Below are 72,089 nucleotides of genomic sequence, written 5' to 3' on the forward strand. Positions count from 1 at the left end.
GGTTAAGGGATAGAGGGTGCGTAGAGAATGGGGAGAGGAGAGGGGGGACAGCGGCGGTGGGGGGGAGGAGTGGGAGTTGGGGAAGAGGGGTAGAGGGGGGATGGGGGAGGGAGAGTTGGGGGATAGAGGAGTGGGGGGAGGCGTGGAGAGAGGAGTCTGGGGGAGGGGGAGAGAGAGGTGTGGGGAGGGGGAGAGAGAGGATTGGGGAGGGGGAAGGGGGAGAGAGGAGTGGGGAGGGAGTGGGAGAGCGGGAGGGAGAAGAGGGGGAGAGAGAGGTGGGTGGAGGGGGAGAGAGAGGAGTGGGAGGAGGGGGTAGAGAGGAGGGGGGGAGGAGTGGGATATGAGGGGGGAAGGGGGTAGAGGGTGCAGAGAGAGGGGAGGCGGGGGGGAGAGCAGGGAATGATAGGCGGGATGGGGGGGGAGGGGGATGGAGGTGAGAGGAGCGGGGTGGGGAGTGGGGGTAGGGGTGGAGAGAGGAGTGGGGAGGGAGTGGGGGAGGATGGGGGAGGAGGGGGGGAGAGAGGAGTGGGGAGGGAGTAGGGGGAGGGAGCAAGAGGAGTGGGGGAGGGGGTGAGAGGAGTGGGGGGAGGGGGTGAGAGGAGTGGGGAGGGAGTGGGGAGGGAGAGGTGGGTGGAAGGGGTGTGGGAGAGAGATGGGGAGAGAGAGGAGTGGGGGGAGGGGGAGAGAGAGGAGTTGGATGTGGTGGGAGAGAGCAGTGAGGAGCAGGGGGAGGTGGGAGAGAGTAGCAGGGGGAGGGGGGAGAGAGGAGCCGGGGGAGGGGGGAGAGAGGTGTGGGGAGGGAGTGCGGGTTGGGGAGAGAGGCGTTGGAAGGGAGTAGAGGGAGAGGAGTGGGGAGGTAGTGGGGAAGGGGGAGAGAGGAGCGAGGAGTGGGGGAGGGGGAGAGAGAAGTGGGGGGAGAGAGGAGTGGGGAGCTGGTGGGGGGAGGGGGGGAGAGAAGAGGGGCTGAGGGGGGAGAGGGGAGGGGGAGAGTGTGGTGTAAAGGGGGGAGAGAGGAATGGGGGAGAAAATGGGGGGGGAGAGAGTTGGGGGAGGGGAATAGAGTGGGGGGAAGGGGGAGTGGGGAGTGGGGGATGGGGAGAGAGGCGTGGGGAGAGAGTGTGGGGTGGGGGGAGAGAGGAGTGGGGAAAGAGTTAGGGGATGGGGGTAGAGTGGAGTGGGGAAAGAGTTGGAGGATGGGGGTAGAGAGGAGTGGGGGGGAGGGAAGACTGGGGAGAGAGTTGGGGGTGGGGGGGAAAGAGTGTGGGGAGGGGAGAGAGAGGGGATAGGGAAGGGGAGAGGGAAGGGAAGGGGAGAGGGAAGGGAGGGTGGAGATGGGACGGAATGGGGATCGATGGGAGAGAGAAGGGGGAGGGGCATAGGTGTGATGGGGAGGGAGGAGATACGAATGGGAGAGGTGGGAAAGAGAAGGGTGTAGGGGGGAGAGGCGGGGGGAGGGGGGAGAAGGGAGGGGGAGAGTGTGGTGGAAAGGGGGGAGAGAGGAATGGGGGGGAGAGAGTCAGGGGAGGGGGAGAGAGTGGGTGGAGGGGGGAGAGAGGAGTGGGGAGAGAATGGGGGAGGGGGGAGAGAGGAGTGGGGAGAGAGTTGGGGGTATGGGGAGCAAATGTGGGGAGTGGGGAGAGAGTGTGGGGAGGCAGAGAGCGGGGACGGGGGAGAGGGAAGGGAGGGTGGAGATGGGACGGGAGGGGGATAGATGGGAGAGAGAAGGGGGAGGGGAATAGTTGGGATGGGGAGGGAGGAGATGCGAGGGGGAGATGTGGGAGAGAGAAGGGAGGAGGAGAGAGAGGAGGGGGTAGGGGAGGCTAGAAAGTTGGGGAGAGATGGGGGAGAGGGGAGGGGGGAGAGAGTGGGAAGAGGGGAGGCAGGAAAGTTGGGGAGAGAGGAGGGGGAAGGGCAGGAGAGGGGGTGATGAGAAGGGAGGAGAAGAGAGGTGGGGAGAGGGGGAGAGTGGAGCGAGGAGAGATAAGGGAGAGGGGAGGGGGAGAGAGGGAGGAGAAGGGGAGAGGGGGTAAGGGGTGTGAGGGAGGTGGGAAGGGGTGAGGGGAGAGGAGGGAAATGGGGGGATGAGGGGAGAGGGGGGAGGGATGAGGGGGAAAGGGGGAGAGGGTGCAGAGAGAGTGGGGGGAGGCGGAATGGGGGGAGAGGAGTGGAGAGGGAGTGGGGGAGCGGGAGAGAGGAGGGGAGAGGGGGTAAGGGGCGTGATGGGGGAAGGGGGGTGAGGGAGGTGGGAAGGGGGTGAGGGGAGGTTGAAGTGGGGGATGAGGGGAGAGGGGGTGGAATAGGGGAAGGGGGGATGAGGGGGAAGGGGGGATGAGGGGAGAGGAGGAATGAGGGGAGGGGGGAAATGGGGGATGAGGGGAGGGGGGGAGGGATGAGGGGGGAAGGGGGAGAGGGTGCAGTGAGAGTGGGGGGAGGCGGAATGGGGGAGAGGAGTGGAGAGGGAGTGGGGGAGCGGGAGAGAGGAGGGGAGAGGGGGTAAGGGGCGTGAGGGGGGAAGGGGGGTGAGAGAGGTGGGAAGGGGGTGAGGGGAGGATGAAGTGGGGGGTGAGGGGAGAGGTGAGGGGAGAGGGGGTGGAATAGGGGAAGGGGGGATGAGGGGAGAGGAGGGATGAGGGGAGGGGGGAAATGGGGGATGAGGGGAGAGGGGCGAGGGGGAGAGTGTACAGAGAGAGTGGGGGGAGGCGGAATGGGGGAGAGGAGTGGAGAGGGAGTGGGGGAGCGGGTGAGAGAGGAGTGAGGGGGAGGGAGGAGTGGGGGGAAGGGGGGAGAGAAGAGTGGGGGAGGGGGGAAAAGGGGAGGGGGAGAGAGGGGGAGAGGGAATGGGGAAGAGAGGAGGGGGAGAGAGGGGGCAAGGGGGGAGGGGGAGAGAGGGGGGAGGAAGGAAAAGCGGAGGGAGGGAAGGGGGAAGAGGGGATGGGGTGAGGGGGAGAGAGGAAGAGGGGAGGGGGGAGTGCGGAAGAGGGGAGATGCCGGGAAGAGGGGAGTGGGGAGAGGAGTGGGGAGTGCGCAAGAGAGGGGAGGTGAGAGGGGGGAAAGAGTGGAGGGAAGGAAAGGGGAAGAGTGGAGTGGACGGAGGGGAAATAGGGGAGGGGTGGGAGGGAAGGGGAAGAGGGGACGGGGAAGAGGGGAGGAGAGGGGGAACGGGAAGGGAAGAGAGGAGGGGAGGTAGGAAAGTTATGGGGAGAGGGGGGTGATGGGGGAGGGGGAAGAGGGGAGGGGGAGAACAGGGAGAAAGAGGGGAAGAAGGGAGGGGAGGAGGAGGGGCGAGAGAGGTGGGAAGGGAAGGGGAGAAAGGTTGGTTAAGTGGAGGAGAGAGGGGAGTGGGAGAAAGGTGGGTTGAGGGGAGGTGTTAGGGGGGGTGGGGAGAGAGTGAGGGCAAGAGAAGGGGAGGGGATAGAGGGGGCGAGTGGAGGGGGGAGGTGGGAGGGGAGAGAAAAGTGGCAAGAGGAGGAGAGAGGGGGAGGTGGGAATTTTGGTGAGAGGAGGGGGAAGGGGGAGAGAGATGGGGAAGGAGGAGAGGGGAGACGGGAGGGGAAAGATGGAGGAGGGAGTGGGGGAGTGGGGAGAGGAGAGTGGAGAGGGGAGAGGCAAGAGGATGATGGGACACCTATTGCTGCAGCACCATCCTAAGGTGAAAACATGTAATGCCAGCATATCTTAATTAAGAGAATAAGTTAATGCCAGCAGAATATTGAATGTACGGCATGTCCAGCATTAATTGAGTTTTTGCAGTGAGCACCAGCTTAAAAAATATCATGTTGGAATCCTGCCCGACTCACAAAACTGCCTTGCCCCAGATCGAAATAATGAACGTGACGAGTTTCAGCTGATTAATCGCTTTTGCAACATTTCTTCAAGTTGAGCTTTTTTCCTAGGCACCCGGCCACCATTCGGCACGTTTTTAAAGTTTTGAAATTTTAAAAATTAATTCACTACGAAATTGATTAGTGTACACCAATGAAACCAATCATTTGTTCAGAATAGTTATTTGAAATAATGTTCAGTGATTTTATATCAGGTTACTCACAGGTGGTAGTCTCGACACTCATTAAAAATGCTTATTTTTCCGTAATAAACTCATTTTTAGCTGTATTAACAAAACTGTGCCAGGTTACTGCTCTTATTATCAATGAATATGTTTTGATGTAAGGGAAAAATACAAAGAAGTATGTTCTAAAGCACTGCCTGCTTACACTTTTTTATGGAAGATTTTATGTTTGCAGTTACACAAACGAGTTATGTGGAAAATTGAACCATAACTTTCACTTGGGAAAAACAGTGTAATTTCCAATGCAATTTGCTGAAATGTGTGCAATTGGAAACTAACACAACATCACCACCAATACCTTTGACTCTTCCACTGCTGCTAAATTTTCAGCCTTTTTGTCCAACATCCAGCACTGGATGAGCAGAAATTTACTCCATTAAATATTGGGAAGGCCAGAGCTACTGTCTTCAGTCCCCCTGACAAACTCCAATCCCTAGCTACTGATTCCATCCTTCTCCATGACAACAGTCTGAGGCTGAACCAGACTGTTCACAGTTTGACCCTGAGATGAGCTTCCGACCGCATATCGCTGGGTCGAAATCTTGGAACTCTCTTCCTAACAGCACTGTGGGTGTACCTACACCACATGGACTGCGGCAGTTCAAGAAGGCAGCTCACCACCACCTTCTCGAGGGCAATTAGGGATGGGTAATAAATTCTGGCCTAGCCGGCAATACCCACATCTCATGAATGATTTTTTTAAAAATCCATTCCATCACTGAGGTGGCCTATTTCCACCTCTGTAAATCATCCAACCACAACCATGCCTTCACTCATCTGCTGTTGAAATCCTAATCCATTTCTTTATTATCTCAAAACTTGACTGCTCCAACACACTCACAGCCAGCCTCCCATATTCCAACTCCAGAAGCTTAAGATCATCCAAAACTCTGCTACTCATGTCCTTACTCATGCCAAGTCCTATTCACCTATCACCACTGTGCTGACCTGCATTGGCTTCTGGTTAAGCAAAGCTTTGATCTTAAAATTTTCATCCTTCCTTTCAAATCCCTCCATGTTCTAACTCCTCCCTAACCCTGTAATCTCCAGCCCAGAACCCTACCAGATATTTACACTCATCTAAATCTGGCCTCTTGAGCATCCCTGATTTAATCGATCCCCCACTGGGACTGCCCACCTTCAGCTGCCTAAGCCCTAAGCACTGAAATTCTCTCCCTAAATCTCTATGCATTTCTACCTCTCCCCCTCCAGATACTCCTTAAAACTTAACTCTTTAACCAAGCTTTTGGCCATCTACCCTAATAACACCTTATGTAACTTGGTGTCAATTTTGCTTTATAATACTCCTTGGGTATTTTGTTATGTAAAAGGTGCTATATAAATACTAGTTATTGTTTCAGCTTGTAGTGCTACACATTCATCGATTGCCTGGTTTCTGCTGTATATATCTAATTGTCATCTATCATAAAATATATCTATATGTATAGTACATTTAATACCTATATAATACATTCTATACCTATATGATTTCCTAAAGTCTTACATCTGTCAAGTTTTTTTAAATTGTAAATTCCTATCTCTTTTAATGGAAACTGTATAAGTTTACCCTGCTGACACTACACTCTCCTTCAGTGGAGATGCTGCAGTGGCACCACTGGTGGGATGGTGCAATTACATTGATAAGTTTTCATTTATACAGTTTCCATCATAAATGTGGGCATAGGGACTTAATGGAAATATACAAATATGAATAGAATGTATGACTGTAAAAACCAGACTGAATTGTGTCTGTCTACCTTGTTCCAATTATCCCCAGCCCTCTAACTCCACTTCATCTAATGGCTACAATCCAAAGTCCCCATGTGCAACCCAACACGAAATCAACTAGCATATATAAATGATCTGAACTTGCAGTCAATGTAAAAATAAAAAGCATGGTTAACTGTAAAGAGAGTTTTAAGCGACAGGCTAGGACATTGGACAGGTAGATGGCAGATGAAATGTAATTGAAAATATCAGTTGGTATCATTTTGGGAGGAACAAGGAAAGAAAACACACAAAATGGTTAGATTTCAAAAGTAGCAGAGCAACAGACGCAAATCATTAATGTGGGAGAATAAACTCATAAATTTGTTTATTTAAAAAAAAGTGATCCCAGCTTTATAAGTGAGGCTAGAATACAAAAACAAAGAGGTAATTGTAAACATAGACAAATCATTCTGTACGCTGCAGTTAGAATCTTTTGTCCAATTTAAGGATATCAAATCAGTCAGTCACATTTCTAAAGAGAAAGCCACAAGGGTAAAAGAGGGTAGAAAGAGGGTAGAAACGCTTTGGACAATTGGAAGTTATATTGTTTAACTCACTGATTTGAGAAGTGTGGCATATTCTTTATTTTGTGCTATTACACAAAAATAATGTGTACTTATTGAATTAAGTGAGTCTAATGATAACTGCTATTCTATATACTCACCTTGTTGCAAAATAAAGCAGCTTATCAATTGCTATGAGGCTTTATCTTTCAGTGTTTTTTCAGTCAATTACTGAGGGAAAAATTGAGGAGGCACATGAGAACATATCCAAGAGACCGATCATTCATGTCAAAAAGTACTACTGTTCCACCCGAACGATACATTACTGTGCAAGTAGATATAGGACAGTGTGAAAATAAAACTAAGACTTATGGAGTGACTGATGCCTTGGAACTCAAGGTGGTATCTATAGAAAATTGTATACACCACTCAAGGTACAACTCGATTAATAACATTTAAATAAACCACTCTGAACCTTTGCTGTAAGTTAAAAAGAATTAACAGACATATGAGCATGAGGTGTATAGTTTCACCATTTATATCATTTTCTTTAGGTACTTGAGGTTACCTGAGCCTTACTTTCGCAACATGGCACGAGCAGCTCCATTGAGAAGAAGTGCAACTGATTTAGTTAGCTGGCATCAAGATCAAGCACTCAGTACAACAATATACATTCTGAGAGAATTAGGTCCGGTTGGATTTCTTCTTAAAGAAGAGGGTGTAGCTAAATATTTTAAAGTAAGTATGCAAAAATTAAGAAGAGTTCTGTTTTTATTTGGAACTGCTTCTATTATTTAATTTTTACCAATGAAAGTTCTCAGCATTTCTTCAGCTTTGAAATTTAGAGAATCATATGTTGTTTTCATTACTTATACAAAAGCATAAAACTCAAGCAAAAATTTACACTTCCATGTTTACCACTGCCCATAACACAAAATCTTCCTCAGAGTTGTATATATTCTTTGCCTTTGTCAAGAACATTTCAGATGTAAAGGTCCTGAGACAGTAGTTAGACTGGCTAACTCATTCCATTTCTAGTCCCCAAATTGTTATTCATCCTTTTCATATAGATGAGATGGCCAGAGCATGAAATAAATTCAGGATGGCTTTGCATTCAGGGTTCACAAGAAGGGGGACCTCTTTATTGGTCCCAGTTGATAAGAGCATAGATTTTACACGTACATAAAGCAAAAAATAAGTATGGAATTATTGCATTCCCAGTAGCGTAGAAATCTTATGTTTAACCAAAGGTTTGAATTCCTGTAGTTCCATTGTTAAAGTGCATGGAGCTGATTTTTGTTCCCATTTTTTAGCAGATGCAGAACAGTAATGGGACAAAAATCGCAGCATGGATCTATCTGCCTTGTTCCTACCAGTGCCTTGTCTTGCAGCAATTTTTGAGCAGCCCAATCCAGTGTTATTAACGGGTCTGAGAGGCTACACTAAAAATGTGGCAAAAACAGTTGTGGACTGAACCTGACTGCACAAAAAATTTCTCACTCTATTTCAGTCCCTCTATGACTGCCAATGAGGGATTGTCTCACTTTCCCTCACTTTAAACAATAATTTTCAGCTCAGCTCTTCAGGAGCTGCCAGATTTGTCGTCCCTTCTATTATCAGCGAGCTGTTTGTCAGTGCTCTTTCAGCGTTGGTCTGAATAATTTCAATCAAATTAAATCAATGGAATGAAAATTGGACAGACAGCCCATCCATTCTACCAGGCATTGAAGAAGGATATTTTAGTGTGTTATGTCTATGAGGTGAATGTCACTTTTCATGGTGAAATTCACGAGAGATATTTTTTATATTAGCTTGGAGTACTTTAGAATATTTATCTTCTAGTTTTAATAAATAAAAATGAATTACTTATCTTGGATCTGCAAGAATAGCAGTAGGTTGATAATTTGGATAGAATGAAATAGAATTTTACAGAACAGAAACAAGCCACACGTTTATGTTCCACACGAGCCTCCTCTTACCTAATTGATCTCACTCTATCAACATGTCCTTTTATTCCTTTCTCCTTCATGTAATTATTGAACTTCCCCTTAAATGAATTTATCCTATTTGCCTTAACCGCTTCAAAGGATACTGAATTCCACATTCTCACCATACTGGGTTAAACATGGCTGGTATTCTCCACTAACAGGGTACTGCCATCAAGCCAAAAAGATGTTCTGCCTACCATACAAATGAATTATGTAGTATATGAATTTCAACACCAATATGATTCTAGATATGTAGGCTGTACATCACAGCGACTGATGGATTGCATTTTTTTTTTAATTCATTCGCGGGATGTGGGCTTCGCTGGCTGGGCCAGCATTTATTGCCCATCCCTAGTTGCCCTTGAGAAGGTGATGGTGAGCTGCCTTCTTGAACTGCTGCAGTCCATGTGGTGTAGGTACACCCATAGTGCTGTTAGGAAGGGAGTTCCAGGATTTTGACCCAGCGGCATTGAAGGAATGGCGATATATTTCCAAGTCAGGATGGTGAGTGCCTTGAAGAGGAACTTCCAGGTGGTGGTGTTCCCATCTATCTGCTGCCCTTGTCCTTGTGGTTGTGGGTTTTGAAGGTGCTGTCGAAGGAGTCTTGGTGAATTCCTGCAGTGCATCTTGTAGACAGTACACACTGCTGCTACTGTGCAATGGTGGTGGAGGGAGTGAATGTTTGTGGATGTGGCGCTAATCACAAAAAATCCTATCAAATAGCACATCCTGTTTACAACAGACAGAGAACTGACCATACTCAACCAGCCCATGCTTACAAAACTCAGGACATAGGGCAGAATTTTCTGCCTGTCGGGCGGTCAGGCCCGGCCCAATCTCTGGCGGGCGGGGAGCCGATCCCTGCCGGAGAAGCGGGCCCCGTCACCATTTTACATGGGTGGGCCAATTAAGGCCCGCCCAGCGTGACGTCTGGAGGGAAGCGCTATGCGCTTCCTGTGTGGGCGGTGGGGGGGGGGGGGATTTCCCAAAAGCGAGAGTGCGCTCTTTCGCACATGCGCACAAAAGAGTGCACATCTCCCTGAGGCTAAGTGCTGCCTCAGGGAGATCGCTGAAACTTTGAAAAATAGAAAAAAAATATTCCCTAACATGTCCCCCTCTTGAGATGGGACATGTTCATAATTTACATAATAACTTTATTGAACTTTTTAAAACCCTGCATGAAACCTCATCCCGCCGGTGGATGAGGTTTCATGTTTTTTCTATTTGCCACCGGGGCTCCTGGCCTGCCCACCAACCTTAAGGTTGGATGGGCAGGTCCTTTAATCATATAATTGATCCTGTCAATGGCCTCAATTGGCCATTGGCAAGTCGGCGGGCCCGCAGCTGATTTTTCTGCAGGCCCACCTTCCTGAAAATTTAAATGGGCCGGGATGACGTCGGGGGTTCCGCCCGACGTCATCCTGTGTCATTTTACGTGTCGGCGAGCTGGCCCCGCCCCCTGCTCGCCAACAGCAAAATTCTGCCCATAGTGTCAACATTAGATGTGATTCTGCAATTGGACACCACTTTTAACAGTCACAGATTGCAACTCTTTCGAGTACAATCACAGTTCTTGGTTTCCAGGAGTGGGACATGAACCCACAACCTTCTGATTCAAAGGCGAGGGTGCTATGAACTGAGCCACAGCTGACACCTCCCTATGGACACCACTTGCTGAACGATCCTGAGTGTGTTACAAATTACACTAACAACCAATTTAAGATTATCAGTTGGGCACAGTGTGTGGCTCACTTAAGCTACATGTATCCATATGTGTGGCCCTGGGTTCTGCACACACAAAGTACTTTTTTCACCTTTCTCAATTCAACAAAAGCATGGGGGACAACTGTTCCCTGGTGCATTCCCCCTGGCAATGCATCAACCAGTCAGACTCCACTTGCCAAGCAATCAGCACCATTTTCTCAAGCAGTATAAATTGTTGTTCCCTTTAAAATTCAGCATTCTTGCATCAGTCCCAAACAGTGTAAACCGAAAAACCGTGACAGTATCTCTTTTTTTTTTCACCAATTCTTAGGTGTCAAATTTGGAAATGTAGGGTGGAATTTTCCAGCCCCCCCTCCCCCCCACAGTGGGTTCACCTGCAGCAGAGCTGGCGAGCCATTGAAATCCCTGTTCATGTCGACAGGACCGGAACATCCCGCTGGGGTGAAAGGATAGGAGAATTCCACCCGTAGAGTATATGAAAAATGCTGATGACACTAAACAGGCAATTAAACAAATAAACAAGAATAAATAATGCATTTAATTAGAGAACACATTTTTCTTTTCTTTAAAATGAGTTATTAGATTATTACTTAAAGTCATGAAATAACAAGTCAGGATTCAGTAGCAATGTAATTACCACCTGTAGAAATAAAGAGGAAGAAATCTGTATTTGCAAAACTCTACATGCACAGGCATAGTGCTGGCTATGTGTAGAAATATGGAGCTACACTAATTTCAATTATTTTTATTCCCTGGAAGGTGAATATAGGAAATCTTCACAACTGCAGCTGTTCCAACTTTGTCAAAGAAAAGGACCTCTGTAAACACATTTGCTGGTGAATTAATTTTCCTGTATGGTTTTTGATTCATGGAACAAATTTCTGAATTTTAAGAATGCCACACTGTTTTAGTCTGGAGTCTTGTAGGTGGTAGATCAAGCTGCTCGCCATAATTTGGATCGTGTTGTCAGTTTACTGTTAAGAGTAGCTCTTAATAGTCTTCAATACAATGGGAGATTGATTGGCCCATGTGCATCTTCAGAAGAACACAGCTCTCATTGACTGGCCCATTGGGACTGGTGTTTTGAGGAAAATTGCAGTTAAGTTTAACCACTGAAAGGCGAAGAAAGGACAGAACACAATAATAGTCATGCAAATACATTTTGAAAAGCAAAAGAGCCCAACTATTTTAGGCATGTCAGCTCAAAGTTGAAAGTGAATAAGTTCTACTATCTTCTCACAATTAATGTAAAAAAAAATTCTGTCAATAATATTTGTTTTATTTTAACTGAGTATGAATTGGCTAAGATTTTGGCATTGCTTTGGGGTTTGTTTAATTGAATTGTAAGTACTTTTGCTTTTAATTCTAATGATTTTAGTGTTTTACTTTTGAAGTATTTAGAGAGCCACAAAATTGTTCATATTCTAGGAGAATTTAGCGTGCTGATTGTGCACAGTCGATTCTCATTGTAGCTCCAGAAAAGTAATGATATATTTGCATGAAATCATTTCAATGAAGAATTGCACAAATTCCACACATTTGCATTATAATTAAAGACAAAGGAAAGTGTGTGGAAGAGGGAAATGCTTTCTGTAGAAAATACTTTGCTTTCTCTTACCACCCATTTTGGACCTGTTTCTCATCAGGGATCTGCTCAGCAAATGTCATCAGCACAAGTGGCTGATCAGCATCTTTTCTCTTTCCTGGATGTTAATTGGAAAGTGTCTGAGCCAGGAAAATTCAGCACTAATTGAGCACTGATGTGTATTTGGCCAGTACTGAACTTTCCCAGCATAGGCACCTCCCAATCTGCATTTAGGAAAGGAAAGGATGTCAGCCAGTGCTCTTTCCCAAAGAGACACCATTAGTCATATAGCTGATGTTATCTGAGTCACTCTTTAATGAAAGGGAAAATTTGGAATGGGTCTCCATACCACAAGCAAGAAGCATATCAAATATCTTAACTAATTAGATCATAATGACAATTAGATGGAAGGGAAACACTTTATATTCTGAGTACTCCCTTTGCGCTTCTCTTTTCACAAACTTAAGCTGTAAAAATATAATTAGTAGGTTAATAAAAACATCATTGAGTATGTGAAAATACTGCTTATCTGTTGCAAGCTTATCCAGCGAGTAGTTCGGCCAAACAGATTAGCCAACAATGTCTTCACATAAAGGATCATGAATCTTTGTAATTGCCTACCCCAAAGAGTTGTGAATGCTCTATCGTTGGCTATACTTAAGGCTGAGAAGACAGATTTTTGATCTGTCAGGGAATCAAGGGATATGAGACAGGGGCAGAGAAGTGCAGTTGAGGCAGAAGATCAGCTATGATCACATTAAATGGTGGAGCAGGCCCAAGGAGCCGCATGGTCTTCTCCTTCTCCTATTTCTTATGTCCAAGTGTAGTCTCCATTTTTTGCTGAGTTGGCTGATCACAGCTGAGATGTTAGAAGGGGGTTATGTATGTTCTTGGTACCCTGGGTTAAAGAAAGGTAAATCAGTCTTGGTTTCTCTTCCTTATTGCTAATCATGAATCACTGTTGGTACACATGCATGGAGTGCAAGTGTTGCCCACTGCCGTTAAATACCCTGCCAACACTCCCTATTAAGGCTTGCACATGAATAATGGCCAAGTGAACAATGTACTTGGACGCCATGAGCACTTTGAATCATTCCCCAGCAAGGAGTTAACCCATTCAAAATATAAGATAAAATGAGAAAACAGAGCTTTAAAATACTGCCCCTGGTTATTTTGAAATTGACATTTTGCTACTTTTGGGTATATTTTAACTTATTTTCTTTTCAACCAGGATTTTGTTAAAGAAGTTCAGGCTACCACGTGGTCATGAATGTAAGTTTTATAATTCAGTTCTTCAGTTATAGAATTGAAGATTTTGGTATATTGCTTGGGTTTAAGTTTAATCGTACTTAATGGAATAGTCTAAGCTTCTCTTTCAAACTGAAATAAATAGAGCTCACCAGGACTTCTAAGAATCTAATATGTTTCATTTTAATTACATTCTTACATTTTAAGATAACCTATATATAGATTTCATCTATAATAGTTGCTCTCATCCAAATATTTTCCATTCACTGATAACCTAGCACCCTGTAATCACTTTCCTTGCTTTTCAGCAAAGGGCACATTATTACAACTTGCTGATTCATCTGATGGCCATTTTGAAGGCAATAACTCAGGAAAAGTGTGCCGTCTGCAGACACAGTGTACTTGTGATATCCTGTAGAAATTAACTTTTATCAACAAAAAAAGTTGAACATACAAGGGAGTAATAAGATTCCTTTGCTTTACTGCAAGGTCCCACATATTTAAATTTATAGGGCAGCTTGGATTATTATATAGTTTTTCACTTTTATATGATCAAAAATTATTTTAAAAGCTTTGGAGTTCCGCACTATAATTTTATCTTCAGAGCTTTCATTGTAATCAAATGATGGAAAAATACTAACTTGTGGCTAATGCTGGCAGAATGCTTTTGTTTAACATTGTACCTTAATTGTTTTCATACTTATTGCATCGTGTATTATCCAATGTCATGTAGAGTGCATCATGGTCATCTAATATAAATCTGGTTGATAAATGATTCTTAAATCTTTCAACAGTGAAACCGTTCATGTATCAATATATATGTCTGCTTTTGACTGAACATTGGAAGGTCCCTTTTATACCCCAGGCTATAAAAAGCTGGATATAATCAACCTACAGATTCAGTGACAGGTACCTAGACGGCATTGGAAGTGTGCGCCTACCTGCTCCTTTGGGAATGAGGTCTTGTTCCAGCAGTGACTGCCATGAGAACCTGCGCCTCTTAAGGCACTGGTGCTCAGACATGTTGAGAGAGCTGACTCTCTGCCTGTAGACTCTGTGTTGGGGGTCTCGCTTCCTGCCAGCTGGATCTCAGTGTCCATCCCATCTATCCTTTGGAGGGGCATGTGGTTGAGAGAAGGCAACTGGTGCTGCTGCTGGTGTTGCTCCTGCTGCTGCTAGAGCTTTTGGTAGTGGTGTGGCCTCTGCTCTTAATCCTCAGCAGAAGTGTAAGGTGGAGCTTCATCAGCTACTCACATGCAGTGTTGAAGGCAGGTAGCAGGGAAGTGCAGCTGAAGGTGAATGAAACAGGTAAAGTGCCTTCCAAGAAGTTGGCAATCATCTGTCAAGTAGTGAGAGCACTCTCTGAGAAGAAGTGCTTTGAACACCAGCATGTCAATGGCTAGGACTGGAGCTGTTAAGTATAACTCATCAAAGTTTTCCCAGCTTGTCATTTTCACTGAAGAAGCTTCTCCCACTGTACACTTGCCTCAGTGACTTGGCTAGGCAGAACTGCATGGAAGCTGTGCACTGGAAAGAAGGAATTCTTGGTAAAATTGGCATTTTTAATCACCTCAGCTGCTTTCCCACCACACTCACTTTCTTCCCCACTGGACTCTCAACCTTCATAGGAAAAGACGCAACAGGGCAAGATCACATCAGGGTCCTGACCCGATTCCAATCTCCAGCACTTCCACCCAGCACACTCCAGAAGCTGCCTCCATCTGACTGTAAAAATTCTGCCCTGTGTGTCTGCACTTAATAGCTATACAGTTAATTCTACAGTGTTTTTTCCTTTATGACCTCCTGAATTGAGTCTCACAATGTTACAATTTGCTTTGCTTTACTTTATTGAAAATGTCAGTTCTTTTTGGACTTCCCTTTGGTGTAACTAAAAAAACTAATACAAATGAAAATGAGTTTAAAATATGCTTCAATAGCTCCTCCACTGGTTCATTTGGTAGTAGCAATATGCAGCTGAGCGAAACAGATCATAAAGTTCAGGTTGTGCTGAGTCTGCTTATCAAAACTAGAGCAGCTAAGTACAGTGATTTTGAATTGGGAAGGGAAAATCAACTGGGGTTCCTGTTGCTAATCCCTATTCATAACTTTGACTTGATATTGGTGCTATAATTGCATGAACAAGGTATGGAAAGGTAAAGCAGCATTATATGACTTGTTATATAACAAGTCATATAATGTTGCTTTAAATATAATTGTAGATTTATGATAGTTCCATAAGTGTTAGAGTGAATGTGTAATTTCTGGGTCTCCACTCCTTTCAGACTCTTTCCAACTTGGCCTTGTGGACCGAGAAATTGAAATATTGCTGGACAGTCTTCATACAGAGCAGACAGTGCAGCCACCCACCAGCAAGATAAAGCAAGATGATGAAGAAATAGCTGGAGCTGTATGCCAGAAGGAAATTGATCCAGAAGATGTCTGCCCTATTTGTCAGGAAGAACTATTGAAAAAGAAACAACCTGTAACATATTGCAGGTCAGACTATTAGAAATACCAGATTACCTTTTTGAACAGACAAACGGAATGAGAAAGAAAATAAACTGTTCAAAAAAAGCTTGCAAAAGATTGTTTAATCAACAAGGGGAAAATTAAGTATTTTGACAGTTTCTTAAACTCAGACATTTGTGATAACCCAGAGGACAGATATGTCGAGTGCTGCATATTTGCATATTATGCACAGAACTGTCAGCATGGGGAAAGTGTATAAGAATATTATTTATGGTCAACGAGAGTTAAAGTATCACTTCTATGCTTTCCTCCTTCACCAATCATGGCACAGCAGAGTTTAAAATAAGCATAACTAATCATAGTAAATGGTATATTTATTCAATGTGACTTTATAAATTCTCAATTTGGTTTATTCAAAAATGGCTGTTTAATATTTTGTGGGGAGAATCTTTGGCTCGGCAAGCGGGGACAGGGCCCGCTTGCCGAAGCATAAAATGACACGGGGTGACGTCGGGCGTGCGTCCTGACGTCACCATGTGTCATTTAGATTTTCAGTTCGGCGAGCACAAAGCCGACTCAGCTGCGCGCCCGCCAAACTGTCAAAGGCCTATTGAGGCCATTTAACTAACAAAATAATTAACGGAGCTGCCCGTCTAACCTTAAGGTTGGCAGGCAGGCGAAGAGCCCAGGTGACCTTCGCATTTTTCATGGAACCTCATCCAAGGGCAGGATGAGGTTTCATGAATGATTTTAAATTTTCTCAAAAATTTTTATTGAAATTAATGCACATGTCCCAACTCATGTGACAGTTTCACATGAAGGGACATGTCATAAAAAATTTTTCAACACTTTATTGAACTGGTAAAACTTAAAACTAATCTCCCCGAGGCACCTCTATGCGCAAAAGAGCGCCCTCCCAATTCAGGGAACCCCCCCACCACCTGCATAGGGAGCACGTCATACTGGGTGGGCCTTAATTGGCCTGCCCATGTAAAATGGCGGCGCGGATCCAATTGAGGGCACTGATTGGGTCTGCGCCTGTCCCCGGACAACCCCCCCCGGGGGGAAAATTCTACCCCATGAATATATAAACCCTTTCCTTTCTGCATATTCCAGTGGTGGCCCTTATAGTTATGTTGGGTGAGTGGAATTACAATTTATTATTTTATGACACTGCTCCATAATCTTGCTTCATTGACCTCTAAAATAAATAGGAGACTCGAAGAAGTTAATTCACAGATGGCTTTTAGCAGAACAATTAATCCATACCAAACAAGGAAAGTCATAGGTTTGATTGCTGGTCTGTGATGAGCTGAAAGGTAATGCAGTAGAAACACTACAGTTGAGTTCACCATACTTGATCTAATCTTCTGGCTGAAGAAACTGGTAATTAAGTTAGTCAGGGTTCTCTCCCTCGCTTGGTATCCATTTTCCCATGCTGGACATTATAGACGTTTGGAGAGGCTGAGACTGGTCTCAGCTGTGATGCATCACACAATCATGTAGCTTGCTGCTCAATGTTCATTGTAGGGGCTGATACATGAAGAAAGGCAATTTGGCTGAGACACTAAAAGTAATATTTACATAACTATTTTGCTCCTATAACACCATTAACTTTAACATCATGTTTTGAATGTATAGCTTTCATTTCTAAATCATAGTTCGATCACAGTATTCTCCATTGGTTAATACTGACTGATACTTAACTGCACCTTGGTTAAGTGGCTCAGCGAACAGTCTTCATATTTAATTAACATTGGAGATACAGATAGGTGGTTTGTCCACTGCTACCTAACAGAGGTTATTGATTCTATTAGTGAAACATTAGAAGATAATTGAGCTCTAATTGTAGCTTCTAATGAAAAATGAAATTAGTTGAAACTGAAGTTAACAAGAGCATTGCAATGCTTTCAATGTACCTATATTAGAAAAGCTTGGTATTTGATTACTTTGTCACTGAAAATAAATGTCAGTGCTGAATGTTTCAAATTCACAGGACTGACGAATATTCTTATTCCCGAGTATGTGCAACATGATAGTTATGCACACTATTAGTCATCATGAGACACTGACAATGCATTAAAGAAAGGGATTAATCTCATGCAATTTATGTACAAGATGCACTTAATTGTTTATTTGAAAGCAAGTGAATAGCTATCTAAATTCTACTTCCTCTACCACTTGAGAAAGCAGGGATCTGCAAGGGGCACAGTGGGCTTGTCGCTCTTGACAAACTTTAATAGTAGCAAGGGGTTAACAGGAATGTCAGCTGTTTGCTGCTGTTATACATTTAATGTTGGTATGCAACCATAAAGCTCTTTTAAAGGTTTTCAATTCAAAATTTAAAAAAATTAGCTGCACACAATATGCAATGTGAAACATGAGTGGTAGATTGCCATCTCTTTCAGATGGTGTCACTATCAATGCTGTATACGATGCAGTCACTGCCAGTATGTTGCTCTGCATGTTTAATATAAATGCATTGTAAATGCTGTCTTAAGAACATAAGAAACAGGAACAAGGGTAGACCATTCAGTTACCTCTGCCTTAAAAATATTCAATGACCCCGCCTCCACCACCTTCTGAAGCAGAGAATTCCAAAGTCGCACAACTCTCTGAAAGAAAAAAAATCCCCTCATCTGTGCTAAGAGGCCAACCCCTAATTTTTAAACAGTGCCCCCTAGGTCTGGACTCACCCACAAGAGGAAACATCCTTTCAACGCCCACCTTGTCAAGGTCGTTTAGGATCTCGTATACTTCAATCAAATCAACCCTCAATCTTCTAAACTTTAGTGGAAACAGGCCCAGTCTGTCCAGCCTTTCCTCATAAGACGACCCACTCATTCCAAGTATCAATCTAGTAAACCTCCTCTGAACCCCTCCAATGCATTTAGATCCTTCCTTAAATAAGGAGAGCAAAACTGCACACGATATTCGAGGTGCGGTCTCACCAATGCCCTGCATAACTGAGGCATAACATCCTTACTTTTATGTTCAATTCCTCTCGTAATAAAGGATAACATTCCATTAGCCTTCTTAATTGCTTGCTGTACCTGCATACTAACCTTTTGTGACTCATGCACTAGAACACCTAGATCCCTCTGTACCTCAGAATTATGCAGCCTTTCTCGATTTAAGTAATACTCTGCTTTTTTATTCTTCCTGCCAAAGTGAACAACTTCACATTTTCCCACATTAAACTCCATTTGCCAGATCTTTGCTCACTCACTCAACCTATCTGTATCTACCTGCAACCTCCTCATGTCCTCTTCACAACATACTTTCCGACCTATCTTTGTGTCATCTGCTAATTTAGCTACCATGTTTTTGCTCCCCTCATCTAAGTCATTGATGTAAATTTTAAAAAGTTGAGGCCCTAACACAGACCCCTGTGGTTCTCCACTCATCACATCCTGCCAATCTGAAAAAGACCCATTTATACATGCTCTCTGCTTTCTGCCAGCTGACCTATCTTCTATCCAAGCTAATATGTTACCCACTACACCATGTGCTTTTATTTCTGTGATAACCTTGATGTGGCACCTTATCAAATGCCTTATGGAAATCCAAGTACAGTATGTCTACAGGCTCCCCTTTATCCACTACGCATGTTACTCCTTCACTGATACTGGCCAACAGGAAACTGGTACTGATGCCAGAATAAATCGGCATTAGGATATTTATTTAACATAACCTGACATTTTTAATTTGCAGTATTGGAAATTCTCAGTTAAATTTTGTTGATTTCAAACCTTTGTAACAATTTTGTACTTAAAATTTTGAGTTGACTTACCTGACCCACAAACTTCCTGGCCCTGCATGAACCTGGAGAATTGTTGAAACTGTAAATCGGCACACTATTTTTAATTGTAGGTGATTTAAATCAATCTTTAAATTAAATATGAAAACATGTCCTTATCCCAGCAGCACCTGTGAGAACAATAACATGTTTCTAAGTATGGCTGTTGTTGTAATATGGTGTCATCTATGGTGATTCATTGATGAGATCCTGCAGAGTTGTATGTTTAAACACGAACCTTTTATTGTTAGTCTTTAACTATTTAAAGATCCAAGGTATGGTCAGGCATGGAGCTGTTACCTCCATGCAGGCTGGTTCCAGTGTTCTCTCTAAATTGTTCTCTCAGTCTATTACGTACCTCTATACAGCGTACCATGGGTGGTGCTATTCTCCAGTCCCGCATTAACCCTTGCTCTACCAAACACCTTTACATTACAGTGGCATGCAGGCACATATAACATCATACAACTTCCTTCTCTTAAGAAAATTTTTCACCCTTTCAATGGAGTGTAAGAATACAATCTTTACTTGCAATCCCTGCTCCCCCGCCTCAAGTCTCTCATGTTATAAATTCAGATGGCCTTGAGGCTTGACAGTTCTTCCACATCTCAGTCTGTCACTTTGGGAGGAATTGTAATAGTACTCTGTGTTTCTGGTACTTGGCTATCTCCATTTGATTCATTTTTTTGAGTTGAGTTTCTCTTTATTAACACCCCTTCTTCTTTTGGATGCTGTGGGTTTGTCCTGTTCCTTTCAAAGGAAATGTGCACTCTGTTCATTCCCAGAGTGGACTCAAATTTTTCTTTTCAGTGGTGTCCTCCAGGTTCTTGCTAAATCTATACATTGCGCAAATGGAACCTTCATTTCCATTGTTTCACTATCTCTGCCAAACATTTGTTTGCTGTTTTATTTTCAAACCATTTTGCAAGCTTTTGAATCTTTTCATTCAGCTCAATGATTCTCAGTACATCTGAGACATCCTATGCTCTTTCTTTTTCTACTTCCTTGCACTTCAGTGTCGGATTTACATTTTCCGATCTTTTTTCTGTCTTTTCTTTTTCTTTCTGCAACAGAACTTTGTCCTTGTCCTTCATCTTGGTTTCACTTTGGCCAGGTCTGTCTCCAGCAAAGTCTTAACCTGTTTCAGTTCTGTACTTGTGCAATTCATGGCTTCATTATCCGCTTGCAGTTTGGAAAGTTCGACAGCTTTTCCTTTCAATGCCTCCTCTATTATATTCAACTGCTTTGTCAGCTCTTAAGTCTGTTTCTTGTAGCTTTCAGATTCCTGCTGGAGTATTGAACATTGCTGAGTCTTCTCTGCCAGCTGGTTTGTCAGTTTGTTCAGAGCGACATTAAATTCATTTTGCTTCTCTTTGGAATTTTCCAGAGGAATAAGCTTTGACCTGAGGAATCCTTGTAGTATGTAAAGGTCTTTCAACAGTTTTTCCTTTTCTTTGTGAAACTCGCTTGCTTCCTCTTGAGTTTTCCTGTCAGTCAGCATAGTCTCCTCGAATCTCTTCTGCTGTGCTTCCATTCAACTGTTGAAAACAGTCTTCGTTTCATCATGTTGCAGAATGCTTATGCATTCCTTTTGCATCTGATCTTGAAGGACAATCAGTTGTTCTTTCAGCTGTTTATTTTCTTGTTGACCTCTTGCCAACTCACTCTGGGCTTCAGTGCATCGTTTCATTGCTGCTGATGGTTCCAACCTAGCTTTTGCTGAAGTAATATTCAACATCCTCTGTAGCTCCCCGTGTCTTTCCATGGCTACATATTGATTCTTCAAGGAATCCTTCAGGATCACAACTTCTTTGCTTGCCTTTTCTGCCTGCTGTTTTGGCTGGCTGCTTTCCCAATTCCTGTTTTGATTTGCCAACTGTAGAATTGAGGGGCATTATTTCCTCCTGATACCTTTGTGTTGTCTCTGAAATTTGTTTGTTCAGATCTCGACAGCTTGGTTCATTGAAGGCTTCAGTTTATCGTGCGTTTTCAAAGGTGTATATATACTCAGCTTGAATCTTTTGCTTTAAATCTTCCAGTTCAGCTCTGATGCGAACATTTTCCTATAGAACAGCTTCATATACTTGTTGCACATTTTGCTTCTTTTGAGTTATCTCATGCTCTGGGGTCTCCTGCTGCCCACCCTCTGGGGTCTTTTGTTGTCCTCTCTCTGGGATTATTTGGTGCCCTCCCCCGGGGGTCTTTTTTTATTCATTGACGGAATGTGGGCATTGCTGGCTAGGCCAGCATTTATTACCCATCCCTAATTGCCCTTAAAAAGGTGGTGGTGAGCTGCCTTCTTGAACTGTTGCAGTCCATGTGGTGTAGGTACACCCACAGTGCTGTTAGGGAGGGAGTTCCAGGATTTTGACCCAGCGACAATGAAGGAACGGCAATATATTTCCAAGCCAGGATTGTGAGTGGCTTGGAGGGGAACTTCCAGGTGGTGGCATTCCCATGTATCTGCTGCCCTTGTCCTTCTAGATGGTAGTGGCTGTGGGTTTGGAAGGTGCTGCCTAAGGAGACTTGGTGAGTTCCTGCAGTGCATCTTGTAGATCATACACACTGCTGCTGCTGTTCGTCAGTGGTGGAGGGAGTGAATGTTTGTGGAAGGGTTGCCAATCAAGTGGGCTGCTTTGCCCTGGGTGGTGTCAAGCTTCTTGAGTGTTGTTGGACTGCACTCATCCAGGCAAGTGAAGAGTATTCCATCACACACCTGATTTGTGCCTTATAGATGGTGGACATGCTTTGGGGATTCAGGAGGTGAGTTACTTGCCGCAGGATATCCTAGCCTCTGACTTGCTCTTGTAGCCACAGTATTTATGTGGCTAGTCCAGTCCAATTCTGGTCAATGGTAACCTCCAGGATGTTGATAGTGGGGGATTCAGCGATGGTAATGCCATTGAATGTCAAGGAACGATGGTTAGATTCGCTCTTATTGGATATTGTGATTGCCCGGCACTTGTGTGACACTAATGTTACTTGCCATTTGTCTGCGCAAGCCTGGATATTGTCCAGGTCATGGACTGCTTCAGTATCTGAGGAGTCGCAAATGGTGCTGAACATTGTACAATCATCAATGAACATCCCCACTTCTGACCTTCTGATGGAAGGAAAGGTCATTGATGAAGCAGCTGATGATGGTTGGGCCTAGGACACTGCCCTGATGAGCTTCTGAAGTGATGGCCTGGAACTGAGATGATTGAGCTCCAACAGCCACAACCACCTTCCTTTGTGCTAAGTATGATATCAACCAGTGGAGAGTTTCCCCCTGATTCCAATTAACTCCAGTTTTGCTAGGGCTCTTTCATGCCACGCTTGGTCGGATGCTGCCTTGATGTCAAGGGCAGTCACTCTCACCTCACTTCTGGAGTTCAGCTCTTTTGTCCATGTTTGAACCAAGGCTGTAATGAGGTCAGAAGCTGAGTGACCCTGGCAGAACCCAAACTGAGCATTAGTGAGCAGGTTATTGCTAAGCAAGTGCTGCTTTGTAGCACTGTTGATGACCCCTTCCATCACTTTACTGATGATGGAGAGTAGGCTGATAGGGCAGTAGTTGACCAGGTTGGATTTATCCTGCTTTTTGTGTACAGGATATACCTGGGCAATTTTCCACATTGCCGGTAGATGCCTGTGTTGTAGCTGTACTGGAATAGCGTGGCTCAGGGCTTGGCAAGTTCTGGAGCACAGGTTTTCAGTACTATTGCCAGAATATTGTCAGGGCCCATAGCCTTTGCAGTATCCAGTGCCCTCAGCCATTTCTTGACATCATGTGGAGTGAATCGAATTGGCTGAAGACTGGCATCTGTGATGCTGTGGACCTCCAGAGGAGGCTGAGATGGATTATCCACTCGGCACTTCTAACTGAAGATTTTTGCAAATGCTTCAGCCTTATATTTTACACTGCAGTGCTGGGCTCCTCCATCATTGAAGATGGGGATATTTGTGCCACCTCCTCCCCCAGTGAGATGTTTAATTGTCCGCCACCATTCATGACTGGATTTGGCAGGGTTGCAGAGTTTAGATCTGATCCATTGGTTGTGAAATTGCTTGGCTCTGTCTATCACTTGCTATTCATGCTGTTTGGCGCGCAAGTAGTCCTGTGTTGTAGAATCACCAAGTTGACATCTCATTTTTAAGTATGCTTGGTGCTGCTCCTGCATGCCCTCCTGCACTCTTCATTGAACCAGGGTTGATCCCCTGGCTTGATGATAATGGTCGAGTGGGGGATATGCTGGGTCATGAGGTTATAGATTATGGTTGAGTACAATTCTGCTGCTGCTGATGGCCCACTATGTTTCATGGTCTCTGCTTGCCCTCCCTCTGGGGTATTTTGTTGTCTTCTCTCTGAGGTCTTTTGTTTTTCCTTCTCTGGGGGTCTTTGTTGCCCTTGCACTGGGATCTTATGTTGCCCTTGACACTTTATTGGGAGTTGCCCCCTCTCTGGGGTCTCTTGTTGCCCTTGGCGGAGTTGCCCTGTCCCTAGAGTTTCTTCCAATTATCTGTCTATGGCTATTCTATTTTCTTTTAGTTTTAGCTTTAAATTGTGTTGCCTCTTTAAGAGCTGAAAGTGCAGTCACTGCTTTTTTCAATTAAATTGTCTGCAGCTGTCAGTTCTGGCTCTGTGGATTTCCCGCGCTTTTTAGGTTTTGGTGGACTTCCTAATGATCATCCACTTAGTTGTTTGGCAAGCTTTCTAAGCTTGTCTTCTTGAAAAAAAAGCACTCGACAGGTGTTCTTTTTTTCACCCTTAGTGCTGTCTTGGGAGTCTTGGCAGGCACACGCTCCTATCAGGGCCCTTTATTTTAAAATTTAAAGGTACAGTGCTTTGTTGTTAAAATCTGCAGGTCTCTCTTTTTTTAAACTCTGCAGGTTTTGCTTAAACTTTTGACTCCACCAGACGATTTTTACAGGTTTGTTTTTTTTAACCATTTTTTTATCTGCAGCTATGTTCCACCTTCTCTAATCTATTGACTACCACCTATTCTACAATGTAAGTACAGCTTCTTTTATAATTTTTGCTCACCTTCTCGTGAACTCCAGTATTCTTCACACTGCGTCACTCAGGGTCTTGCAATTTTTTGTATTTTTGCTCACCTGTTTTTGTAACCTGTCCTGGGCCAGGATTTCCCGGTCGATGAGCAGGGGGTGGGGCCCGCTCGCTGACTTGTAAAATGACGCAGGATGACGTCAGGCAGAACTCCCGATATCACCCCACCTTATTTCAATTTTGAGGTCGGCGGGAGCTCAGCAGAATCAGCTGTGCGCCCACCGACCTGTCCATGGCCAATTGAGGCCATTGACAAAGTGGTTAAAGTAATTAATGGACCTGACCATCCAACCTTAAGATTGGCGAGCAGGCCGGGAGCCCTGGCGGGTTTAAGAAAAAGTATGAAACCTCATCCACAGGCGGGATGAGGTTTCATGTAGGTTTAAAAATTTTTAATAAAATTGTCAATGAAAGTGATGGATATGCCCCAACTCATGTGTCACATGAGGGGACATGTCAGGAAAATTTATTTCTTTTTTAAAAATTTTTTCAGACAGGAGCCGATCTTCCTGAGGCAGCACTTAGTGTGCGCTCTTTCGTGTGCATGCATAAAATGGTGGCACACCCCCAAACGGGGGCACCAATCGGAAACATGACTTCACATGCCCGCTCCTGAACTCCACCACCCCCCCCCGCCCCCCCACAAGACGGGGGGAAAATTCTGCCCCAGGTTTTTTTTCTCCTTTACTCTGCATCACTCAGGGGTCTTGCAATTTGTTGTAGTGTTTCTCACCCATCTTGTGATTTAAGCAATTTTTTTGCTCTGCATCACTTAAGGGTCTTGCACTTGAACTTCCAGTCACTCTGGTGGATTTCTCAACTTCTAAATCTGTAGCGAAGCTTCTTCAATGTTCCTTCAAGTTTTCTTCTTGGGTGTGTGTCTCTCTAGTTAGGCTTCAGTTGCTTTCAGTTTCTCAAATCTTGGGATACTGTTCTGGGTTCATGCATCCTTCATATCACCGCAGATCACCATATCGGATTATTGTACTATCTCTTGTAGAAGCAATCAACGCTACCAACCATGTTGTACTATGCTGATAGCGCTGATATCCCACCGCTGCCAACCATGTTGTAATATAGTGTGTGATGGCTAATTGATGAGATCCTGCAGAGTTGTATATTTAAAAATGAACCTTTAAATGTTAGTCTTTAACTATTTACAGATCCAGGGTATAGTCATGCATGGAGCTGTTACCTCCATGCAGGCTGGTTCCAGAATGTTCTCCAAAGATTGTTCTCGCAGTCTACTACCATGTAACTCTATACATCATACTGCAGGCTGTGCTATTCTCCATTTCCACGTCAACCCTTGCTCTGCCATTACAGTGGCATGCAAGCGCATACAACATCATATAACATTTGTGTTTTCTTTTTCTGACTATCCTTGCTAGCCCTCTTGATGGGACTGGCTACCTTTTTCTTCGAGAGCCTCCATGATGATGCCACTCTACAGAGCGATGTCCTTAACATAATCCTTAATATCTTAAATGTGCTATGTTACAAGATGACTCAGACTGGTCCAAGCAACTGAAGTGGTGCTCCACGATGCAACTTGTATGCTATATCATGACTCTTGTGAAAGAATTGACTACATCATATCTGTTCTTAGCTGTTAAGAGAGGTCAGGAACTAACACTGAAGAATGTGGCTTAAATTACCCAGGAGTTACTCTGCCACTTTCCTCTTTGGGTTAAATATTAATGATATGATGGATTGCTTAAAATTAAAACATTGTCATATCTTCCTGGAAACTGAGCAGTGATTTGCATAATATTGATAGTCACATATAAGCTACACATTAATAAAGTTGAGTAATTTGCAATTTATGTTGGTATTGTTTAAGGGACGAAGTTGAATTTCTTTGCTTCATATAGTCTTTCTTTTCTCCCATAACCTATAGGTTTTTAAAGCCTAACCACAACTTGCTGATTTACATCATCTTCTCCCTTTTCAGTCCAGTTCAATTTGATCCTGGTTGACTTCACTAGGTATTCCATTTTTAAAAATCTGAGGGAGGAGTTAGATGGAACCATTACTTGAGTCTAGACCAAGCATTTAAATAATGGACTGCCATCTAGCAAAGAAGCTGTACACTTCTATTGTTTTACATGAAATTTTCAGCACAAGAGCTCATATCCCACCCAGCAAGGTAAATAGTGAAGAGCAGAATACTCTAGCAGTAATCCATGATGCCCATAAGATGGCATTATTGTAGTTACAAAGCTCATTGGTGCACTCTAGTGCCAGTGACTGAGTACTACAAAAATAATACTTCTGAATATCATGCAACTTCAAAGTTACAAGCATCCCTTCTATCTTGTAAGTTTGCCTAGTTGATGTTTTATGATTATTTTGATGTGAAACATTACACAGATGAATAAGACAAATATATGCAATTCACAAGTTTGATTTTTTAATTTCCAATTTTGGTTCCCTTAGGTTTTTGAAAAATTTTTCCTCAAGGTGCCTATTGAATTTGTTTGCTGTATGTTTTTCATGGAATTGAGTTGCAAAAGAACAGGAAAAGCTAGAATACCACACATTTTTGTTTTCCCATGTTTTGTAGAATAGAGTGATGTTACATCATTAGGTAGTGGCTGTTTGTTGATGATGATTAAATTGCTGTATTCATCCTTTCACATTAATGTGCCATATTGCAAGCTTCTGTAGCACGTGTAACACCATAGGCATTAAAATTCCATATTTTAATTGCTGGAAGTGGTGGTTCTAGAAACAACAATATTGAAATCATCTTATCAATTAAGTCCAAAATTTAAACAGATTAGCCAAATGTATATTCTAGTGATTGTATTTAACCATACTGTAGATTTTTGTGGATATCCATGTTCTTATTCATCATCTTAGCACTTAATCTTAACTTTGATTATGTTTGCAACTGTCCATGATGACAATTTGCTTTCTTAATACAGATATAGCTGTGGTAACAGTGTCCATATCAGATGCATGAAGATTTGGGCAGAACACCAGGCAAAGACTGAGATTGAAACCATCATCAAGTGCCCTCTCTGCAGAGAGGAGTTTGCACCACTGAGTCTCCTGCAAGAAGAATACAGAAACTCCACCAAACTTTTGGCAGCAGAAAGAGAAAGACTTGACAGACACCTTGGCATTCCATGCAATAACTGTCAGGTTTGTCCAATTCAGGGAAAATGCTACAGGTAAACAGATTTCTGTTTCATGTTAACAAATATAAAATATAAAGTGCTTTGCTTTTTGTTTAAAGTGCCTTGCACCACTTGTTGCTTCTTTTATAACAATTTTAATAAGAACATAAGAAATAGGAGCAGGAGTAGACCACTCAACCCACTGAGCCTGCTTCACCATTCAATATGATCCTGACTGATCTTGGGCTTCAACTCCATTTTCCTGCCAGCTCCCCATATCCCTTTATCCCCTGAGAGACCAAGAATCTGTCTATACCCAGCCTTAAATGTATTCAACAATGGAGCATCTATAACCCTCTGGGGTAGAGAATTCCAAAGACTCGCAACCCTTTGAGTGAAGAAATTTCTCCGTGTCTCTGTCCTAAATGATCAGCCCCTTATCCCGAGACTGTGCCCCCGTGTTTTAGATACCCCGACCAACATCCGCCCTAGTAAGCCACCTCAGAATTTCTTCTAAACTCCAGACAATATAAGCCCAGTTTATAACATGCACAGCGCAGGTTCATTAAGACGCTGCCTAATATGAGTAAATACAAATATAAAGAAAGTCTTGAAAAATTGGAGTTGTTTTCATTAGAGCAAGGTAGATTATAGGGTGACTTGATAAATTAAAGTTCTGAAAGAATACGAAAGAAAGACAAATACAGAGAAACAGACTTTCCAGTAATTGACAGGTCTTGAATGAGGAAACATAGAAATAAGATTAAAGGTGATAGATTTAAGACAGAGATCAGCAGAAAACCTGTATTGCAGAAAAGTTTGTAAAGTTGTGGAATGCACTACCACAGTTACTGATTGAAATACAGACCACCAGCATTTAAGAATGGGTTGGATGTGTGGTTGGAAATAAGGGGAAATAAAAGAATACAAGAAGTGAGTAGGCACATGGGATAAAGACCACTGATCTTGTAAAGGATAAACATTACAGTGAAATGGTTGGACCAAATAGCATGATTCCATGTTGTAATTTCTATGCAATTATCTTTGAATTTCTACCATATTCTTAAATACATAGCAAAATGCCATCTCTCTGGCATCCAAATGCTATTGGAAATTTTAGCTTTGATGTAGAACTGACAGACAGTAAACTCTTTCCCAATTTAAAACGTTATGCTTCCAGTGGACTGTTTAGGTATGTTTAAATTTGACAATTTTAAATTTACCCATCTGGTGGAAACTCGGCACACACAATGTTACACTGAAGACTCACTGCCAACATTCCACTCCTTTTCCACTGTCTTCTATTTTAAAGTACATTTCTGAGCAGGCAGCAAGGATGTCAACATGATGCTGATGGAATCCTTTTAAATATGCAGTAAGGGTCTGTGGTAATCTGAGGTGCAAAACACCTTTTTAAAGAATGTGAGCAGATTGACCACGTGACTGTATTACCCTATTGCTGTGTCACGCAGGCTACAATGTTAATCGGTAGTTTAGAATAGGGTCTGGTTGGAGAAGCATACGTGTTAGTGCTCTGTTATTTGTTAATAAACAGCATGTGCTTCATTTTACATTGGTCTCTGTGTCTGCAGTATCTTGTTTATCAACTCACTCACCAGTAGGTAGGTGTGCAACCATGTTTGCTGAGCAAAGCAACCCGACAAGAGGAACATAACTGGCGATGAGGCAAAACGCGATCAGTCAACGACACCAAAGGAAGCCGCAGAAATTCAACAGAAGTCAATCAGCTGTAAGTACAGCCTTCATCACAATCGTCGAAGTTATCTCCCTCCAGTATGCCACAGTTTGGCCACATCAAACTGTTTGATCAGACCATCAGACTGGTCACATTATATTGAACGCCTCGCATTCTTCTTTTTGGCCAGCAACATGTCGGGGGAGAAGAGGTGAGTGGTCCTCTAATCGACGTGTGGCAGTAAAACATACGGCCTAATTTGTAGTCTAATGGGACTCAACGCCCCAGATTCCAAGAGCTTTGATGAGTTGGTAAATCTTATGAAAAGCCACTTTCAGCCGAAACCCTCGGTAACAAAGCAGCGTTTTAAATTTAATTCGAGGTGTCGCACCCCTGGAGAGACAGTCGCTTGCTATGTAGCCGTCTTAAAACAACTGACAGAGCACTGTGAGTTCGGGACATCGATTAAGAGACCGATTAGTATGTGGGAATGAAGATGCCATTCAGAAAAGGTTGTTGTCAGAAACAAATTTAGACTTCAGCAAGGCGCTGGAGTTGGCGCTCGCAATGGAGAGCACAGTCAGGGATTCAGAAGCAATCCAGGGAGCACAAAATGGCACCATCCTTTGCTTCAGGAGGGAAGCACCGGTTAGAAACGGCGTGGAAGCATTGGGCTCCGCAGAAAGGTGGAAAACAGCCACCATTAACAGACCAGCAAAAAGCAATGGTTTAACAGAGAAAACCTACAATAATAACAACAGAAATGGAACCAGACAGCCTGCAAGCAAATCACAATTTAAAAAAATCGAGTGTTTCTACTGCCATCGTAATGAGCACATTATGCACATTATGCAGTGTTGTAAAGACAGATTAAGACAAAATTTTAAACAAAAAGGTAGAAATCATGAAATCCACATCATAGAGGAACCAGAAGAAACAGAGTCAGATGTTTATTCACTACACAACTTAAAACTGGGTAAAAAAGAGCCAATCTACGTGACAGTGGAAGTCAATGGGAAACCTATCTGAATGGAGATGGTTACAGAGGCATCCACGGCAGTTATAGGGGAACATACATTCAAATATCTGAATAGAGGAGACTACTCTTTAAATCTGGAAAACCCTGATGCTAAATTAAAGACGTATATTGGTGAAGACACACGAGTAAGAGGTATATGCAAGATTCCAACACAATGTGGAAATCAGTCTGTTAATCTATCCCTAGTAGATTTAGCAAGCAGAGGACCGAGCCTCCTCGGAAGGAACTGGTCAAGAGAGATTAACCTTGAGAGACTACTGAGATCTCAATCAGAAGTAGGAAATGTTACTGTTTGGAAAAAGGAGTATGTAAAGACTCAACAAAAGGAACTCGTAGAGATGACACTTCAGGACAGAGTTCGAGTTGAAGCCAGTAACCTCCAAAAAGAAAAAGAAAACCTGCTAAAGGACTTCTGCATATTGCAAGATTCCCTCAGATCCCAATTTGCACTGCTAAAAAGGTATGAGAAAGAACAAAGAATTCAACATATCTCTGGCCAAGATGAAGAATAAATTAGCCAAGAAAACACAGCAATGCTTAACTCTCCAGGAAACAACTAACAAATATAAAAAAGAAATGGAAGAACTGAAGAATCAGCGATGTGGATGCCAAGAAGCTTTAAAAATAGAGACCCCTGAGTTTTCAAAGGAGCTGACAGATGAGGAAATGCTGAAAGACTCAACCACTGAGTTCATTCAAATTGAGCTTATACCTGAGCCTAGTCTGGCCAATAGGGAAATTGAAAAGAAGGCCGAGATTAAAGTCAGCCCTGCCAAGAAGAAAACCCATCAAAAGAAGACACGTAGGAAGAAAAAACAGAATTACTAACAAGACCCCGAAATTTTTTTTTACACAACAGGAAGCTGATCATTCATGTTGAAGTTAGACTTGCCCAACATCCTGATTTTGAGAACCTTCTTGACAGTTGACCTTCATATTGTTGAACTTGGAGGGGAGGGGCAGCAGGAGTGCCAGTGATTGGGCCTGAAAGAGGTTGAAAGCATTCCCGTTGGAGTCTACACCACATGTGGAAGGAACTCCACTTGGTTTGGAAGTGCCTGTAGGATCTGTTGAGCCTGAGAGAGTCGAAGAGACAAATTTACAGGTTCCTACTGGAGAGCGTAGTGGACAGGTGACTCCTGAGTGGGAGGCCACAGAAGAGCTACGACATTCTGGGAAATCGCTCCACTGATTAGAGTCATACCTAGCACAAAGGAAGATGGTTGTGCTTTTTGAAGGTCAATCATCTCAGCCCCGGGCTATTACTGCAGAAGTTCTTCAGGGTAGTGCCCTAGGTCCAACCATCTTCAGCTGCTTCATCAATGACCTTCCTTCCACCATAAGGTCAGAAGTGGGGATGTTCATTGATGATTGTACAATGTTCAGCACCATTCACAGCTCCTCAAATACTGAAGCTGTCAATGTTCATATGCAACAAGACCTGGGCAATATTCAGTCATGGGCTGACAAGTGGCCAGTAACATTTGTGCCACACAAGTGCCAGGCAATGACCATCTCCAACAAGAGAATCTAACCATCTCCCTTTGACATTCGATGGCATTACCATCACTGAATCCCCAACTATCAAAATCCTGGAGGTTACCATTGACCAGAAACTGAACTGGACCAGCCATATAAATACAGTGGCTACAAGAGGATGTCAGAGGCTAGGAATTCTGCAGTAAGTAACTCACCTCCTGACTCCCCAAAGCTTATCCACCATCTACAAGGCACAAGTCAGGAGTGTGATGGAATACTCTCCACTTGCCTGGATGAGTGCAGCTCCAACAACACTGAAGAAGCTTGTCACCATCCAGGACAAAGCAGCCCGCTTGACTGGCACCCCAATCACCACCTTTAACATTCCCTCCCTCAACCACCAATGCACAGTGGCAGCAATGTGTACCATCTACAAGATTCATTGCAGCAGCTCGCCAAAGCTCCTTCGACAGCACCTTTCAAACCTGCAACCTCTACCACCTAGAAGGACAAGGGCAGCAGCTTCAAGCTCCCCTCCAAGCCACACACCATCCTGACTTGGAAATATATGGCCAATCCTACACTGTCACTGGGTCAAAATCCTGGAACTTCCTCCCTAACAGCACTGTGGGTATACCTACACCTCATGGACTGCAGCAGTTCAAGAAGACAGCTCACCACCACCTTCTCAAGGGCAATTAGGGATGAGCAATAAATGCTGGCTGAGCCAGTGACGCACATATCCCACAAACAAATTTTAAAAATGACAGGGACCCATTGCTGTGACAATGCTGGCTGGGCATTATTTATATTTCCTTTAGCCACTCAAGCAGTGCAGCTGAGAGGGCATGCACTGGGGAATTCGCTGTCAGACCTGGGTGCATCGCGCAGCAAGACACTGGTAAGCAATCACCAGGCAGGCACTGGGGCTGAGAAAGTTCTGGAAATGAACAAGTATCCAGGTTAGTGGGGCATCAGACTGACTAAGAATCCCAAGGGGTGGGACAAGAGGCACCCAGAGACACTGGGAATGAATTCACATGTTTGATGTGGGAGAGGGTAGAAAAGAACTCCCAAGTCAGCCTTGTCTAGGGATCTGGAATCACAATCAATCATTCACTGGGTTTAGCAACTTGGCCTGTGACTGGATCCAGACTAGAGCTGTGTTCCCAATTACCAGTGGTGTCCCGATGGCAGATATGCCAAGCAGCAAGTCCACAATATTGACAGGCTGATAAACATCAGAAGGGGAAACAAAAAACCCTGAAACACACAGCTGCTATATATTGAATAGGCAGGAAGTGGAAGATCGTACCTAAAACAGTGACAGTGTTCCCAACATGAGTCATCAAGCCTAATCCTACTCCAGGAAGGGCATGGAGGAGTCATGGTGAGGTATTCAACAGGCATGTCACTGAACCTGTAGGGATACCTTCCAGCTGAAGGGAAAATATTCCCAGAATGAAAAAAACAGTATAAGCTGGGAAATAAGAATACTGGTCCAAACTGGTCTTGTATACCTTAAAATGAAACATCAGTAAAAATTGGGAAATAAGAGTACTGGTCTGAACTGGTTTTTTTTCTTCTTCTGGGTACATCACCAGTCACATCGGTGTTCATTATATCAGACAGCCCTGGTAAACTTTCATGTAAACCCCTTTAACAGAGCAAAGATAAACTTTGCATTTAGAAATGTAAATGTGCAAGATTGTATTAGAATTTAGATAGGGAGAGTTTATGATTATTAATCTATTTGAAAAGGGATCCTTCAATCAAAGAAGTTTTGAGCACCATTGTTTCAGACTTTACTTTGTACAGGTTTCTGAACATGGAGTATTGTCTTGTGTATAAATGTATTCCAGGTTTTTTTCTTCTTTAATACTTCCCTATGCATTCATCAAATAAAAATCGCATGTAAATAAATGAGCTTCATAAGGACTTTCTGATAAGCAACGGGGTGAAAGGTTATGGAAGTAGGTGGGAATATGGAGTTAAGGTTACAAACAGATCAACCATAATCTTATTAAATGGCTGAGCAGGCTCGAGGGGTCGAGTGGCCTACTCCTGCTCCTAACTCGTATGTTCATTTGACCTCCTTCTTGATACCATGCCCATTTGGAGAGCTGCAGTAGTACATTTCCTTGGTCTCTGTCAGCACATGTAACAGGAATAGGTGAGATAAACTATCAACCAGATTTGTCACAGAACCTGACTGAGAAAGACTACAGGGCTATTGGGACTAGATGCAAGGATGAGCAACCTGAAATTTGTAGCTTTTAGTTTAATTTTAAAAGAACAAAATTATTTGAACTTCTAGAGAAACAAAGAATAGTAATTTTTTCATATATTTAAAGAGGCAATGATACTGTTAAAGAAAAGCTCTTGAAAATATTTTATAGGGTGCACAGCACAATTCCCAATATGTATCCCTAAGAATAATTAGGCAGGAGCCCACCAAAGAGGCCTGAAATAAAACACTGAACTGACTATGCTATCTCCTGCTTGCAAATGGGCATTGATAGATAAGTGAATAGACAAAACTGGCAGATGGAATTCAATGTGGGAAAGTGTAAGGTCATCCATTTTGATGCTTTTTACACAATTAAATAACTTGCAGATGAGAAGCAGTAAAGCTACTTCTCATCTGCAAGTTATTTATTTGTGTAAAAATGCTAGCTTACCTTGTGCATAAGGGTTGCATTCATTAAATTATTAGGACAGATTATGGGATGATATAATTGAAGTGTTTAAGATGATTAAAGGATTTGATGGGATAGATAAAGAGAGAACAATTTCCTCTGCTTCAGAACAAAGGAGCATAACATTAAAGTTAGAGCTATGGCATTTAGGGATGATGTCAGAGAGCACATCTTTACACAATAGGTAGTAGAAATCTAGAACTCCATTGAGGTAAGATGAGTTGAAAATATCAAAACCAGCATTGATAGATTTTTGTTAGGCAAGGGTATTAAGGGTTACAGAACCAAGGTGGGTAGATGGAGTTAAGGTACAGATCTGTCATGCTTTATTTGAATGGTGGAAAAGGCTGGAGCGTGGGAGGTGGAGGTGGGCAATTGCCGAATGACCTACCCCTGTTCCTATGTGTTCTATTCTGGTGGCTAAATGGATAAATATACAATTTTTTTTTCTTGGTAATGTGTCCTACAGATTAGGGGTGTCTGAAGTTCAATCACAGGCTTGAGCGACCTGAACTCTGCTGGCTTATAGTGCGATGCTACGGTTAACGTCCATTATCAACTCTAAGATGGAAAGCATTACCGAGGATCCCTGTTCACTGTATTCTTTTGGGTAGTGTACACATGAATGTTAAGTGGAGGCCAGGACTGACAGTGTTGTTTAAACAGCCAATTATCCTGCCAACACTCACTCTGTAAGCTCACATATGAAGAATATGTGGGTGAGGTAAGGGCAGTGGTGACCATGTACCCCAACAAGCATTACTACCGTAAGAAAATGATAGGAGGAAAGGGGATGGGGTAGGGAACAACCATGAAGCTTTTTACAGATGGCAAAAAAAATCTAGTCGATTGGAGCCAAAAATACAGAGTCTGAGGACTTCTCATGTCAATTGAACTGATTTACAGAGTTAGTGTTGGTTTTGTCCATTGCAAGGCTAATAATATGTAATAAGTTGATGTAAGCATTGTTTCTGTTTTCCTTCCATATTCTTCAAAAGATGTTTAAGCTGTCCTGATTTTCACCTTTGTCAGGAGTGTTTTCCATGCCTGAACCATCCTCAGCATGAGTTCACTTTTCGAGAGGTAATTTTAGTTATTTGTATTACAATATTTTAAATGCCGTACATATGTATAGAGTAAAAATAAAGCAATTATGGAAATGCAGTAGTAACAAATACTTAACCAATGATAATTACTGGTTGTTATATGAGGAAACCACCTGAGCCACACAAATAGGCAGTAAGGTAAACGGAAATAATAACATTGGGAAATCTCCAAAGTTTCCTAGTTGGGATGCCTCTCAATAATATTTAGATATGAAAAGGATGATATTCCACTTGTTGTCCAAGGAATCACTCACAGGAAAAACAAAATTATGGATCAGGTGACTTGGAAGTGAAACTTAATACACTTCTATAGAATGTAGTTATTTTTAGAATGTGAAGATCATTCTCAATGAATAGTTTGTAAAACAATCATTTTGAATTATTAGATAAGAACATAAGAAATGAGAGCAGGAGTAGGCCATAGGGTCCCTCGAGCCTGCTCCACCATTCAATAAGATCATGGCTAATCTGACTGTGGCCTTCATTCCTCTTTCCTTCCTGTACCCCCATAACCCTCGACTCCCATGTCAATAAAAATTCTGTGGAGCTCAGCCATGAACATATTCAATTACCCAGCCTCCACTGCTCACTGGGGAAGAGAATTCTAAATACTAGCGACTCTCTGAGAGAAGAATTCCTTCTCATTTCCATCTCAAATTGGAGACCCTTTATTTTTAAACTGTGCCCTCTATAGTTCTAGATTCCCCACAAGGGGAAACACCCTGTCAGCATCTCCCTGTCAAGCCCATCAGAATCTTTTATTTTTCAATAAGATAGCATTCTCATTCTTCTAAACTCCAATGAGGATCGGCCGAACCTGCTCAACCTTTCCTCATGAGACAAACTCCTCATCCCAAGATCAACCAAGTGAAACGTTTCTGAACTTCTTCCAATGCAAGAATGTCCTCCTTAAGAAGGGTGACCAAAGCTCTGCACAGTTTTCTAGCTGTGGTCTCACAGGTGCCCTGTGCAATTGTAACAAGACTTCCCTACATGTATACTCCATCCCCCTTGCAATAAAGGCCACATTTTTGCTGTACCTGCATGCTAACTCTTTGTGATTCAAGTACAAGACACCAAGTCTCTCTGTATTGCATCATTCTGCAGTCTCTTTCCATTTAAATAATAATCTGCTTTTCTTTCTTCCTGCCAAAGTAGACAACCTCACATTTTCCCACATTATACTCAATCTGCAAATTTTTTGCCTACTCACTTAACGTGTCTATAACTCTTTGCAGATTTTCTGTATTCTCCTCACAACTTGCTTTCCTACCTATCTTCGTACCATCAGCAAATTTGGTTACAATACTATCGGTCCCTTCATCCAAGTCATTGATAAAGATAGTAAATAGTCGAGGCCCCAGCACTGATCCCTGTGGCACTCCACTAGTTACAGTTTGCCATCCTGAAAATGATACATTTATCCCGACTCTCTTGTTCCCTGTTAGTTAACCATTCCTCTATCCTTGCTGATATATCCCCCAAAAGCATAAGCTCTTGTCATGTGTAGTAACCTTTCATGTGGTATCTTATTGAATGCTTTTTTGGAAATTCAAATACTACTAGTTCCCCTTTCTCAAATCTGCTTATTACATCCTAAAAGGACTCTAATAAATTAATCAAACAGGATTTCCCTTGCATAAAAACATGTTGATTCTGCCTTATTGCATTATGATTCTCTAAATGCCCTACTTACTACTTCTTTACTAATGAATTTTAGCATCTTCACAATGACAGAAGTTTAGCTAATTGGTCTATAGTTTCCTGCTTCCTCTGTCTCCTTTCTTGAATGGAGGTGTTACATTTGCAGCTTTCCAATCTGCAGGAACCATTCAAGAATCTGGTAAATTTTGACAGATTATAACCAATGCATCCACTATCTCTGCAGTCATCTCATTTAAGATCCTAGAATGCAGGCCCTCAGGTCAGCCTTAAGTCCCATTAGTATTCCCATTACATTTCCTCTGGTAATAGTGATTACTTTAAGTTCCTCTCTCACTTTTGCTTCTTGATTTTCTACTATTCTTGGGATACTTTTTGTGTCTTCTACTGTGAAGACGGATACAAAATACTTGTTCAAAGCCTCTGCCGTTTCCTTGTTTCCCATTATTCATACCCCAGTCTCACCCTCTAAGGTATCAATGCTTCCTTTGGCTACTCTTTTCCTTTTCATATACTTGTAGAAACTTTGACTGTCTGCTTTTGTATTTCTTGCTATGAGTTTTCTCTCATACTCCAATTTCTCCATTTTTATTACCTTTTTAGTCATCCTGGTTTCTAAAACTTTCCAAATCCTCTGGCCTACCACTATTCTTTACAGCATTGTATGCTTTTTTTTCAGTTTGATATCATCCATGACTTCCTTAGTTAGCCCCAGATGGTGTATTCTCTGGTAGAGTCTTCCTCAATGGAATATATTTTTGTTGAGAGTTATGAAATATCTCCTTAAATGTCTGCTAATGCTTCTCTACCATCTTACCTTTTAATCTATTTTCCCAATTCACTTTAGCCAACCCAGTCTTCATAACCTTGTAATTGCCTTTATTTAAGTTTAGGACACTCAATATGGACCCACATTTTTCACTCTCAAACTGAATGTGAAATTCTGACATGTTATGATAACTCTTGCCCAGAGGATTCTTTACCATGAGGTCTTTAATTAATCTTGTCTCATTACAAATTGCCAGATCCAAAATAGCCTGATCCCTAGTAGGTTGCAAAATGTATTGTTGTAAAAACTATCCCCAATACAGTCTATGAACTCATCCTCCAAGGCTACCTTTGCCAATTTGATTTGTCAAATCAATGTAAAGATTAAAGTCACCCGTGATTATTGCAGTACCTTTCTTGTAAGCCCCCATTATTTCTTAATGTATACTCTGTTCTACAGCATAGCTTCTATTAGGGATCCCATAAATTACTCCTACCAGTAACTCCTTTCCTTTGCAATTTCTCTTGCCCACCCAAATACCAATAGGTGCCTGTGATCAAAACATCCATTCTTGTTTTTCTAAACACCAGAAATGGGTGATTTTGTTTTTATTTTAGAAGAGGAATCAACGTTGGAAACCACTACAACAGGTATCCGGCCTGCCTTTGCCATTAGCAGTTATCAATGATCTAATGAATAGAGAGATAGTTTCAAAAGACTATGATATACTTCTGCAATTGGACAGGTAAGTGGTTTTCAGGCTGTCATGACATTGCAAGTTTTATCCATTAGAGGTAAAATAAGTTGATGTGCTCTACATCTATTTTATGGACCAAAACACAATCGGGGGACTGTTTCACCTTTATTGTAAATGAAAGCCCATGTGAAGTACCTGTTTGTGCAAAACAGCAGCAGGACAGAAAAGGGGTAGAGATGATAAGATAAACCAAGCAGTAGTGATCGGTGATCCAAAGCTTGACTCTATAGTATTGTACAGAAAGTGATTCAAGACAATTATAGACTAGTTCCCCCAAATTCTATAAGAATTCTTATCGAGAAAGGTCATCAGTAATGCAGCACTGAAGAACCATTCACAGGATCAATTGGGAAATATCCCATTTTCCACCTCTGATTCAGGAGCAAAATGATTGTCTTCTTTTGAATTTGGAATGTTCATTTCATGATAGCAATTCCATTACCTATCTAATACTTCAGTGAATGTAAACATATGTTCTTAAAATGGATAGCTCCTGTGCATTTGTTCAGTGATTTCATTCATCTTATTTATGTGAGTAACATGTTATTCATCTGTTCTAAGAAATAGATCCGACACTGTGCCAGGTCATATAGTGCTGACTTTACCCTTGCTAATAGTGAAAGAGCGAAGCAAACTTCTTGTGCCCGGTCAGCAGTGCAGAGTCTGTCTAAAAGCATTCCAATTAAGGCAACAAGTTCGATGGCTGCCTTGTCACCACAAGGTAAGAACATTTCCTCATGTTATTAGATAAATTCCATCTTTATGCACCAATCACAATACAATTTGGCATTGGTGTGTTGTATTATTTTCCATGATCCATGCTAGATTTCAGTATAAGGGAACAAATCAGGAGACCAAAAGTCTTTTGCCCTTTTCTGTCAGCACAAGGAAGGCAGAGCAGGCACTGGTTATCACTATTCTTGACCCTACCAGAGTATCTAAAATCAGTATGCTTACTTCTCTCTGGCTTGCGCACACACCATATGGGTGCATCTTGGGCAAACACTATAGCAGAGGGGGGATGTAGCGAGGGTGACAATAGCAATCCTCATACAACCACCACCAACCTGCCCCCCCAACTCCCCCCCCCCCCCCAAAAAATCAGGCATCTTTGATGATCAGCACCTTTGGTAGGAGAGCCAATCAAATCTTTTAACTACTACATTTCAGGGGCATTCAAAACCATTATCCTATTATTATGAAAAGCAAGGGTCCCAATACCAATCCCTGAGGAACTCCACTACAAACCTTCCTCTACAAACCTTCCTCCAGCTCGAAAAATATCCATCGACCAATACACTCTGCTTCCTATTTTTCAGCCAATTTTGTATCTACGTTGCTACTGTCCCTTTTATTCCATGAGCAATAATGTTTCTCTCAAGTCTGTTGTGTAGCACTGTATCAAATGCCTTTTGAAAGTCCATGAGCACCACATCAACAGCATTACCCTCATTAACTTTTTCTGTTACCTCTTCAAAAAACTCCAGCAAGTTAGTTAAACATGATTTCCCCTTTAGAAATCCATGTTGGCTCATCTTTATCAACCCATATTTTTTCCATGTTACTACTAATTCTATCCCGAATGATTGCTTCTAGAATCGTGCCCACCACTGAAGTTAAACTGACTGTTCTGTAATTGCTAGCCTTATCTTTACAGCCTTTTTTGAACAAGGGTGTAATGTTTGCAATTCTCCAGTCCTCTGGCATCACCTCTGAGTCTAGGGAAGACTGAAAGATTATGGCCAGTGCCCCTGAAATTTCTACTCTCACTTCCTTCAATATCCTTGGATGCATCTCATCTGGTCCCGGTGCCTTGTCAATTTTAAGTATGACAGTCTATTCAACACTCCCTCCTTATCCATTTTGAACGCTATCATATTGTGATGTTCCAAGTATCCTGTAATCACATGCTTAATAATTTGCTCAACACTAAAACCACCTGGTGAATTACCTGTGAGGTTTAGTAAAAATGTTGTATTGAATTTAACAGCAGCTGATAACTCTTTTTCAGGTAAGTTAAAAGGCAACCCATTAAAGGTGCAAAGCCTGAAATTCCTCGAGCCAGAGAGGGTGAAGAGGTCATTGGGAATTTGGGTATGAAATCAGTTCTAATGTGTTTCCTACCTGTTTAACTTCTGGCCTAAATTCCATCTTCAGGGAACACAACAGGTTACCAATCATCCTCCCTCAATTCTAGTGGAGTAAGTCTGGGCATGGAATTTAGGGATACCCTGGGAATTATTCAATTTTTGCCCCTATTAGAGTCAATGGAAATCTGATTTACTGGAAGTGGGTGAGAGTTCCATTGGGTTTAGTAAAGCTCCAGCATTGTACTAAGAAGAGGTATTAGCCTCAGCTAATAAAATAAAGTATCTCACATGCCTCCTTAACCACCCTATATGCCTGTTCTGCTAACTTCAGGGATCTGTGGACATGCACTACAAGGTCCCTCTGTTTCTTTACACTTCTCCTACTATTTATTGTGTATTCCTTTACCTTGTTTGTCCTCCCCAAATGCATTACCTCAGAATTCTCTGGTTTGAATTCCATGTGCAGAACTTAATATAGGCGGCAGGGGTCTCACTAGAGCCCCATGTCACTTTCTTTTGGGAAGGCCCGCCAAAGTAGCTGTTTCTATTCCACTTTTGCTAAATCACACCTCAGCTTAATTAGTAAAGTTGTACTGTTAATAGAAACACTTAGACAGAGTAAAATATTCCACAACCAAAGAATCAGATAAAAGCTCTGACATCCTGCCACATCTAGTTGAGAGTGGCGGTGGACAATTAAGCAACTAACTGGAAGAGGAAGGCTCCAAAGCATCCCCATTCTCAATGATGAGGGAGCCCGGCACGTCAGTGCAAAAGACAAGGCAAGCTTTTGAAACCATATTCAGCCAGAAGTGCCAAGTAGGTGATTTATCTCAACTGCCTCATAAGGTCCCGACCATCATGGATGCAGTCTCAGACTATTCGATTCACTCTAAGTGATATCAAGAACTGGCTGAAGACACTAGATACAGCAAAGGTTATGGGCTCTAACAACATCCCAGCTGTAGTAACCAGCTGCAGATCTAGCCATCTCCATTTGCCAAGCTGCTCCAGTACAGCCACAACACAGGCATCTACCTGACAGAGTGGAAAATTGCCCTGGTATGACCTGTCCACAAAAAAAGGGCAAATTTCACCCAGCAAATTATTGCTTCCTTAGCCAACTCTCAGTCATCAACAAAATGATAGAAGGTGTAATCAACAGTGCTATCAAGCAACAGTTACTCAGCAAAACCTGTTTACCAATACTCAGTTTGGGTTTTGCGAGGGCCACTCAGCTCCAGACCTCATTACAGCCTAGTCCAATCATGGACAAAAAGCTGATTTCCACAAATGAGGTGTGAGTGACTGCCCTTGACATAAAGACAGCATTTAAACAAGCATGGCATCAAGGAGCCCTGGCAAAACTGAAGTCAGTGGGAATCAGGGAGAACTTTCCACTGGTTGGAGTCATACCTGGCACAAAGGAAAATGGTTATAATTGTTTGAAGCCAGTTGTCTCATGCCAGGAAATTGCTTCAGGAGTTCCTCTGGGTAGTGACCTAGACCCAATCATCTTCAGCTGCTTCATCAATGATCTTCCCTCCATCATAAGGTCAGAAGTGGGGTTATTTACTGGTAATTGCACAGTGTTCACTACCAATGGTAACTCCTCAGAATCTGAAGCTGTCTGTGTACAAATGCAAGAAGACCTAGATAAATTCAAGTTTGGGCTGATAAGTGACAAGTGATATTTGTGCTAGACCAAGGGCCAGCAAAACTGTACGAAATCAACAAGAGAGATTCTAACCATCTTCTCTTGATATTTAACAGCATTACCATTGCTGAATCCCCCATCACTAAAATCCTGGGAATTATCATTGACCAGAAACTTAACTGGACCAGCCACATAAATATTGTGGCTACAAAAACATGTCAGAGGCTAGGAATTCTGTGGTGAGTAACTTACCTTCTGACCCTCCAAAAACCTGCCCACCATCTACAAGACACAAACCGGGAGTGCAATGGAATACTCTCCTCTTTCCTGGATGAGTGCAGCTCCAACAATACTCAAGAAGCTCAACACCATCTGAGACAAAGCAATCTGCTTAATCAGCACCAATCCACCACCCCTCAAACATTCACTCCCTCCACCAGCAATGCACTGGCCGCAATGTATACTATATATAAAATGCATTGCAGCAATTTTCCAAGGTTCCATCGACAGCACCTTCCAAATCAGCAACTTCTACCGCTAGAAGGGCAGCAGATGTATGGAACAGCACTACCTGAAAGTAAATTCTAAGTAACACACACCATCAGAACTCGGAATTATATCACCATTCCTCCATTGTCACTGGGTCAAAATCCGAGCACTCCCTCCCTAACAGCACTGCAGATGTACCTACACTGCAGTGGCTCAAGAAGTCAGCTCACCACCGCCATCTCAAGGGCAATGTTCTCCTATGTTCCTAATTAAAAATTGGCAATAAATGCGGGCCTACATCCCAAGAGCAAATATAAAAAAAATAAAAGTTACAGCCAATCCAAATGAAAATTAGTTCTTGCCCTAAATCTTGTAGAATAATTCTCATTGGATTACTTACAGTATACAGTGTGTGCATGAGTCATGGATTAATACAAAATCACTGGGTTCACACACTTGTGATAAATTTCTTACTAATATTTAATACAGTGAATTATTTCATTATGTTCCTATGTTTACACCCTACCCTAGTGAATGAAAACTAAGGTTGGAGTTTCCTCCTTGTACCACCTGATTTTCAGTTCCTCACCCGTTTTTGAATCCACCCAATTTTCCATGGTCACTTCCAGTGGTGTCTGGGAGCACTATCTTAGGAAGTAATCATCTGTTAATGTTAAATATCATTACCATCTCACATGCACTGGATATTAAACATATTCGTATAAAAGGTCTCCAGCATTGCTAGGTGAAAAATCTGAAGTGTAAGTAAAGATAAAAAATGCAGGTAGTCTAAAAAGATTGGGATTTCTGTATCACTCTGAATTCTGTTCGATGCGTTTTCTGAGCTGGACATACCGTGGGCTGCACTTCTAGTACTGCAAAGGAAGTCTAGCCAGGTCTTGCTCCTTCCACATTTGCCACTACCTGAAGTGAGTGGTAGAACAGTGTCCATGTGCTGTTATCTGAGACATAGCAACATCATGTGATTACATTCCTAGCAGGCCACTAGTACTGAGCACTAATTCTGCATAGGTACTGATTAGTTGAAAAGCAGGCAACAGTATTAATTAGGCCAGTGAAGCGCTGAAATATGATTATCTCTTATATGTTAAAGCTGAAAATGACAGTCCACTCCATTCTGGTACCCAAGGCCTCTATGGAGTCCTTAGAGATTCTGTTTTGCAGAATCTCCACTGCAGGTCAGACTGCAGCAGCCACAGCCTCCAGGTAAACTTGTGTTGCAAACCCATCCATCATCCAACCATAGTTATGATGCGGCAGATGATGTGTGCCAGGCGGATCGAATCCACGAGGGAAACCTGATCATGCTATCACAACGGTTTTGTAATTTGTGTTTATTTCGAGATGCATGCCCTGAATTCAGTAGTAATAAGTCCACCCAGACTTCAGGGATATTTAGAAAACTAAATTAACCATTTGTTAGCAAAAGAGAAGATTTCAAGCTCATACATAGGTCTACAAATTACTCCTATAATAACTCTCAAAACCCCTAATTAATCTGGCTTCCAGTTACACCCCCGTTAAGGCAATAGTTTTAAAAAAATAGATTTAAACAGATCCAGGCAAGTCAACACAATACCCTGGACAGTAGAATTCAAAGTGGCTTTTCCTAGCTTTGGTTTCTGTAGACAGCAGCCTTAATGCACAAATACTGGAGGCTTTTCACACTTCTGGTAGATCTTACAATGCCTTCCTAACATATAGCATCTTCTCCTTTATACGTGTTTCTCCCCTTTAATGTAAATTCCATTGTTTCCATTTGTCTTTGGAACTTTACCTTTCTCATAATGTAAATCATTTCATGGTGCTAATATTATCAGTAATCCTTGAGAAAAATAAACACACTGCTTTGCCTAGCTTCTCTAGCTGAGTGTAACATCCTACCATCTCTTTGAAATTCAAACTACCCTGGTTTATCTAAAAATGCAAATTCTCCTCACCTCACATTCTAAGATTTCAGCTATGTTTACATATTTAGCATTTCAAGCCTAGCTTCTTTTAATGAGTCAAAGCCTCCAGACCAGCTGTCTCCAATTTAATTAAATCCCACATGCGTGCACGCGCGCGCGCACACACACACACACACACACACACACAAACTATCCAAACCCCACTATTAATCTACTTTTACAATAAACCACAATAATATTATGAGAATTATTATACTTTTGTGACACATACATGTGTGTAGTGGACTTCTGCAATGGCCCACCATCTGCTGTACACTCTCAAAGACCATTACCAGATTGGTAGATTTAATGCACTGCAAGCATCTATCTTTTAGAAACAGGACCTGTTAGATTCGATTCCTGAGATTTTTCAGCAAAGAACTGACGTCATCTGACCACCTTGTCAGCAATGTCTGCCTCCTCATATTCCCCCTAGTTGCCCATCTTCTTTGCATCATCTATGCACTCTCCTCTTATTCATAAAAGCCATTTGGCTGAGACTTGCCAGAGAGTATATCAGTGATGGTACTTGGGATGTTGTGCTTTCAGGGCCAGAGCTGAGGGCTTAAGTTAATTTTATTCCACCTCAACTTCTTGTTTCTGTATAATATTGGTAGATTCTTGTTAAATAGGCTATCAAAGAGAGAGAGAAAAACAGAGGGTAGATGAAATTCTAATAATGTTCAATAGAAATTGCTAACAGGCATGGCCATGGTAAAATAAAAGCAAAATACTGCGGATGCTGGAAATATGAAACAAAAACAAAAATAGCTGGAAAAACTCAGCAGGTCTGACAGCATCTGTGGAGAGGAATACAGTTAACGTTTCGCGTCTGTATGACTCTTCATCAGAACTGCACAGTAATCCTATTTGAGCCACGTGCATCAATTTTAACAACCCCTTACACACAATACTGACAAACTTACTTCACGTGTCTATATTCTTAACAGTATCTACTGCCATTCATACAATACAGGCTGGGGGGGTAATGGTGGCATAATGGTAATGTCATTGGGCTAGTAATCCAGAGGCCCAGGCTAATACTTTGGGGACATGGGATTGTTGTAGTTCGCCTCAACAAACCACCAGGAGACTCAGATACAGGTTTTGATTGTTTATTATTCAAGTATGCACAGGCACAGACAGCCTTCGGCAGTCCAAGACCGTACTCTAAAAGGTTGCAAGTGTTCAACCTTATATACGCTTTTGGTCACAGACACATATTATAACCTTGTCAACTTACAATCACATGTGTCTCCGGCCTCAGTTACTTGTTTCCCATATGTACATACATCAAGCATTGTTCTCATCCATATCTTGCCTATTGTGCAGGAGTCTGGGCCTCCTTGATTTCAACAGCCACTCCCTGGCCTTGTTCTTTGTTCTACCAGCTTGTTTGTCTCATTCTTTATCCCGTCTAAAGTACACCTGTTAATCTCCAGTTCTGCTTTTCTGCTTATATTTTAGTTTTACTGAAAGACACTTCTAACTAAAATTGTTTAACCCTTTCAGTCCCCACTTTTGGGCCTTGGCCTAGCCCAAGGTAGCCAACTCAGTGGTATTGCCCCTTTCCTTATGTTCCGCGCTGCCCATTGATACTGGCCTTGTATTGAGCTTAGGGTTATAAGGGTATCAGGCTATACCATCTGTACAGGTTGGCCCTGCAATACGGGCACTTGCCTCTCTTGTTAGCCCCCGCGTTCCTGAAGTCTGGTACGCTTTGCTCTCTCTTGTGTGTCCTTTGCTATGGTAGACCAAGTATGTTGAGTGTTGAACCAATACCAACTGGGTGATAACCAAAATATGGGAGATGATCCTAATCCACGGATGCACCTGGACATTCAGCCCCAATTCCACAAGTCTTCCTACCACATCTATCTGTTTGATCTTGTCTGTCAGCATTTTAACCTGTTGCTGCAACGTGTAATAGGTTCTGTGCACTCACTGGGTCTCAGAGGAGAGTGTGAGAGACAGTCAGCAGCACCTGGAGGAGAGTGCAAGTGTAGGACCCTGGGACAGGCAGTCAGCAGCACCTAGAGTTGAGTGCGAGAGGAGGACCTGGGACAGGCAGTCAGCAGAACATAGAAGAGAGTGCGAGAGGAGGACCCTGAGCCAGGCAGCCAGCAGCACCTAGAGGAGAGCAGAGGAGCTATAAAAACAGCACAAGAAACAGCGAGAGTTCGAGAGCAGAGGTGACTGAGGGAGTTCGATGAGGAGGGAGGAGGTGCTCGTTTCCTTTTCTACCTTTCTTCAGAAAGAAGACCAGTGGCCTCGGTAAGTAGGACCTGGTGAGTAAATTAGAAAAGTGTAATATTTTTAAACAAGTAGCTATACTTGGATTTAACTGAGAGGTGTCAGGGATAAGGGAAATTTAGGGCCAATATAATAAAGTAATATAAATAATCCAAAGTAGAATAAAGTTAGCGTAAGGGAAGTAGAGTTAAGACATGGCGGAGCAGCTCAGTCGAGTGTATGCGTGTCCTGTAATGTGTGTGAAGTCAGGATGCTACCGGTCTCCTAGAGGACCACGTGCAGGAAGTGCTGCCAGCTGCAGAAACTTGAGCCCCGGGTTTCAGAGCTCGAGCAGCAGCTGGAATCACTATGGCACATCCACGAGGCTAGGAGCTACGTGGATAGTACGTTCAGAGAGGTGGTCACACCGCAGCTTAAGGACCTGGAGACAGAGAGGGAATGGGTGCCCACCAGGCAGTCCAAAAGAAGTGAGCAGGTAGTGCAGGAGTCCCCTGGGGTCCTGCACACAAAACAATTTTCCGTTTTGGAAGTTGGTGAGGGCGCTGGTTCTTCAGAGGAGTGCAGTCAGAGCCAAGTTTGATGTTGTGGCTCAAGGAAGGGCAGAGCTGGGTGTTAAATATTCCCGGGTACAAGGTGTTCAGAAAAGATAGGAAAATAGGGAAAGGAGGAGGTGTGGCGGTACTGGTTAAGGAGATCATTGAACCACAAGAGAAAGAGGATGTCCCAGAGGGTTCAAGGCAGAATCAATTTGGTTAGAGCTAAGGAACAAAAAGGGTGCAATTACATTGCTCAGTGTAGTCTATAGGCCGCCAACTAGTGGTAAGGATGTAGAAGAACAAATCTTCAGGGAAATTGTAGAGAGATGCAAGCGTTATAGAGTAGTTATAATGGGGGACTTTAATTAGCTGAATGTAGACTGGGACAGTGGTAGTGTAAAGGGCAGAGAGGGACAAAATTTCCTAGATTGTGTTCAGGAAAATTTTCTACAGCAGTATGTGCCCAATTCAACAAGGAAAGATGCACTGTTGGACCTGGTTCTTGGAAATGAGGTGGGCCAAGTAGATAAAGTGTCAGTGGGAGAACATTTAGGAGATAGTGATCATTGTATTGTACATTTTAGGATGATGATTAAAAAAGGACGATAGGCAATCCAGAGTAAGAATAATTAACCGAACGAGAGCCGACTTCGATGGGGCAAGAACAGAGCTGGGCCAGATAGACTGGAATGAAAGATTGGCAGGAAAAACTGTAGCTGAACAATGGGCTATCTTCAAAAAGAAGTGGTTCGGGCCTAGTCAAGGTATATTCCATCGAAAGGGAAAGGTAGGGCAAATAAATCCAGAGCTCCCTGGATGAAAAAGGGGATAGAAATTAAGATAAAGAAGAAAAGGTGTGCTTATGACAGATGTCAGATAGAAAATACAATTGAGAACCAAGAGGAATACAAAAGGTTAAGAGGGGAGGTGGAAAAGCATATTGGAGAAGCGAAGAGGAATTGTGAGAGAAGACTGGCAGCTAACTTAAAGCGGAATCCAAAAGTCTTCTATAGACATATAAATAGTAAAAGGGTGGTAAAAGGAGGAGTAGGGCCGATTAGGAACCTAAAGGGGAATTTATACATGGATGAAGGGGCCATGGCTGAGGTATTAAGTTAATACTTTGCATCCATCTTTACCAAAGAGGTGGATGCTACCCAGGCCATGGTGACAGATGAGGAACCTCTGTCACTAGAAGGGTACAAAATTGATAAGGAGAAAGCGTTGAATAGACTGTCAGTACTTAAAGTTGACAAGGCACCAAGACCAGATGAGGTGCATCCAAGGATATTGAAGGGAATGAGAGTAGAAATTGCAGGGGCACTGGCCATAATTTTTCAGTCTTCCCTAGACTCAGGGGAGGTGCCAAGGGCTGGAGAATTGCAAACATTACGTCCTTGTTCAAAAAAGGTTGTAAGGATAAGCCCAGCAATTACAGACCAGTCAGTTTAACTTCAGTGATAAAAACAAAAAGCTAAAAGCTACTGCGGATGCTGGAAATCCAAAACAAAATAAAAACAGAATTACCTGGAAAAACTCAGCAAGTCTGGCAGCATCGGTGGAGAAGAAATCAGTCAACGTTTCGAGCCCTCATGGGCCATGAGGGCTCGAAACGTTGACTGATTTCTTCTCCACCGATGCTGCCAGACTTGCTGAGTTTTTCCAGGTAATTCTGTTTTTATTTAGTTTAACTTCAGTGGTGGGCAAGATTCGAGAAATAATTATTCGGGATCGAATTAGCAGTCACATGGAAAACTATCTAACTTGCTGGAGTGTTTTGAAGAGGTAGCAGAAAAGGTCAATAGGGGTAATGCTGCTGATGTGATGTACATGGACTTTCAAAAGGCATTTGATACAGTGCCACACAACAGACTTGTGAGAAACATTACAAAAACAAAAATACCTGGAAAATCTCAGCAGGTCTGGCAGCATCTGCGGAGAGGAACACAGTTAACGTTTCGAGTCCGAATGACCCTTCAACAGAATTTGTGAGAAACATTAGTGCTCATGGAATAAAAGGGTCAGTAGCAACGTGGATACAAAATTGGCTGAAAAATAGGAAGCAGAGAGTAATTGTCGATGGATGTTTTTCGAGCTGGAGGAAGATTTGTAGTGGAGTTCCCCAGGGGTCGGTATTGGGACCCTTGCTTTTTCTAATATATATTAATGATCTAGATCTTGGCTGTTTCAAAGTTTGCGGATGATGCGAAGCTTGGGAGCGTTGCAAACTACGAGGAGGACACTATAGAACTTCAAAAGGGCATAGACAACTTGGTGGAGTGGCTAGATAGGCGGCAGATGAAGTTCAATGCGGAGAAATATGAGGTGATGCATTTTGGTAGGATGAACATGGACCGACAATATAAAATAAGGAATGAAATTTTGAAGAGGGTGCAGGAGCAGAAAGACCTGGGTGTATATGGGCATAGATCATTGAAAGTGGCAGGACAGTTGAAGAGAGCAGTTAATAAACACATAGTATCCTGGGCTTTATTAACAGGGATAAAAGCAAAATTCTGCGGATGGTGGAAATCTGAAGCAAAAATAAAAATAACTGGAAAAACTCAGCAGGTCTGACAGCATCTGCAGAGAGGAATACAGCTAACATTTCGAGCCCGTATGACTCTTCATCAGAACTGATGAAGAGTCATAAAGACTCGAAACGTTAACTGTATTCCTCTCCGCAGATACTTTATTAACAGGGGTATAAAGTACAAGAGCAAGGAGGTTATGCTGAATTTATATAAGACACTTATTAGACGTCAGCTGGAGTATTGTGTCCAGTTCTGGATGCCACATTATAGGAAGGATGTGAACACATTGGAGAGAGTGCAGAATAGGTTTACAAGAGTGATTGCAGGGATGAGAAACTTCAGCTATGAGGATAGATTGGAGAGGATGGGACTGTTCTACTTGGAGAGAAGAAGGCTAAGAGGAGATTTGATAGAGATGTACAAAATCATGAGGAGGCTGGACAGAGTAGATAGGGAGAAGCTGTTTCAACTCGTAAAAGGATCAAGAACGAGAGGGCACAGATTTAAAGTGATTTGCAAAAGAAGCAAATGTGATGTGAGAATAAACTTTTTCACATGAATGGTTCAGGTCTGGAATGCACAGCCTGGAAGTGTAGTGAAGGCAGTTTCAATTGAGGCATTTAAGAGGGCATTAGATGATTATTTGAATAGAAACAATGTGCAGGGCTACGGGGAAAAGGCAAACAATGGCACTAGGTCATAATGCTCATTTGGAGAGCCAGTGCAGACACGATGGGCCAAATGGCCTCCTTCTTTGCCGTTAAAATTCTGAGATTCTATGATTCATCACCTGTAAGGTGTTCAGATATCAGTGATATTACATAGGAGAACTGGCTTAAATACTGTGTCAGTTTTTTTTTATGCTTTTATCTGCCTGCATGTTAACTGTTTCCCTCTTGTAGATTCCCACCAGCTCCACCTTTCCCACTCTTGCTTGTAACTGGGGGTATAGACACACTGCATGACTGGTTATAGGACAAGATCAATTGTTCCCATATTGTTATTCTTATTGTGATGTGATAAGGCAATATCTCCCTGTACCCAGGTATGCAACATGAATTAGTTCCACCATAGCCCATATAGCTCCCAATATACAATTGGGTGTTGCATTAAACTCGCACTTTGCTTCTTCTGTCTCACATATTGGATGTGGACAAACTACTGAGGAGGCCTTTACTCTACATTTCTCTAAAGTGGTGCTTACTATACTCTCCTCTATTTCTACTGCATATACGATATATTATGATACCTTACATAATAATGCCCCCTAATTACCCCAATATTCTCTACTCTATTTAATGTCTTAGTGGATGTTGATTCTGGTATAACTGGGATTACCAAAACAATGCCGATTAACATTTTATTATCCACAACATACTTAGTATCAGTTCTATATATGTGCGTAAGGCCCATGAGCTGGCAACCAGTCAAATCATGATTCTTACGTCATGACAGGTTAAACAAGTGTGCATTTGTTATCCACAGAGGCACCTCGCCTCATGAATTTGTCTAAGGTTTTCCCGTGTCTGCTCAAGCATCCATAGGTGTTGCAGATGTCATTCCTGACCGCATCATCTGAGAGGTTTCTTTCTACATTAATAAATTTGTTAATGGTCCAAGCATGGCTCACCAGTACAGTGGCAAAGCTCTGAATTATCTACGTCAGGTCTTGGTCTGTACTGAATTGCCTGTCCTGGATCCCTAGTCCCTTTTCCAGGATTTTAAAAGTTAAAATCGGACCTTTTGGTCCACTGTTGCCAAATCAATCAAATTTACCATTGAGGTCCCTTTGTTAAATGCTGTGGTGACATCATTAACCAGACATTTTAGTCGACCTTTTCCCTGAACAGGGGTGCAGTCATGGGCTGCCCTCCACCATTAAACCAGGGTGCCTGTGTTGTCACTTGTTTTACCAGAGCTGCATACGGTGCTCAGGTATGATCCGAGCACCATTCTGGCAAGCCAATATCAGAGATGTTTAGGACAATGCATACCAGCTCATGGTGTACATTATCATACAGAGTTTTGCCCGCTTTTATCAACACTAGTCCATTCTCTGGTCCAGGCTCAATGCTGGACAAGGTAGATCAGTTAATTGCAGCTGTGGTGTTTTGCCTCCACTTGTTAAGTCAGTTAGTGCTGTTGTTGTAGCATCATTCCTGTGGATTCAATTACAAGACCTCCCAGTCATTACTGGTTAGCCACGATTAGTTCTGTAAATTAAAATCAGTTAGTAATGTGTTTCAATTGCGACCAGTGATTTCCTTTCCTTTCATACCCACACAGGTACAAATATCGCCAATCATTATTACCTCATAAAGCCCTAACCACTTGGGTGCAAAACCTCGTTTCTTGGGCGTTACTTTCACCATTATCTTATCCCTCACTTCTGGCATGGCCTGGGGCAGCCGCTCCCCCTCACTTCTTTTCTGGTCCACTATCTCCTGTTGCTGTCCCACCTTGGACCTCAATTCATTAAGCTGCCTACCCAACTCTACAATGCACCTTCTTATCCTATCTTTCAATGGCTCAGTATCTTCACTTGCAGTGGTGGTTCTCTGCGGGAGCCGCTTAACCCTGCCTGTCATCATGGTGTTAATCCTGTGGTCTTATTTTTTGTAGCTTGCAGGCACATTAATATCGTCAATAATATATCTAATTAGCCTTTTTCCAGCTTTCCCTTAACCTGTATCCATCTTGTGGTAAATTGTTGATATGTATTATTTCTGCCTACCCTTCAATTGCCTGAACTATAGATTCCTTATACTTTTATCTTTAAAGTTTTTTTTTAACTCCCTCTGAACATGATCATCCTAAAATTCTCTTACGGTCAGTTTCTCTATTGCCTTGATCGTTTAAAATGTTCCCTTACTCTTTAGGTCATATTAACCATTCCATGTCAGTTGGGATCTCTGTCTCTAGATCTTTGCTTATCTCCCCCTGTGCGGCTCCAATGTCTCAGGTGACGGCCAGATTATCAAATTCAGTTCTCTTAAAACCGTTTATATATTGTGTCCTCTTTCCCTAACTCTATCTCCCGCCCTTAATCATTTTCTCATACCATTTTACACATGCAATAGCCACCATCTTATCTCGTTCAGGTTGCCTGGAGAGACTTGACAGCCCAACAAAATATTCTCATAACATTTTTAAAACAGAAGGCTAACGTTTCTATTTGGTTCCAGACATTAACATGTTTGCTTCCTTTTCTTCTCCTCAAACAATTTATTTTCTCAAAAGTAACCCACTAGATTGTGTCTGACCTTTTTTTTCAGTTTAAAATTATCCCAGATTCGTTAACTCTGCCAAAAATTGGATTTCTGCCAAACTTTCTCAAGATCTTGAGCTTAACTTTGTATTTGGGAACAGACTTACAAATACAAAAAGCTTGCAGCATTTGAATTGGTGTCAATTGTTGTCAAATGAAAATTCCCTTTTGAGAACTTGATCAGGATCCAAACCTCAAATTTTAAGCTTTGCAAGAACTGTAATTTACACTATCAAAATTGCAACTACCTCTTTCTCATGTGTATAAATTTGTGTCCAGATTGTAAGTCCCACATGTTTATCAACCCATATTCTTTATCTTGGATAGCATTCTAGTTATTCAAAAGTAATCTGCTAAACTACACAGCACCTTTCACATCTCAAGATTGTCCCAAATTCAAATAACAGTGTTGTTGGACTACAGATTTCTTTTCATATTTAATTCAGCTCTTCTTCAAAAGAAACCCCATTTATCCATTGAAACCGCCTAGACCGTGTGTTTATGTCTTGGTTTTCCTACACTCCTTTGGAATTTCAGGCATTTTTTTCCTCAGAATTTTTAGAATATCAACTCATATGAACTGAAATGAATTCATCAAACTCAATCAGCTTAGATGTTGGTGGAAAGAGTTACTCCCTGGCAGTCTGCAAACGGGTGGTGCAAAGGCTGGTTCACCTCAAACAAAGGAAAACACTGCTTTACCTTTACTTTTCCTTTAATCAAATATGAGACTTTTGACTCTAAAGTGCTGAACTCCACACACAAATGACAATTTAGGGAAGAAAACACATTTAAGCTCAAATACAAATTCTTCCTTGCACACAAACACTTCATATATAAAGGTATGTATTTCCATTCTTATAACATTTATCTTGACAACTTATAACTTTCATTCTCTAAATGAAACTTCAAGAAGCCATGGGGGGAATAAAGGAATCTTCAAGGCTCCAGCTACAGGAACAATCAAAATGACTGAAGCTCTCATTTCCTCTGCTCCTGCCTGTCACTGCTTATTAACCCCCCTGGGGGTACCTTTCTCTCTCTCTGTCTCTGTCTCTCTCTCTCTTTTTCTCTCTGCCTCTGTCTCTCTGTCTTTGTCTCTGTGTCTCTGTCTCTGTCTCCCTCTCTCTCTCTCTCTGTCTCTCTCTCTGTCTGTCTCTCTCCAGAACAAACAGCTCTTGTGACTTAGATCAATTCATTCTTAAGTTATTTACCAAAAATTTAGTGGGGGACCTTTCAGGTCCCACTGTCCTTCCGCATTTTCTTAATAGGTTTTTTATGGTGTTCTGGTATGAACCTCGTAATGGAGCCTTCCAGTACCCAATCAAGATCCATGGTACCCTCTGTCTTCTTCTACTCCCCCAAAAACATTTTGTTTCGCCTGCCCTGCATGGTCTTTTTCACCCTGTGCGGCTTCGGCTTATTCCTTCCGAGAGGTCCAATCTACCAGCACAGCTTCGGCTTTTAACCCGCCAGCGTGGTTCCCGGTGCCTCCTGTCCTGAGTTCTCCTTCAGATTCTTTGGAATCTTGACTGGATCTTTACTCCAGTAAACTTACTGCTCTAACCATGGATGGTAAGTAAACATACTCACCCGTTTGCAGTGCCGCTCCGATGATCCGGTATGAGTATCCTGCTCGCGGTGCCAGTTGTTTTGATTGGCCTCAACAAACCATCAGGAGACTCAGGTGCAGGTTTTGATTGTTTATTATTCAAGTGTACGCAGGGAGAGACAGCCTTGGGCAGTCCAAGACCGTACTCTAAAAGGTTACAAGTGTTCACTCCTTATATACAACTTTGGTCACATACACATCTTCTAATCTTATCAACTTACAATCACATGCTTCTCCAGTCTCAGTTACTTGCTTCCCTTGTGTACGTATGTAAAGCATTGTTCTCATCCATGCAAGACCATGCTGTTTCTGCAGGAGACTGGGCCTTCTTGATTTCAACACCCACTCCCTACCCTTGTCCTTTGTTCTACTAGCTAGTTTGTCTCATTCTTTATGCTATCCAAAGTACATCTGCTACTCTCCAGTTCTGATGCTCTGCTCATTTTTATTTTTACTAAAAGACACTTCTAACTAAAATCATTTAATCCTTTCAGGTTCAAATCCCACCATGCCAGCTTGTGGAATTTAAATTCAATTAATAAACTCTGGAATTGAAAGCCAAACTAGTTTCAAAAATGGTGACCATGGAACTATCATTGTTGTAAAAACCTGTCTGCTTCATTCTTTAGGGAGGGAATCTTTACCTTGTCTGGCCTACACACAGCCCTGTGGACTCAATGGGCCAAATAGTCTCCTTCTGTGCTGTAACCATTCTATGACTTAACAGCCCTCTGAAATGGCCAAGCAAGCCACTCAGTTCAGGGCAATTAAGGAGGGTGACAAATGCTGGCCTTGCCAGTGATGACCACATCCCATAGAGAATAAAAAAGAAGTACCTGCCAGACTTTCACTTGCATCAAAGTTTGGAATTCTTGCATCAGACACAGGACATCCTAGTGCATTACTAGGCTTTTGTGCAGCAGTTTCAAGAGTGATTGTTCAGAATGTTGACTCGCATAATGAGATGTGCCAGATCCACCCCTGCTCTCCATCCAGAGTGTGTTTGAACACTGCTTGCCCTTTGCCATGTTGTCCTTTCTTGGAGCAGGTTGTTATTGGTAGAATTTGCTTTTTCTGCTGGCCTGAAGTGGTTATTCCAAATCGTCAAGCTGACCATGATGACAGCTCCCTTTTCCATAGAGGAGTTGCTGATGGTTTCCATAGCGCTGAAGTCCACCATTTCCAATTGTGATACATATCATCTTAGCAGATAGCTGTCAGCTGTGGCTCAGTTCATAGCACCCTCGCCTTTGAATCAGAGGGTTGTGGGTTCATGTCCCACTCCCGGAAACCAAGAACTGTGATTGTACTCGAAAAGAGTTGCAATCTGTGACTGTTGGTAACTCGAACGAGTTTCCTACAGGTAGGAAGTAGACGATAGAGATTTAATCAATGTTATCTTAGCAGATAGCAAATAAGCAGTAACCAAGGAAGTGAAGCACTCATAACTATCAAAAAGCACTCGCACACGCATCTATTTTACCAGCAAAGGCACAAAAATGTTAAAGAACCCATGCATATACCATTCACATATGAATAGTGAGGTTACATGTCTGATGACAATATCTATCACTCATTTTTATTTAATAATTAAAAATGCAATTAACCAAAGCTCACTTTGTGCCTTACAGAAGTTGTCCAATATTTAAAATCCACCTTTAGGAAAAAAATCTTCTCACAATGATGCCTGGTCCTTTACATTGTAGATGTTTAAACTAACAGCATCATACTATTTCTCACTGCCTCCATGCAAAGCTTCCAGACAGAGATAGGTCTGCTGCCAAGGGCCAACCTGGATGTTTAAACAAAGCTGTCCCCAGAAAATTACCGTTGTCATTGCCAGTGCGGTTAAACAGGTGGAATCATAAACAAGGAATCTTTTACATCATTTATTTATATTCAGGCAGACCTTTTTTGCTATTATTAGTTGCTGGAATAAAAATAACCAACTATGAGGATGGAAGTGTGATACACCAGTATTTACTTGTCACAGCTCCTTTATCTCTTTACATATTCGGCGACGGTAGCAAAACTACACCAATCCTGGGCTGTATTTAAAGTAATTAGTCATTTTTTTTTAAGTGTTGGGTTTTTTTAGTGCTGTAGTCAGAGTAGTGCATTTTCTCATTAATAATGCTAAATATAAACTTTAAACTTTCACATTTTGTTTTAACTAGTTTCACAAAGACTGCATTGACCATTGGCTATTGCATGAGTCCAATTCTTGTCCAATTGATGGACAAGCAGTCTATAATCCATTAACCTGGAATGAGGGATCAAGCAGAAGAATAAAGAAAGAGGCATCCAACAATTCTGAGCATTCCAGACATAATATTCAACCAGATCAACCTCAGTTTGTTATTCCAGTGATTGGTTACCATTCATCACTGAGAAAAGCAAGCAGCAACCAAACCTCTTATCAGCCAAAACAAGGTCAGCATCAAAGAGGACACAGATATCAAAACCCAGTAAGCATCACAGAGGATTTCACTGTAAATGGATTAAGTTACCTTCGTTTGAACGCAGTAAAAAATGAGACAAGTGTAAATCAAGGTCATGATGCTGGGTGTTCAACACCTATAGGGGTGTTTCAAGAACATTCCCCAAGTCTTTTACCTGATACAAGAAATAAAAATCATTCTGCTGCATCTCTGCAGGTTGAAGTGAAGCCAAAGAACTCTAAAGATAGTCAAATAAAGAAGAAAGAAATTGGCATTAGCAAGACTCATAGTGCTGGCTTAAGCAGTACCTCCATACTGCAGCCTATGAACAATGGCAAGTCAGACTCAACAGAATTATCATCGCTGGAACAGATTTTACATCTGGAGGTTTGTCCGCATGATAGCAGTTCCACACAGAGAATCCAAAGCACTGGATTTAAAGGTGAAATCAGAAAACAAGTCAGATGCCTTTTGAGAAAAACCAGGAGTTCAGCTGCTGGGAATGCGTCTCTTGCTATGGAAGGAGTTGCAGTGAACACCAGACTATAAGTCCAATCACTCATTATAGCGCGGGTTGTTTATTAATACTATTAATTATTAGGATGCTGTTACTGAAAAATATGTTTCACAGATTTTCAATAGCACCATTACATCAAATTGTGGACAAAATCATACACACACAATTTTGCAAATCCACTCTTCCTGTAGAAACCTCTAAGGAAGAACAAAGTCATAAAATTACCCCAATAGAATTTTCAGAAGTGAAAACATTTGCCTATATTTGAAATCCTGATTGACCAAGGATGATAGTCAGCAATACAGCAATATCAAAAATAGCAGCACGTCACTTGAGATAAGAGTGCTTTAATAAATGAGTCACTCTCTCTACAAGGTATTTACAGTCTGTCTCATTTTCTTTTTAGAATACTAACCAATTACGTATTGAAATATTTGACTCTATTGGGCTTTCTCGGGCATTCACTTTATTTTGAATCAGATGAAGGTGGATAGCTCATTCTAAGTTTTTCTCTTGAGCAATGTTTTTCCAAGGAATAAAAATGTAGTTAGTGTAACAGAAATTAAGATTTGAAAAATCTTTCCAAAATCAACTCTTGCATTTTCCTCAGATACATCAGCCTGATCTGAAAAAACTCATGAACAAATGAGATGATATGAAATTATACATTTCATATGAAATAATACTAGATACATCTAGGTGTGTTGGATAGCTTTTACTAAACATACAGCAGTTTTATGAAATTGTTGCTTCCAGTGAATGGTAATAAATGCTACAAATCAGCAGGTCGAGAAAAATGATGAATGTAAAGTTATTGTTGGGGTAAAGAGTGGTTCAAGGCAAGTTCATTCTCATCTGAGTCAAGCTATAAGAGGGGCACATTGATATATATTTTCTTGTAAGAAGCAAGAGAAAATTCAACAACTCACCCTCACTCATTCATTTCCTAGAATCTTGATCGAGACTAATATTGGTATAAACCTGGGAATGGTTAATCTGTGTGCTCTTCCTGTTTTGGAATACTGAGAATATTTTATGTTCATTTAAAAATATTAAAAAAGACTGTTCTGATTACATACTATGACCCTTTATCTTTATCTTTATTCAAAACAGTTGATCATGCCTTTTTATTAGTTTTTAGTAATATATAATAAATCCATGAATGTTATAAAACAAGACATTTGTTTCTATTTGGGACAATACTCCAGCTGTCAATCTCCTTAACCACTCTCTCTCTCTCTCACCTTTGATGCCATTGTTTGCAGTAAATTTTTATTCTGTCCATCCTGGTTGTTCCCCCTAGTATGGCCCTATTCCCACTTAACTGCTACCCACAAACGCTCCTCGTCGATCCTCACATTTACTGACATAGTAAATGATTCCCTCTCTTAGATACTGCGCCACTCCCATCCAAATCAGCATCATCATCCCCTCAAAATAAATTATCCTTAACCCCTTTGCCCTTGCAAACTACCACCATATCTCCTACCTCCCTTTGCTCTCTAAAGTCCTTAAACGTGTTGTTGCCTCACAAATCCATGCCCATCTTCTCCACAGATTTATATGTTTAAATTTGTCTAACCACAGCACTGAAATGGTCTTAATGGAAGACATGTATAGTATTCGTGGAACTGTGGGGCATTATCCCTCTTCATCCTCCTTGTCCAGTTTTCATTCTTCGATATGGCGATCAAAACATCCTCTTCCAATGCCTCTCCTCTCTGCTATTTGGGACTGCCATTATGAGGTTCTACTCCGTCCTATCCAATTATAGTGAGAGCATCTCCAGCAATAGTTTTTCTGGCTATCTGTACACCATGGCCTCCGGGGTTCCCCAACGATTTCTTGGCCCTCCTCCTATTTATTTATATACTGCCCTTTGGCAACATGATCTGAAGATACAGGTTCAACTTCCACATATATGCTGAAGATGGTGGTAAGTAATAAAATGGCACTTTAGATAGATAAATATCTTCAGAGCCTGATGATTTCCACCCTAGGGTACTAAAATAAACAGGTAAGGAAATTACAGATGCATTAGTCATAATCTTCCAAAGCTTTCCTGATTCGAGATTGGATTGAATGTTATTCTATTAATTAAGAAGATTGGGAGAGGGAAACTAGGCAACTAAAGCCCAGTCATTTTAAAGTTAGGTGTGGGGAAGTTACCATAATCAGGGGCATAGTGACTGAGCATTGGCATAAATTTGAGCATGGAGGACAAAGGAATGTCTATGAATGTAATCTATACAGACCTCCAGAAAGCATTTGATAATGTTCCACACAACAGATTATTAGCAAAAATGAACTGCATAGGAGTGGAGACAATCTTACAACATGGATTAGAAATTAGCTGGAAGGTAGAGTAAGGATAACGGGTTCGTACACAGGTAAGATATCACAAGTGGTGTTTCTCAAGGATCTGTACTGAAGCCTCAGCTTTTCACAATATTTATCAAAGACTTTGATGAAGAAATAGAAAGTTGTATATGCAAGTTTGCAGATGGCACAAGTTAGGAGGTAAAGTAATGCTGATGGGAGCAGGAAGTGACATAAGTGAAATGGCGAGAAACTAGGAACTGTGGAGGAGCAAAGAGACTTGTATGTACATTAACACAAATCATTAAAAGTGTATGGGCAGATACAAGAAGCAACCAAAAAGGCTAATGGAATTTTTGTCTTTATCTCAAGGCGACTGGAAAAAAAGAAGAGGAAGTTATTCTTCAGTTCAGATCCATCTGAAGTACTACGTTCAGTGTGAGTACCACATCTCAGGGGGAATAAACTGACCCTGGAGAGGGTGAAGTGCAGATTCACCAGAATAAACTTGGTCTGTATCTGCTTGAGTGTAGAAGATTTAGGAGTGATCTAATCAAGTTGTTTAAAATGAAAGAAGAATTTAATAGAGTAGTTAAAGAGCAACCATTTCCTGTGGTGGGGCAGAACAAGAGGCATAATCTTAAAATTAGAGCTAGGCAATTATGAGTGAAGCCAGGAAGTATATTTTAATGCAAAGGATGGTGAAAATTTGGAATTAGCTCCACCAAAAGGCTGTGGATGCTGGGTTAATTGAAACTTTCAAGACTGAGGTTGATAGGTTTTTGTTAGCTGAGTGATATGAATCAAAGATGGGTAAAAAGGTTTGAATTAGAGATCCACCATGACATAATTGAATACCACAAAAGGCTCAAGGACCTAATCCTTTGACATCAGCTTTACCTCACCAACATATATGCCCACTGCATCATTTCCTCCGACAGCTTGTCTGACGTCTAGTCTTGGATAAGCTGAAATTTCCTTCAATTCAACATTGGGAAGACCAAAGTAATCATCTTTGGCCCCTGCCACAATTCTACACTTGCCATTGATTCAATCTCCCTCCATGGCACTGTTTTACATTGAATTAGACTGTTCACAATCTTGGTGTGCTGCTCAATCTCCAGCTGACGTTCCACCCCATATCCCCTCTGTTTCAAAGTCCACTTAATTCCACCTGCTCCGACCTTGCCTCAGCTCATGTACTCCCTTTGTCATCTACCGACTCAACTGTCCGGTCGCTTTCCTTGACAGGCCTCCCTTCTCCTACTATTGATAAACTTCAACTATCCAAAACTCTACTTACAGTAAAGTATCCTGCTCATTAATCATCTACAACACCACAGGAAATCATAGCTTCTCCAGCTTCCGTTTCTTGTGCATCACTCTCCCTTTGCCCCACCACTGGCTCTGCCTTCAACAACATAGGTCCTGCACTTTCCTCTCCTCCTTTAAGACTTTCTTTAGAACACAACTTTCTGGTCACCTGGGTAATCTGTCCTGTTTTGGCAGTCATTTTGATTTGATCACAGTTCTATGAAGCCTCTTGGGTTAAGATACTATACAAATGCAAGTTATTGTTGTAATATTCCAAACTTCTGAGTTCAATTCTGATGAATTAGTAGTTACTTTGATTTCTTTGCACTACGGGCAGAATTTTACATCACGAATGTAATATGGGCCAGCATCTTCCGGTCGGCGAACAGGGATGGGACCTGCTCACTGACGTGTAAAATGACACGGAGATTTGTCAGGCGTGCGGCCCAACGTCACCCCGTGTCATTTAGATTTTCAGTTCAGCGGGCTATTAAGGCCATTAAAAAACTAATTAACCTGATTAATGGACCTGCCCGTCCAACCTTAAGGTTGGACGGGCAGGCCGGGAGCCCAGGCAGGCCTCAGAAAAATCATGAAACCTCATCCATGGGCAGGATGAGGTTTCATGAGGGTATTTAAATTTTTATCAAATGCTTAAATTAAAGTTATGAATATGTCCTAACTCATGTGTCAGTGTCACATGAGGGGACATGGCAGGGAATTTTTTTTATTACCTTTATTTCAACTCTTGAATTGGAGCCGATCTCCCTGAGGCAGCACTTTGTTTCATCAGCATTTACAAGAAACTATGGCTACACTGAATAGTTAAGTCCTAATTATTTAAGGCTCTGCTTTATTTCAAGGTAGACTTTCTAAATGGCAATAGGCCATCTAACAGGTTCGATGTAACAACTGGTGTCAGAGAAGATCTTGTCCCCGATACTTCTGGTATTGTGATTAGACATCAAACTTAAAACACATTTTTCCCAGTTATTTGGACATGTGTCAGTGGGGTGTCCTCTGGCAGTGTAATATGGCATTGCTCCACCTTAAAATGGCAGGTCAAGTTTGGCACCACTGCTATATTCATTTCAGGCATCAGCAGTTTACACTAACTAAGCAATTGATCCAGTTCCAGGATTTAGCATGGGACTGGCTTGAATTAGACCCAGGAATTTCAGGGTCTGTGGGCTTGACAGAGGCAGGCTGCAATGGCGGTGGGAGGGGATGGGGGGTGGGGGGGAATAGAGGGGAGGTGGGGTGGAGAGGAGTGGGTGGTTGTCGCAGAGTTTCTATCAGGTTTCCCTGCAGGCTACAGAGGTTAATCCCTGGCCCTTGATGGAATATCAATCCCTGACCCCCGGGGGTCCAATCCATGATCCCGGTAGTGACCGATTGCTGACCCCAGGAGTATGTTGGAGGTTATCTGATAAATTTGAGTTTGAGGGGCCAGGAAAGGACTTATCTTCTCTCTGAAGCTGCTGTTGGCTCCCTTCAGGTGCTGGGTTTCCCAAGGCCTGGGAAACCTGGACAGCCAGGGTAAAACCTGCAAGCAGGTTAAATCACTGGCTGCTATTTAAATAGCTAACCCGCCTCCAAAGAGTGTGTTGGCTTCCCACACCTTGTCGCACCTCCATTAAACCTAGAGGTGGGCAGGTTTAAAATTTCTTAAGTTTTAACATCTCATCTGGGCTGGACTCTCAGGCTTTTTGGATTAGGATTCAGCCCAGGGTATCCCATTGCAAACTGAATTATGAACAATCAAACATAAAAATTGAGCAAAGAGGGTATATTTCCTCTGGCACTCTCCTGCTCATCCACTGTATACAGCAGAAGAGCCACGGAAACCCTTGGAAAATACCATAGACAGCTTCTATGCAGTTTTCTTGTGAAATGATGGTGGCGGTGTGCGAGAATCTGACCTTCCCCTAGAAATTCTTGTATTGGAGAGCTAGGACTTTTCATTGTTATATTTTATTTGTACTCCCACAGTGCAGTTGATTTAAATTTAACAGCTGCCACTACGTTTCCCAGGGCTGAAGAGGAGTTCCAATCCTGAAACCACCAAGCTCTGAGTCCTGAATTCTCCATCCCACCCATGCCAAGTTCTGATCCCGAGCCACCATCTCTCCTTCCTACCCAGATGCCCTTCTCTGCCCTGCCGCACCCATCAAGCTCCAATCCCAAAACCCAATCTTTACATCTCTCCCGATCACCAATCTCTGCACACCCGTCTCCTGTTCCCCACAAACTCCAATCCCGAACTCAAGTCCCAATCTCTATCTCCCACCCGATTGCCAGTATCTGACCCCTCCCCAACTCACTGAGCTCCAATTCTGAGCTATGATATCTCTTTACCACATGATTATCAGTCTGTGTCCCATCCCCAATAAACTCCAAACCTAAGCCAAGATCTCTTTCTCCAACCCAATTGCTGATCTCTTCACAGATCTCTCCTCACCCCACTCCTCACCAAACTCCGATCTTTCATACCTACCACAAAGAAAGATGGGTGTGTTTGTTGGAGGTCAATCATCTCAGTTCCAGGACGTTGCTGCAGGAGTTCCTCAGGGTAGTGTCCTAGGCCCCATCATCTTCAGTCACTTCGTCAATGACCTACCCTCCATCAGGTCAGAAGTGGGGATGTTTGCTGGTGATTTCACAATATTCAATACTATTCGCAATTCCACGGATACTGAAGCAGTCTGCATGCAGCAAGACCTGGACGACATTCACGCTTGGGCTGTTAAGAGGCAAATAATATTCATAACACACCAAGCCCCAGGCAATAACTATCTCCAACAAGAGAGAATTCCACCATCTACCATTGATATTCAACAACATTACCATTACTGAATCCCCACCATCAACATTCTGGGGGGTTCCTATTGATCATAAACTGAACTGGACCAGACATATAAATACTGTGGCTATAAAAGCAGGTCAGAGGCTGCTTCTGTGCCGAGTAACTGACCTCCTAACTCCCAAGCCTATCCAACATCTACAAGGCACAAGTCAGTAATGTGGTGGAATACTCTCCACTTGCATGGCTGAGTGCAGCTCCAACAACACTCAAGAAGCTCAACACCATCCAGGACAAAGCAGCTCGCTTGACAGGCACCCCATCCATCTAGTTAAACATTCAATTCCTTCACTACTAGCTCACAGTGCCAGCAGTATATCATATACAAGATGCATTGCTGCAATTCATTAAGGCTCCTACCAAAACCCCTTCTAAACCTGCAACCCCTACCACCCAAGAGGACGAGGGAAGCAAACACAGGAGAACACCACCACTTGCAAGCCACACACCTTCCTAACTTGGGACTATACTGCCATTGCCTCACTTTCACTGGGTCAAAAATCTGGAACACCCTAATGACACTATGGGTGTCCTGTACCAGATAGACTGAAGCATTTCAAGAAGGCAGCTCAGCACCAACTCAATTAAGGCAGTTATGGATGGACAACAAATGTTGGCCTTGCCACCGATGCTCACTTCCCAGGAATGAATCAAAACTAAAGATTCTACTGTTTATATCATTTGGACCTCACGTTCCCAGGATTGTGAGACCTTGTTATGTGTAAATTGGCTGCTGCATTTCCAATATTCCAATATTACAACAGTGGCTATAATTTGAATGTATGAAAGCACCCCCAACTCCTCATCCCTTTCCCATGGCACCTTACCATGCAATTGCAGAAGGTGCAACACCTGCCTCCTTACCTCCTCCCTCCTCACCGTCCAAAGCCCCAAACACTCCTTTCAGGTGAAGCAGCACTTCACTTGCACCTCTTTCAATTTGTTCTACTGTATTTACTACTCCCAATCCCTCTACACTGGGGAGACTAAATACAGACTGGTTGACCACTTTGTGGAACACCTTCGCTCAGTCCACAAGCAAGATCCCAAATTTCCTGTCACTTGCCATTTCAACTCTCCATCCTGCTCTCATGCCCACATGTCCATCCTTGGTCTGCTGCAATGTTCCAGTGAAGCCCAACACAAACTGGAGGAAAAGCACCTCATCTTACAATTAGGTACTTTACAGCCTCCTGGACTTAACATTGAGTTCAACAACTTCAGACTATGAATTATCTCCTCCAACTTTACCCCTTTTTTAATCCTTTTTTTAAAAAATTTGTTATTTATTTTTTATTTATTCATTTTTTTAATCCCTCCCCCCACCCCCCACAACCCACAGGGCCATCTGTCACTGGTTTCTATGTTGTGCTTTTACATAGCGCTGACCTTTGTCCTGCTATTAACACATTCTGCTTTTACCTTTATGTCACTATCAGCACCTTCTTTAGTTTTTAACACTACCATTAACACTCCATTTGTCTTGTGTCCATGACATCTTTGTCAATCTCTCCTGAGCTCCTACCTACCCCAGACCTTCCATTTTGCTCCACCTGTTCCAACCCCTCTTAAACAGTATAAAATCCATCACATTTCTACTTCTCTTTAGCTCTGAAGAAGAGTCATACAGACTCGAAACATTCACTCTGTTAATCTCTCCACAGATGCTGCCATACCTGCTGAGTTTTTTCAGCATTTTTTGTTTTTATTATAATTCAAATGTACTTAATTAGCTGTAAAGTCTATGGGATGTCCTGAAATTGTGGAAGATTGAGATAAACAGCAGATTTTTGTGGGGAAGTTTGGCTTTATTGAATGAGCTCTTCCATGATACAATATTGCAACTCACATAATTTTTCAAAGAGACGATTACAACAATTTTCAGACACCGTCATGTATCATAGAAGTTTTCTCATCTTCTCTTCAGGTGTTTGGCAAGCCATGATTTCGGAATATGTTTCATTGGTGAGGCCGTACCCCATCATTTGATCTGCAAGTTCATCAGTATTTTTTACTTTCTGAACAAGATTTGCCCAGTTTTGTTGCAGAAAGGATTTCTTGTCTGTTGTTGCAGAAGATGGAGACAAAAGAATGTAGGAATGAATGTCATATCTAAATACAAGACTATCAGAGACAAAAATTAAAAGAAAGTCAGCCTAAAATTTGATTTGACAAAGTATGATTCTAATATAATGAAAATTGAAAAAGGTAGTTGTTGATGACGGGTAATTGTTGATGGGTGTTTTTGCAACTAGAGGGCTGTTTCCAGGAGGGTTCCATAGGGCTCAGTACTAAGTCCCCTGCTTTTTGTGGTATATGTTAACAGTTTGGATGTAAATGCAGGGGGAATGATCAAGAAGTTTTCAGCTGACACAAAAATTGGCCGCGTGGTTGCTAGTGAGGAAGATTGCTGTAGACTGCAGGAAGTTATCGATGGACTGGCAGGTGGGCAGCAAAGTGGCAAATGGAATTCAACCCAGAGAAGTGTGAGGTGATGCATTTGGGGAGGTCAAACAAGGCAAAAAGAAACACAATTAATGAGAGAATACTGAGAGGTGTAGAGGAAGTGAGGGACCTTGGAGTGAATGTTGCAGAAGGTAGCAGGACAGGCCAATAAAGTGGTTAAGAAGGCATATGCTGAGGTATCGAATATAAGACCAAGAAGGTTATACTGGAACTGTTTAAATCATTAGTTAGGCCACAACTTGAGTACTGTGTGCAGTTCTGGTCACCTCATTGTAGAAAGGATGTAATTGCATGAGAGAGGGTACAGAGGAGATTTACGAGGATGTTGCCAGGACTGGAAAAATGCAGCTATGACGAAAGTTTGGATAGGCTGGGGTTGTTCCCTTTGGAAAAGTGGGGGCTGAGAGGAGATTTGATTGAGATGCACAAAATTGTGAAGGGCCTGGATAGAGTGGATGGGAAGGGCCTATTTATCTTAGCAGAGAGGTCAGTGACTACGGGGCATAGATTTAAAATGATTAGTAGAGATAAGAAAAAATGTTTTCAACCAGAAGGTTATGAGGATCTGGAACTCACTGCCTGAAAGGGAAGTAGAGGCAGAAACCCTCAACTCATTTAAAAGGTGTCTGGATATGCACTTCAAGTGCCGAAGCATGCAGGGCTACAGACCAAATGCTGGAAAGTGGGATTAGACTAATTGGCTTGATTTTCGGCTGGCGCAAACACGATGGGCCGAGTGGCCTCTTTCTGTGCCATAAGCTTTCTAAGATTCTGTGAATCACACCTCTTTTGGTGTGATTGAAAAACCTAACGTAATTTTATCTCGTCAGTAAGTTGAAAGAAAATCTTTCAGCTGTTATTTTGAAACAGTTGGGAAAAACATATTCTAGCTCAAATGCCTTTTAATTTGGCGAATAACGCCACCCTCTGAGAACCAAGAGCCAAAGGAAAAGCAAGGAGTTTTGTGTCAGAACTTAGTGTGAGAAAGAAGCAGTTTGGACCCCACAAATTTGTTGTTTTTCCTGCTTCACAGCAATGACAAGATTTCAAAAGTATCTCATTGGCTGTAAAGTGCTTTGGAATGCCCTGTGGTCATGAAAAGCACTCTATAAATGCAAGTCTTTTTTTTAAAATACTGTAGATGCCCTAAGTACAATCTTCCAAAGTTCTCTCAATTCAGGAACTGTTCCTTTAGATTGGAAAATTGCACCTCACTCCATGTTTAAGACAAGTGAGAGAGAAAAATCAGGAAATTATAGACCGATTAATCTAACATCTTTTGTTTGAAAATTATGAGAGTCTATAATTAGGGATTAAGTGGCTGAACACTTTGGAAGTTTTCAGTTGATCAGAGCGAGCTAGCATAGATTTATAAAGGGCAGGTCATGCCTGATGAACCTGATTGAATTTCTTAAAGAGGTGTTTTCAAGATTCTAAAGGGAACTGGTAGAGGAGATAGAGAAACATTGCTGGTTGGAGAATCTAGAACTAGGGCACATTGCCTAAAAAGTAGAGTCAGGTATTTCTGGAGTAAACAGTTCCACATGCGAAGGTAGTTTCTTCCAGAAACAGTAACTGATGTTGGGTTAATTGTTACCTTTAAATTGGAGATTGATAAATTTATTTTAACCAAAGGTATTAAGAGATATGGCTCAAAGGCAGGTTAGGTCACAGATCACCTATGATCTCAATGAATGATGGAACAGACTCGAGTGGCTAAATGGCCTAATCTTGTTCCTATATTCCCATGTGTCAGTTAGAAAACTCAAATTCATTGACGTTTAAGACTGGCCAGTGCAGTACTTTGACATCTTATAAGAACATAAGAAATAGGAGCAGGATTAGGCCATAATCGTCTTTGCTCACTCCACCACTCAAAAAGTTCATGACTGATCATCTACCTTAACTCCACTTTGCCAGCCTATTTTATTTATTCTTTCATGGAATGTGGGTGTTGCTGATAAGGCCAGAATTTGTTGCACATCCCTAATTGCCCTTTAACTGAGTGGCTTGCCACACGATTTCAGAGGGCAGTCAAGAGTGAACCACATTGATGTGGGTCTGGAGTCAGATGTAGGCCAGAGCAGGTAAGGATGGCAGATTTCTTTTCCCAAAGGACATTAGTAAACCAGATGGATTTTTATGACAATCGGCAATGGTTTCACGGTTATCACTATTGAGACTAGTTTTTCAATTCCTGATTATTAATTGAATTTAAATTCCACTAGCTGCCCTGGTGGGTTTTTGAACCCTTGTCTCCAGAACATTAGGCTGGGCATCTGGATTACAAGTCCAGTGACATTACCACTACGCCACATCTCCCCCAAAGGATATTCCTATATCCTTTCACCTCTTACTGTCCAAAAATGTAGGGATGAATTTTCCTGGCCCTATAGAGACAGAGCTGGAGGTATATTGTGGGAAAATAGGGGATGACACATTCAGGAGGGGAAGGTCCTGTCTGATCAATGTTCCTTGACCACTTTGAGGAAATGCCAGCCAAAGTGGACAGTAGAAAATTTTATGTCATGATGTAACTGGACTTTCAAAATGTATGCCCTTAGTTAAACTCAAAGCTGTGGAGGTTTAGGGTACACACCGGGAATGGATAAGAAATTAGCTGTAGAGTAGGAATAAAGGAGCAAAAGCACAGACCTGAAATGTTGGGCAAAATTTTCTGCTCCCACCAGCAGCAAGAATCATAGAGGGTGGGCTCACTTAATTTGTCATAAATGAAAAGAAATCAGTTTCCCACCAGTAGAAAAATAATTTGGAAGTTTGTTCTGCCGACTTTCAAGGTGGGTAAAAGGCAGGTCGAGTTTCCCGCTAAGCAATGTCAGGAACCCAATTTGCATCATTAGCATCTAGCAATAGTGCTGAAGACTTGTGCTCCAGAACTTGCCACACCCCTAGCCAAGCTGTTCCAGTACAGCTACAACACTGGCATCTACCCGGCTATGTGGAAAATTGCCCTGGTATGTCCTGTACACAAAAAGCAGGACAAATCCAACCCGGCCAATTGCCGCCCCCATCAGCCTACTCTCGATCATCAGTAAAGTGATGGAAGGGGTCATCAATCATGCTATCAAATGGCACTTGCTCATTGACACTCAGTTTGGCTTCTGCTAGGATCACTCTGCTCCTGATCTCATTACAGCCTTGGTTCAAACATGGCTGAAAGAACTGAACTGCGGAGGTGAGGTGAGAATGACTGCCCTTGTCATCAAGGCAGCATCTGGCAGAGTATGGCACCAAGGAGACCTAGCAAAACTGGAGTCAATGGGAATCAGGGGAAAAATATTCCACGGATTGGAGTCATACCTAGCACACAGGAAGATGGTTGTGATTGTTGAAGGTCAATCATCTCAGTTCCAGGACATCACTGCAAGAGTTCCTTAGGATAGTGTCCTAGACCCAACCATCTTCAGTTGTTTCATCAATGACCTTCCTTCCATCGTAAGGTCAGCAGTGGGAATGTTCGCTGATGTTTGCACAATGTTCAGCACCGTTTCTGACTCCTCGGATACTGAAGCACCCATGCCCAAATACAGCAAAGCTGGACAATATCCAAGCTTGGGCTGAAAAGTGGCAAGTAACACAAGTACCAGGCAATGACCATCCCCAACAAGAGAGAAGCTAACCATCACCCCTTGACAGTTAGTGGCATTACCATTGCTAAATCCTCCACTATCAACATCCTGGGGGTTACCATTGACCAGAAACAGAACTGGACTAGCCATATAAATACTGTGGCTACAAGAGCAGGTCAGAGGCTAGGAATTGTGCAATGAGTAAACCACTTCCTGACTCCCCAAAGCCTGTCCACCATTTACAAGTCAGGAGTGTGATGGAATACTACCCACTTGCCTGGATGAGTACAGCTCCAACAACACTCAAGATGCTGGACACCATCCAGGACAAAGCAGCCGCTTGATTGGCACCACATCCAGAAACATTCACCCCCTCCACCACGTGCGTACCATCTACAAGATGCACTGCAGGAACTCACCAAGGCTCCTTAGACAGCACCTTCCAAACCCACGACTGTTACCACCTAGAAGGACAAGGGCAGCAAATAGATGGGAACACCACCACCTGGAAGTTCCCCTCCAAGCCACACACCATCCTGACTTGGAAATATATTGTCATTCCTTCACTGTCACTGGGTCAAAATCCTGGAACTCCCTCCCTACCAGCACTGTGGGTGTAATTACACCACATGGACTGCATAGGTTCTAGTTGGCAGTTCACCACCACCTTCTCAAGGGCAATTAGGGATGGGCAATAAATGCTGGCCTAGTCAGCGAAGCCCACATCTCATGGATAAATTTTTTAAATCTCATGAATGCTCATTAAAAGGTCAACTCACCGGAATCACCGTCTCCCTCCAAATTAAGTGCCCACCAGTGGTTAATTAGAACATACTTTCTTACGACTGTGTCACGCACCTGGTGAGCTTCACTTCACCCATGACTTGGAGGACCCCAAATGCTGCTTTTGCTATCCTTGCACACCATTACTGAGAAATATTGGGTATATATCTAGCATAAGCTGCACTAAGGCTAGGCACAGGAGGCACGACCAGACAGGAAGGGTGAAACAGAGGCAGAACCATGGTGGATGGGCAAGGACCACAGGGGAAGGGTGAGATGGAAGCAGGACTGGGGGAAGGGAGGAGGGGGGTGGAAAGACAAGAGGAGAAGAGTGAGACAGAGGAATGGGGGTGGAAAGGAACAGAGGGGAAGAGTGAAAGATTGTAAGGGGGTAAAAGTTAAGAGACTGTCCGGGGAAGGTTCAAAGACTGAGACCACTCTGTTGGGTGCGTATATAAGAGACTGTCCTGGGGCTGAGGCCACACTGTCAGGGACATATACAAGAGGCTGTCCTGAGTCTCTATGGGCCATGTTAGAGGGCTCTGCATGGCATGCATGTCTTGGTCCTGGTCTTGGGCAGAGGAAGGCTTCTTTGGGCAGTGACTGTCATGCACAGAATTATTTGCAGGGTGTTGTCAGTCAACTAAGGCATTTGGTCCTGGGGGTTCGAGTCATAGTATTGGGAAGCAAAGATGAAAGCAGCGTTTGCTGTCCTTCAAGCTGTGGATGAAGTGAAGCTCACCAGGTGTGCGCCACTTATATACAGTCGTAAAAAAGAACGTTCTAATTAGCTGCTGGCGGGACACTTAATTTGGAGGGGGAACGTTCAAGGGAGGCATCTAGATTCTATAG

General features: G+C 42.5%; 1 protein-coding gene across 1 annotated transcript; it reads left to right on the forward strand.

The window, feature by feature from the left end:
• The first annotated feature begins 6,897 nt into the window (after nt 1-6,897).
• Nucleotides 6,898-59,037, forward strand: zswim2 (zinc finger, SWIM-type containing 2). The gene is made up of 9 exons (XM_078551905.1): nt 6,898-7,077; nt 10,812-10,888; nt 12,869-12,909; nt 15,168-15,381; nt 27,134-27,382; nt 35,240-35,324; nt 38,396-38,523; nt 39,097-39,256; nt 57,122-59,037. Exons 1-9 carry the CDS (start codon nt 6,928-6,930, stop codon nt 57,932-57,934), a joined length of 1,917 nt encoding a protein of 638 aa, XP_078408031.1. The 5' UTR covers nt 6,898-6,927; the 3' UTR covers nt 57,935-59,037.
• Nucleotides 59,038-72,089: the final 13,052 nt, after the last annotated feature.

This window comes from Cetorhinus maximus, chromosome 11 (assembly GCF_964194155.1).
Source record: "Cetorhinus maximus chromosome 11, sCetMax3.hap1.1, whole genome shotgun sequence".
Classification (NCBI taxonomy): Eukaryota; Metazoa; Chordata; class Chondrichthyes; order Lamniformes; family Cetorhinidae; genus Cetorhinus; species Cetorhinus maximus.

Coding starts and splice junctions, on each gene's coding strand:
- zswim2 (XM_078551905.1), top strand. CDS start 6,928: ATGGCACGAGCAGCTCCATTGAGAAGAAGTGCAACTGATTTAGTTAGC. Junction 12,910..15,167: donor GCTACCACGTGGTCATGAAT/GTAAGTTTTATA, acceptor CACTCCTTTCAG/ACTCTTTCCAACTTGGCCTT. Junction 27,383..35,239: donor ATTCAGGGAAAATGCTACAG/GTAAACAGATTT, acceptor ATTCTTCAAAAG/ATGTTTAAGCTGTCCTGATT.